This window comes from Malania oleifera, chromosome 10 (assembly GCF_029873635.1).
Source record: "Malania oleifera isolate guangnan ecotype guangnan chromosome 10, ASM2987363v1, whole genome shotgun sequence".
Lineage (NCBI taxonomy): Eukaryota > Viridiplantae > Streptophyta > Magnoliopsida > Santalales > Ximeniaceae > Malania > Malania oleifera.
The window spans coordinates 43,110,395-43,182,483 of NC_080426.1; the positions used below are offsets into that span (position 1 = coordinate 43,110,395).

The 72,089-nt window shown below is 37.1% G+C and overlaps 2 protein-coding genes across 2 annotated transcripts; both read left to right on the forward strand.

The window, feature by feature from the left end:
• Positions 1-894: 894 nt before the first annotated feature.
• On the forward strand, positions 895-39,761 carry LOC131166648 (uncharacterized). The gene is made up of 8 exons (XM_058125227.1): positions 895-1,202; positions 1,315-1,507; positions 4,335-4,399; positions 4,548-4,758; positions 5,554-5,896; positions 12,461-12,489; positions 33,370-33,542; positions 39,665-39,761. Exons 1-8 carry the CDS (start codon positions 895-897, stop codon positions 39,759-39,761), a joined length of 1,419 nt encoding a protein of 472 aa, XP_057981210.1.
• A 19,301-nt stretch (positions 39,762-59,062) lies between these two features.
• Positions 59,063-63,043, forward strand: LOC131166649 (uncharacterized). Its single transcript, XM_058125228.1, has 6 exons — positions 59,063-59,239; positions 59,360-59,925; positions 60,583-60,775; positions 61,913-61,977; positions 62,130-62,340; positions 62,681-63,043. The coding sequence occupies exons 1-6, from the start codon at positions 59,063-59,065 to the stop codon at positions 63,041-63,043; spliced, it is 1,575 nt and encodes a 524-aa protein (XP_057981211.1).
• The last annotated feature ends 9,046 nt before the right edge of the window (positions 63,044-72,089 follow it).

Genomic DNA, 72,089 nt, shown 5'->3' on the forward strand with positions numbered 1-72,089 from the left:
AAGTTAAGTAAATATTAAAATAAAAATGTTATTCTCACATATATTTAAACATAAAAACATTTATGGACATGTATTCAAGATAAGAGATATAGTTAACACATAAATATAGTTTGAAAAAAAAAAAAAACTAAAGTTATATAGATAACAAATATTTTTACAAGTTTCTTACCTTGGAATAATACCAGCGAAACTTACAAGATTTTGCCATACCATTAGCGACTTGATCGTACTGATAACGTGTTGTAAATGAAAAAAAGAGATAATTATAGAAAAATTAAAGTAAAAATATTTGGAACTATAAAAATTCAGTAGTCTAGTTTTTCAGAAACTAAATGTTACAAATCATTTTTTTTTTTCTTCCTCAATTTTGGTTATAAAACATGTCCTTGTAGGTAAAGATTATATCGACATCCAAAGGTCAATTCCATAACGAACCATTTTGCGGGGATAGCAAAAGTTATAACCTATTCTCAATATCTATAATATACACATTAAACAATGATTATTCATATCCTCAATTTTCGCTCATATATTTATGTTATTATTTAAAAGCCGAGAAGCATGGAGAGTGCACATGTTCGTATTTATTTTGAGTAAAAAATGAAATAACGAGTGAAATATCTTTTGCAGTCAATAGTTTCAGGCGATTCCTCCCAAAGATCACGGCCCACTTCCTCACGTGATCCAGGAAGCCTCCAATATCCACTCCAATGCCCCAACTCAAACCTCCCGCTGGCCTGCCCGAGAAACTACCCGACCCGACACGATCCTGCCAATCCTGGCCGTCCATCATCATCATCATCATCATCATCATCATTATCATCGTGCCCGGAGTACTTCAGGTGGATTCACGAAGATCTGCGGCCCTGGAAGGAGACGGGGATAACGAGGGAGATGGTGGAGCGGGCCCGGAAGACGGCCCACTTCCGGGTAGTGATCGTGAGCGGGAACGTGTACGTGGAGAAGTATAGGCCGGCAATTCAGTCGAGGGACGTGTTCACGCTGTGGGGGATTTTGCAGCTTATTAGGTTGTACCCTGGGAGACTGCCCGACCTGGACATCATGTTTGACTGCGATGATGTGCCCGTCGTTAGATCAAGGGACTTTGTGGGGCCCACTGCGAACCCACCACCGTTGTTTCGCTACTGTGCGGACGAGTGGAGTTTGGATATCGTGTTTCCGGATTGGTCCTTTTGGGGCTGGTAATTCATACATGCATGCATGCATTATATATATATTATTTAAAAAATCTTTCTTTGAATAACTGAATGTTTTGAGTTCGCAAATTACTTATGTGTCTTTTGGTTATGATAGGGCAGAGACCAATATAAGGCCATGGAGCAGTACCTGGAAGGGCATAAAAGAAGGGAACAAGAAGAGGAGATGGGAGGAGAGGGTGCCCTACGCTTACTGGAGGGGGAACCCCCATGTAGCTGCAACCAGGAGGGACCTCCTCAGGTGCAATGTTTCTGAAAAAGCTGATTGGAGCACTCATCTTTATATTCAGGTTAGAAGCTAGTTAATGAAGACTGATCCAGGTGATCGATCTTGGAGCTTTTTTCATTTTAGCTAGCGAAGGTCTTAGTCATTAAACTTAATTAGGTAGACTCGGCGCTCTTTTGAATTCAGTCGATGTCTTAATCATCAAGAGATGGCCTTAGAACTCTCTTCAATTTAGTTAAGGTCTTACTCATTATAACAGAGGAGGTATGTCTAGGAGCTTTTTTCATTTTAGGCGAGGTGCATGCTCCTCAGTCCCACAGATTGAGGCGGTATGTCTTGGACCTCTCTTCACTTAGCCAAGATGCTCATCTTGGACTTCACCTCATTTATTCAGGTGCTTGCGCTGGAACTTTCCTTCTTTTGCCAAGGTCTTGGTTGCTAAGACCTAGGTGGCCTTGGAACTATTAAAGCAGTCCCAATTAGTCTCATATGGTCTTAGCTAATCTTCATGTCCTATAAAACTAGCAAAAATTTATCGTGGCTGGGCTATCTGATCTATTATAATCCTCTTCACCTTGTAGTTTGCGATTCAAGAATATTACCAAGGCTTATCCTCCATGAAGGCTATGGATTCCTCCTTTTGGCGATTTCTTTTGTGGTCCCTCTTGTGGTCTAGGAAGGTCCACCTAAAACACTTGCCAAGGGTAATCTTGTAAGCTTATACATTATCTCCTTTACTGGCTGGGCCCCTTAAAATCACAATGATTTCTCTCATACTATTTACTCCACATGCTCATTGCCAAAGTTTTGTTCTTACCTCCAAGATCTCTTCTCTCTTTCTTTATGAATTTGGAGAGATGATCTTGTCGAATTAGGGTCTTCGTCTAACTTTTTAGGCAGACAAATATTAGGACCGAAGGAGTCTATGGGTGGGCTTGATACATATGAGTGAACACCAATTTGACTCAAAAGCTTAAGTTGGTGTTCACTCATGTGTATCAAGCCCACCCATGGGCTCCTCCGGTCCTAACAACAAACTCTTCTGTGTCGTGACTATTGTCCTCGTGGTATTCATAATAATTGAAGTATTGCAATTATGTGTGGGGTATCTCATCGATCTCGGACATGTGATGTAGTTCTTCTATTTTATATATGCTTTTAAAACATCATAAGGTACAATGTTGAAACTTAGGTGGATGTTCCATTTCTTTACTTTTACTAGGACACTTTGGGATGTCTCTCCTCTTTTCCGCACTCCATGTAACTTTAGCACGATCTTTTCTCTTTAATTTAGTCATGCTTTTTTGAGTAATCATCATTTCATCCAAATTAATATATTTTTTGGGCACTTGTCATCAACTATCTACATTCGTTGGTGATCTCTTCTCGAGTGAAATTAGGAATAATATAGGACACAATTCGATGGTTAGAGTAGCTATAACTACTCCATGTTTAGGTTGTTTACCTTGAAGGTAGCATTATATATGAATTTGCATATGAAATTTTTGAGAGATTTCCCCTTAAACTAGGTCTATTAGAAGAGTAGATGTTTTTGCCATTTTTTGGCTATTGATGAAGTATTTTGTGAACTGCTGCGTCATCTCCTTGAAGATGCTTATGTTTTGCACATTTAGCCCTTGGTACCATGATTTTACCAGCCTTGTAAGTTAGCCATGAAAACCTTGTACATTATATTTTCTAAGGCTGTTTAATGCTACATCATCCTAAAGGTGTCTAGGTGGTCTATATGATCCATGGTAGCATCATAATTTTCAAGTCTTGGCATTTTAAGAAAAAAATTGGTGGGAAGGGTTCCTCCACCATGCCCATGAAAATGGTGGCTCTAGGGTGTATAGGGACCCTTCCCCTGTCAAAGTTTGATCTTGCACCTCCTTCATCTTGCTTTAAATGATCATCAATTTTTCGGAACTTCTACTTAGAGGTAATTAGGTGAGTTGCATTGGTATGGTGCGAATGAGATCTTCTTTAGCTTTGACCCTTTTTCCTCCCTCATTGGAACTTGAGGTGTTGTAGGATTTTGATCTTGCTCTATAGGAGCATTTGTTCCCTATTACATGATTTTCTAAAGCATTGCCTCAATTCACCCTTGGAAGGCTATGAATTGTTCAGTAAGAACCACCTCCATGCAATAGGGTTCGTTAATTTGTGGTAGCAAACCCACTAATAGAGAAAATTTAGCTACCTAACTCCATTTGACTGTAGTGGGTTTCTACAATTAATTGTCATTGTTGCTAATGATATCGAGATAATATTCCTCTTTCCATCTTGGTGTGCCAATCTATTGCTATCAAAATCCATTGGATCAAGTGACAAATTGTCTGCAAAAGAGAAAACAAGCTTGGGAGGAGCCATGGTGGCATTTGGGGTCTCCCAATGCTTATTAGGAGAGAAAATTAACAAAAGTTGGCAACAAAATTAGAAGTTGTGTCGCTTACTCACTTTACTTTCCCCCTTATATAGGCCTTGTTCCCCTGATTTAATGCCCCTCTTTGAGTTGGGGGTTATATATCTCTCCATATCTCCCTTAGGGTTGCACATGCCCCCTGTATTTATGGCGCAACCTATGGATTTCCTTACTAAAGAGACCCCTTGGTAAGTGAGAAACATTTTGTACATAAAGTAAATCAAAAGAAAAATAAAAAATCCAAGAATTTACATAGTATGTAGTGTTTATGTCTACAAAGTTTTAGCCAAATTCTCTATTTTATTGTCCCTAATAAAAATTTTGAATTCAAGCTTGGCTTCTCCACACAAATCCCCTTGCTTACGCACTTCAAATAAACTATATATAGTTATGAATATGAGTCATAAGCGACCATATCACATATTCATATTATTGAAAAGACTCTTTAATATCTTTGTGTATACAGAATTGGGATCAAGAGTCTAGACAAGGGTTCAAGCAATCAAACTTGGAAGATCAATGCACCCATAGGTATATATTAATTTTAACTTCCTACTCTCACATCTATTGCTCTCTTCTATTGTTTTCCTTCATTTTTTGAGGTACATTTTGTATTAAAAACTCAATATTGACAAGTATGGCTAATTATACATATATAATGGGATGGGATGGAATGAAGGTATAAGATATATATAGAAGGATGGGCTTGGTCGGTAAGTGAGAAGTACATAATGGCATGCGATTCCATGACGTTGCTCATTCGACCTCGTTATTACGATTTCTTCATGAGAGGAATGCTTCCCCTCCACCATTATTGGCCCATCCAGAATACTCATAAGTGCACTTCTCTTAAGTTTGCTGTCCACTGGGGTAATTCTCACACCCAAAAGGTCTATCTCTCTCTCTCTCTCTCTCTCTCTCTCTCTCTCTCTCTCTCTCTCTCTCTCTAACATAGAACTGCTTAAAATATTATTCAAATTTGATTGAGGCACAAATATTTCACTCTTTTTAAATAGATACAAACCCTTTTGAGTTAAGAATTAGTTCATAGATTTATGATTCAAATTTAGTTGAGACACGATACATTGTGGTTTTTTTTTCATACGAGATCTAAACCTTTTTTTGTGTTTAGGATTAGCCCACAAATTGATGCAAAAGAACATATCATAACTTGTACCTCCTAGTTCAATTAAATAGTTTGACTCACAGCAATTCTACACAAATGAAGAGTTTAGAATTCCACCCAATTAAAAAAAAAAATTTCTTTTTAAAAGTATATAGTTAAACTTTTGAGGGCTTAGATTATGCAAAGATTTTTTGGGTTGGAGTGACAATGATGTGAAGTATTAGTGTCAAAAGATCTACCATGGGTGAATACTCTCTTCAATACATAACTTAATGGCCTTGCTAATGAAGATCTTCAAGTTTCATATTTAGGCTATTTCAAATCCTTGATTTAAAATTCGTACATGTTTGAAAATATTACAATTAAAATTCAAGAAGTAAAATGTAATTTAGTGAAATTTTTTTAAGAGATTTATGGCAGACTTTACCCATTTGTAAAAAATTCTATCTATGCCACTACTCAATATTAACAATTTTAAACATTTAGTAGAGGCATTCTATATGCTAACATGAAAGAAAAATAAAAGCAAATGAAATGTTTTTTTTTAAATTAAATGCAGGCACAGGCCATAGGCAAGGCAGGCAGCAGCTTCATTGAAGAAGATCTAAAGATGGATTACGTCTACGATTACATGTTTCATCTGTTAAACGAATACACAAAACTCTTGAAATTCAAACCGGCAGTGCCTCCGGGAGCCGTGGAGTTCTGCTCGGAAACAATGGCATGCACTGCCAATGGAACCTGGAAAAGCTTCATGCTAGAGTCCATGGTGATGGCTCCTAGCCACACAGCCCCATGCACCATGCATCCCCCCTACCATCCTTCTGCCCTCCAAGATTTTCTCGAGAAAAAGGCTAATTCAACTAGGCAAGTGGAAATGTGGGAAAATGAGTATTGGGAGAATCTAAATAAGGACCATAATTAATCTTGTGCATTGATTCTTTTCGTAATCATTTGGGATGTTTGGGTAGAGGTGAAATGTTGAACACTTTTAGCTGAAAGGAATGTCATGTGCCAATTGAAGCCCTAGAACAATGAAGAGCTTTATGCTTAATTAATAATTATCATTAGTATTTAGGGCATGATTGGTGTAACGCCCCAAAATCTCACTTAACATAATAACAATAATACATTTATTCACATATAATAACACAATATCTCTGATACCACAATTGTGACAACCTGAACCCAAAAGGGGGTTCTGGGTACGTTCTTTCCATTACATTATTTAAATGCATACAGCAGAAGTAAAAAAGACCATCCATTCTATACGTACCAGAGTACTACCTCACAACCATTACATCTACCATACCCAAAATTCATATTACAACCCAGAAAGCCTAAAACATATAATATAAACAAACCAGTGTCCCACCCACACTCACCCTCAGCGAGATCGTCTAAGTCCTGCTCTGGAGTCATTATAAAAAAAAAATGATTTTTAGTGACGAAAGTATTAGTGACAGATTCAATTTCATCACTAAAAGTGGGTATTAGTGACAGTTTTTAACCCGTCACTAATAATTTCATCACTAAAAATTAATTTTCCCGCTCAAACTAATGCGAGAAACCATTTTTCGCCAAAAATTATCACGGAAAAATATTAGCGATGATTCATGAGGTATTAGTGACGATTTGAATCTGTCACTAAAAGTCACTTATTAGTGACGATTAAGTAACCGCACTACTAGTTTTTTATTAATGACGGTTTGTAAAATTCGTCACTAATAATAGGGTATTAGTGACGGTTTAGGGATTCGTCACCATTAAAAAAATTTTAGTTAACAATATTAGTGACGATTTATAAAATTCGTCACTAATAATGAGGTATTAGTGACGGTTTAGGGATTTGTCATTATTAGTGTTTTTCTTTAAAAAATATAAAAAAATTTAGTTAAGAATATTATGACGGTTTGGAAAATTCATCACTAATAATGGGGCATTAGGGACGATTTAGGGATTCGTCACTAATAGTGTTTTTATTTAAAATATATAAAAAATTTTAATTAACAATATTATTGACGGTTTGGAAAATTTGTCACTAATAATGGGATATTAGTGACGGTTTAGGGATTCGTCACTATTAGTGTTTTTATTTTAAAATATAAAAAATTTAGTTAACAATATTATTGATCGTTTGGAAAATTCGTCACTAATAATGAGATATTAGTGACTGTTTAGGGATTCGTCACTACTAGTGTTTCTATTTTAAAAATATAAAAAAAATTTCGTTAACAATATTATTGACGGTTTGGAAAATTCATCACTAATAATGGGGTATTAGTGACGGTTTAGGGATTCGTGATGGGTGGAGAGGAACGCTCAGTCACTGGTTGTGACTGAAACTCAGTGAGGATAAATTGCACACAAATATATTTCAATCTGAAACAATAATACAGAGGAAACAACTCTCACAATACTCACTGGTTTTTCTCTCTCAACACACCGCATTTTCACAACACATACACACACCTATTTATAGTAAATCATACAACAATATAATCATCAATGGTGGGAGTTAGACTTTAACGGAGGACGGCTAGTAGGTGGAGTAGGTTGCCTACCAATCTCCAATGTCAACAGTGGTGGGCTGTCGGCCATCTCCAGATTCAGTCAAGGTTACTATTTTCAACATCCCCCCTTAAACTTGACTCTCCTAACTTTGTCATTCTGAGCATTGTCTTCAATCTTGAAAAAATATCATGCCTGAGTGGTTTTGTGAAAATGTCAGCAATCTGATCATACGTTCTGCAAGATATCCATTCCACTTCTTTATTCTTGACATGCTCCTTGATAAAATGATACCGAGTATCAATATGTTTGCTTCTTTCATGGTAAATTGAATTTTTCGCAAGTACAATCGCTGATCTGTTGTCGATGTAGACTTCTGTGGAGTTATCTTGAAAAAATCCAAGATACTTTAGTACATTTCTAATCCATATACCATGACAAACAGCTGAGCTGGCAGCAACATACTCAGCTTCACATGATAACAATGTTACGATGGGTTGCTTCTTCGAAGACCATGTAAACGCTGTATCTCCCATGAAAAATGTGAATCCCGTCGTGCCTTTTCTTTCATCAAGATCTCTTCCCCAATCGCTATCTGAATAGCCGATAAGTTTGCAATCACCTCTTGATGAATAGAACATACCATCGGTGATGGTACCCTTGACATATCGGAGTATCCTTTTTGCTGCATTCAGGTGGGACTGGTCAAGAGTCTCCATGTACCTGCTGACAAGTCCAACTCCATAAAGTATATTTGGTCTAGTGCACGTCAAATACCTCAAGCTTCAAACCAGACTCTTAATATATGTGGGGTCAACATCTCCTTGCTCATTCTTTCTCAACTCCAATCCCGTTTCAACTAGAGTTGTCACTGGGTTGTACTTGTCCATCCCAAACTTCTTCAATACTTCTTTTGCATAGTGGCTCTGGGAGATGAAAATTCCTTTCTCGCTTTGCATGACTTCTATGCCAAGGAAGTGAGCCATCTGGCCAATATCCGTCATTTCGAATTCTTTGACCATACTCCTCTTGAAAGCGGCAAACATCTTTGGATTGTTGTCGGTGAAGATAAGATCATCAACATACAGGCATGCTATCAGCATGCTTCCATCTGTCTCCATATTTATGTATAGCGCATGCTCATAGGGACACTTCTCAAATCCATTCTTCTGGAAGTAGTCATCAATCCTCATGTTCCACGCACGAGGTGTCTGCTTCAAGCCATATAGTGCTTTCTTCAACTTGTACACTCTATCTTCTTTGCCCTTCTTTACATATCCAGGTGGTTGATCGATATAAATCTCTTCTTTTAGAAAACTGTTCAGAAATGCTGATTTCACATCTAGCTGGTAAATCTTCCATCCATTTTGTGCTAAAAGTGAAATTAGTAATCTGATGGTTTCAAGTCTGGCAACCGGGGCAAAGATTTCTCCATAATCAATCCCTTCTTTTTGCTTGTAGCCTTTGGCGACAAGTCTTGCTTTGTATCTCTGAACTTCGCCTTGAGCATTCTTTTTTCCTTGTACACCCATTTCACACCAATGGTTTTATGGCCCTTCGGGAGATTTTTCAACTCCCAAGTTTTGTTCTTCTTGATGGATTGAATCTCCTCATCCATCGCTTTTCTCCATTTGTCTTCTTCGTTAGCTTCCTCAAAGCTAACCGGGTCGCTGGTTAATAACATACTCTTCAATTGGTTCTGTAGTTTCATACAGGTCGGCTAGATTTCGAGCTCCTCTAGGTCTCATGTTTGAGATTTCACGCTCTATTGGTGATGGAGCTTCATTCCTTTGTGGTGAACCATGTGGAGGTGTCTGCAGCTCAGGAATTTGTGGCTCGATAGCCACTTCTCTTGGTTGTGTAGGTTTTTCTCCTTCAAGTGTCAATTTCGCATCTCTGGAACATTCAGCCTAGTCCTATTTCCAGGATTCATTTTCTTCAAAGATGACATCCCGGTTGTGAAAGACTTTCTTGTTGATGGGATTGTAGAGTCGATATCCCATGGTGCTATCGCCGTATCCTACAAGGATACACTTTTCTCCTTTATCATCCAATTTTGTCCTTCTTGCTTCTGGGATCTTGGCATAGGCTATGGAGCCAAACACCCTAAGATGACTCACACTGGGTTTGTGAGTACTCCAGGCTTCATATGGTGTCTTTGTGTCAAGGCTCTTCATAGGACACCGATTGAGCAAATAGACTGCACATAACACTGCTTCTGCCTAAAAACTCTTAGGCACATTCTTATCCTTTAACATGCTTCTAGCCATGTTAAGGATTGTGCAATTCTTCCTTTCAGCTACACCATTCAACTAGGGAGTGTATGATGGTGTGAATTGTTTCTGAATCCCTTGTTGTCTAAGGAATTCCAGGAAAGCTTCATCTTTGTACTCTCCTCCTTGATCTGACCGGAGTGACTTGATGCGGAAGTCACTCTGTTTCTCCACAAGAGTTTTGAACTCTTTGAACTTGTCGAACACCTCTGACTTCCTTTTTAGGAAGTAGACCTAGGTCTTCCTACTGTAGTCGTCAATGAAGGTGAGGAAGTATCGATTCTGTCCATTCGAAAATGGTCTCAATGGACCATACACATCTGTGTGTATTAGCTGGAGCGGCATGGTTGATCTCCAGTCGGCTTGCTTTCCAAAGCTATTTCTATGTTGCTTGCTCAAAATATAGCTTTCACATATCACATTTAGATAATGAATATTGGGTAAGCCCTTCACCATCTTCTTACTTCCTAATTGTTTCAAACTTTCAAAGTTTAGATGCCCATACCTTAGATGTCATAGCCAGTCTTTGTCTTTGATGATAGCGCTCAAATACCTTGGCGTATCATGTTGGATGGCGAGCAGAAACATTCGATTCTTTGCCATTTGAACTCAAGTAACAAGCTTTCCTTGAGCATCTATTATCACCATCTGCTTATCACTAAGGCTAATTTGGTAGCCTCTCTCCACGAGCTGTCTGAGACTAAGTATATTAGTCTTCATGGCTGGCACATAGTAGACGTTGGAGATGTAAGCATGATCTCCAGACTTTTGTTTGATCAAAACATCTCCTCTCCCTCAGACTGGGATTTTAGAATTATCGCTGAAAGAGATCTCCCCCTGAACTTTCTCATCAAGTTCAAAAAATAAGTTCTTTCTTCTAGTCATATGGTTGCTGGCTCCAGAATCAAGGTACCCAACACTTTGGTCCTGGGGAGTTGAATTGTGTGCCATCAGCATCAATGACTCTCCCTCTGCATATTCAGTTTCAGCAATGTTAACCTTCTCACTAACCTTTTCTTGTCGCCCCCAACATTCATTGCTATAGTGTCCATACTTATGATAGTTGTAGCATTGAATGTTTCTTTTGTCTACATTCGAGCGGTTATTGTATCCTCCTCTTCTTCCTTGTCCTCTGCCTCGTGGGACATAGCTTTGTTGATTTCGTCCTCCTCTAGTGGGACCTCTTCCACCTCTGCTACCTCCTCTGGAGTCAAAGTTTCTAGAATTTCTTCCACGAGATCCTCGGCCTCGTCCTCTTCCTTGCTGTGACGTCCCCCCTTTGTCGTATCTTTCTGCAGTGAGGGACAACTTCATTTGGAGGGCTTGCTCCAGTGCTTTATCATCACTCCTTCTGTTGACTTTCTGCTCATGAGCTTGGAGTGAGCCCACAAGTTCTTCTACGGACATTGTTTCCAAGTCTTTTGTTTCTTCTAGGGTCACAGCTATATAATCATATTTTGGATCTAAAGATCGCAAAATTTTCTCACAAATTCTCTCATCATTGAGAATCTCTCCATTTCTTCTCAATTGATTTGATACTACTATTACTCGTGTATAGTAGTTAGCAATGGATTCAGTAGACTTCATTTTTAGAGATTCGAACTCACCTCACAATGTCTGAAGACGAATCTTTTTCACTTTATCTGCACCTTTGTGTGTTCGATGGAGAGAGTCCCAGACTTCTTTGGATGTCTTCGCGGAGGCGATGATTTCGAATGTGGCCTCATCAAGGCCTTGGTAGATTATGGATTTCACCTTACAATCTTTCTTTCTATCGGCTTGCAAGGTCGTTCTTTGAGCATCCGACATATCTGCTTCGGCTTCTTTTGATGGGCTTTCCTGTACCCATCTTCAACGATGTCTATGACATCTTGAGCACCTAGAAGGGCTCTCATTTGAATCGACCAGTTGTCATAATTCTCCCGGGTCAATTTTGGAATGACTGATTGGGTAGTATCGTTAGCCATCGAATTTAATATATAAAAATAGAGAAATGGGGACTGATTTTGGAAAATATGATGCCACCAATGTATTCAGAAGATCGAACAACCTTAGGAACCAGTTTTGTGTTGCAAAGAACCGGTCCAAAAATCACTGAACTGGTTATAGGAAATTCTGGTGAATTTTTAAACTAACCGGTTTAACTTAACGGTCGTTTAATGGCGTTAATGTTCCCGTTACGCCACGTGGCGTTCTCTGCGCGTGCCGCGTGTCCGCTGCTGGGAGGTGGGTCAGATGCGGGTCAAGTCTCGGGTACGGATCCAGCTTGCGGGTCGCGGATCCGGGTCTCCAATTGGGCGAAGAAGACGTGTGCGGGCGCGTGTCGCCGTCTGCCGGAGTCTTCGTCGGCGCGTAAGGCGTGTGGGAAGGACGCTATCTTCGTGGGAGGCGCGTGGGAGTGCGTGCGGAGCCTATCGGTGTCCATTTGAAACCTGGTTTTCATCGTTAGAATTGACTCGAGTCGAATTTCAAAATAGTATGCTCAATTTGGAATTTTGAGCAAATTCAAAACTGGGAGAAAAACGGATTTTTTCTTTGTTTGCCTCGGTTTGGCGGATTTCAGCGTTCTTGGACGCTCTGATACCACTGATGGGTGGAGAGGAACGCTCAGTCACTGGTTGTGACTGAAACTCAGTAAGGATAAATTGCACACAAATATATTTCAATCTGAAACAATAATACAGAGGAAACAACTCTTACAACACTCACTGGTTTTTATCTCTCAACACACTGCATTTTCACAACACATACACACACCTATTTATAGTAAATCATACAACAATATAATCAACAATGGTGGGAGTTAAACTTCAACGGAGGTGGGCTGGTAGGTGGAGTAGGTTGCCTGTCAATCCCCAATGTCAACAGTGGTGGGCTGCCGACCATCTCCAGATTCAGTCAAGGTTACTATTTTCAACAATTCGTTACTATTAGTATTTTTATTTAAAAAATATATAAAAAAATTTAATTATCAATATTAGTAACGATTTGAAAAATTTATCACTAATAATAGGGTATTAGTGACGGTTTAGGGATTTGTCACTATTAGTTTTTTTATTTAAAAAATATAAAAATAATATAGTTAACAATATTAGTGATGGTTTGAAAATTCGTCACTAATAATGGGGTATTAGTGACGGTTTAGGGATTCGTCACTATTAGTATTTTTATTTAAAAAGTATAAAATAAAAATTTAGTTAACAATATTATTGACAGTTCGGAAAATTCGTCACTAATAATGGGGTATTAGTGACGGTTTAGGAATTTGTCACTACTAGTGTTTTTATTTAAAAAATATAAAAAAAAATTTAGTTTACAATATTAGTGATGGTTTAAAAAATTCGTCACTAATAATAGGATATTAGTGACGGTTTAAGGATTCATCACTATTAGTGTTTTTATTTAAAAAATATAAAAATAATATAGTTAACAATATTTGAAAAGTAAGGTGTAGTCCCAAGAGGGGGGGGGGGTGAATTGGGTTTTTAAAAATTTTATTTTCCTTTTTAGTACTTCTATATTTTAACAATAAGCACACCTCAAAACACAATCACAAGATTAATTCAAATCAATCATAACCAAAACAAAATAACCAATCACTCGATTCTTGTAACAATAGCCCTGTATCAATATGTAAAACTTGCTGAATATGTATAAGTCCTGTGTCAAAATTCACAAACACACTTCTTCCCAATGTTTAACTTTTAAATAAACTTTCAATTAATAAGTTAAGGATGATCAACCAATGTAATCCCTTTTGGTTTCCGCAATCAATGCCGATCAAACAAAAACAAATTATCTTCTGGTCTATTTAACAACCAAACACTTAGAATTCAGAGTTTTATAAAGCATCCACGCAATTTTATAAACTTTGCTGAAAAATAAAGAGTAGGGAAGAAATAGAGAGGAACACAAGGTTTTACAAGGTTCGACTTCAACACAACCTACGTCCTCGCCCTTGGCAAACCTCTAAAGGATTCACTATCATAGTTCCTTTACCGTATGGAATAACATCGATTACAACACTCCTTTGTTAAGGCTAGAGTCCGCCTTCCCCCCCCCCCCCCTAAACAATGTATCCTCATTTGGTCACTCCTTAATGAGGCTAGACAACAATCCAAACAATCCTTGGAATCGTCAATCTACAAGATACAAATAAAATATTTGTGTACAAAGAATTGCTCCTCAAAGAGCTAATTAGTATAGTTCAAAACTATATACTTCAATAAAATTCACAATACGAAATTCAGATTGAAGCTCTAGAAATTTTTCATTGCATGATTCTTTCTATGGATGAAAGAATTGATAGTTAAAGCACAATATCAGTGAAAAAATCAGCAAGACTTTAGTAGACTTCGTGCAAGATGTAAGCAATAGGGAGCTTTTAGAATTTCAGAATGCTTGAGAGAAATTTGATTGCTGAATTGAATTCTTGTTTTTCAAATTAATGTAACTTGAGGGTATTTATACATTTAGAAAAGTATCTAGCTTGTTCCCCAAGTTTACTTGGAGTAGGGTCCAAGTTTTAAATTAGTTTGAGCCTCAAGTAATTAAAAATTCAAAATTATGTCTGTTGAGTATTTTGAAATTTGCCACGTGACAGACTACTGTGAGAACCCTGGCATTCGGCTGTCAGTGTTTTCATGTAAAAAATGTATAAGTAGTAAGGTGGCAGTCGCCTGTCACCAAACAGTCAGGCGTCTGGCACTGAACAACTTGATTTTCTTAAAACATTCAGAAGAGTGACCGACAACTGGCAAAACACACACAGTCGTATCATTTACCTTGACAGTCGTCTGTCAAGCACTAGACAGTCGTCTGTCAAGCTACTGTCTTCTTATTAAAGATCTTTTAACATGGTAGTTGACTACCCATGTGCAGTCAGTCACCTGGCAAACACTTATTTCTCATTTCAAGACATTTTTTATTTCTCCCCTCTTTGTTTATTTAGACTTGGAATCTCAATTTGTTTTTCATTAAAAAATCAGTTCCAAGAATTAAAACTATGGTCTCTAAGTCTTGTTTGCCTAATAAGCTTCAAAATGAAAAATCATACTTGAATCATATTTGAAGTGCTTACAAAGCTTGTCCTAAAGACTCATTTAATTCTTCTTTATTTTGAGTTCTCTTTATTGTTGAGCTTCAGTGATCCTGAATTTGATGTGAGCTTTCAATTCTTTATCTCTCTTGATCTTTCATCACTAAACAAAGCATGTTATGTTCTACTTGTTTGTTAGCATCAAAACAGGATGTTAAGCACTGTAAAACCAACAATCTCCCCCTTTTTGATGATGGCAAATAAGAAGTAAAAAATTTAAGCGAGCCTTAAAAGACTCTCCGTTTCAATAAGTATCATCTTAATAATATTCAAAAGATCAATATTAATTTCAAAAAACTCTTTTACAATCATGCTCATCACTTCATTAAGTTTATCAATCAATATTAAATACTTCTCTTCCTTTTGATAACATATATATATATATATATATATATATATATATATATATATATTATGTTCATGCTTAATTTTTGCAATACCATGCTCAATTTTTGCTTAATACTTCTCCCCCTTTTGACATCAATCAAAAATAAAAAAAATGATTAAGTTCAATTATCATCTTATTTTGAGCATATCATCAAACATACATATCAAACAAATGTACACACTCAATTTATTTATTTTTCAATATAGCTTGTGTAGTGTATTTTAATAGTCATGTATATGAGTTGTAACATCTTTACTAATAGCTCTTTCCTTTTGACAATATTCAAGATACCAATTGTTGATTTTATGATACCAATTTAAAATTGAATTCATGATATCAATTCATTAATAGGGAAACGATCATAATATAAGCAATAAGTCATAACACTCCCCTTGAATTCAATACATTCAGTTTTGTTACCAATTAGCTTTTATCATCCGATGTTTCAAAACAATTATTCACATCATGTATCAAATATCAATATCACGCCAATATCATCAATGTCACACAATGCTCATAGATATAATCATGCTTGTCATGCTCGAAAACCAATTGAACTTTTAGATTGTGATACCAAGTGAGCTTTTAAATTTTGATATCAATTAAAATGTTCATGGATATAAAAGTACTTTATAAATACCAAAGTCATTATCACATCATGCATAACTCATGGATACCAATATAACTATTATATCTTTCATAGCTCATAGATATCAAAATAAAGAGCAGTAAGTTTATCCATGTGATTCATCAATAACATGCATGGTCAAGAATTAATCTCATATCAAAATTCATACTTATGCTCAATAATCTCATGCTCAAATTTTCAACATAGTGAGCCATAAATTATCAATATGAGTCAAGTCATACACATGTAACATATAACATATCATATAGGCATGTAAGCACGTAGCATATAGGCTTTCATTCTCAAATATCTTTTTCTTAATCAAGGTACTTATGTAATAAGCTCAGATTTTCTTTTGATTTTAAAACTTTCTTATTTAAGCTTGTATGACTCATCCTTTGATTTTGGCAAACAATGTTATTTGTGTTTTACGTGTTTCAATAAACACTTTGAGATTTTCAAACTTTTTATCTAGGTACCAATACCTTTTTGGTTCCGGTAGGTTTTACAAAGGATGAGATGACCTGCTTAATTTTCACATATATTTTTTTTTTCAAAATATAAGAGAAATCCGTATCACAAATCTCAGCAGATCATAATCTACCTGGACCCGTGGGTACCAAGTATACATTAGAAACAAAATGGAAGCCTAAACAGCAGGAAACATACAATCATATACATCTCATTATACCATATATCACAATACCAGAGTTACTACAATTACTGTAAATATATGTACACAACACTTAACCCAAAAAGATGTCTTAGGGCCATTTCCATAAAAAACATCCGACCCTATCAAATACTTACCCTTCTAGAAGGGCAGACCTACCGTACTAGATTAGCGGGGCTTTACCCGCTCTCCTAGCAGGGACTCTTGAAATATTTATAAAATTCGGGGTGAGACACCTCTCAGTAAGGGAAATAAACTAATACTAGTGTGTGGCAACATGAGTATTTCGTGTTATACATATATCGTATAGAAACATATTTAACAACTGTTATGTCATATTTGGAAAAACATATATATATATATATATATATATATGTATCATCATAACATGGAAGAACATACTGCATTTTCATAATCATATTTCATCTCATAAAATATAATACGAAAACATTCCTGGTAGGTTAGATGGTTGTTGTCATGTATTACCCCCACATGACTAGGTTGTGTAGCCCAAAGGCGGGACCTGACAACGGCTGACCACTACCAAGTCAAAAGTACAGTCTGTAAGTCTGATAGGTCTGCTAGACCTAGTCCGTACACCAGGGGCGCTCACACACTTCTTAAAAACCACATCAACCATCCAATCTCACACCATTCTGTACAGCGGCGTTAACACAAATATCACGATTCTGAAGACCATGGACACATATCAATGGTATCGTGCAAGTGTTAGCCTACACCAAGCCAATCAGGTTCTGATATCATATAACATATACTAAAACTATGATACATGGATATCTCATATCATTAATTATCAGATTAATCATATCATTTTGCATATATACATATATCATGAAAAATCATCGACCCGTACGCCTGTATTACTCATTTTATCATAGCTCAGCCCATACGCCGAAAAATCATATCATAGCACAGCCCATATGCTGGCAAATCACATCCATAACTCGGCCCGTACATTGATAAATCATATACATAACTCAGCCCGTACGCTGACAAATCATATCCATAGCACGGCCCGTACGTTGGAAAAATATATCCATAGCTCAGCCCGTACGCTGACAAATTATACACATAGCATGACCCCGTATGTCGACAAAACATATAAAAATCTCAGCCCGTACGCCGGTTTTTCTATTATAAAAATCCGTATAATAATCACATTTCCAAAAAACAGTATTTCTTAACCATTTCTACTCATGCCACACTAAACAAGTTTTTCATATATTCAACATACCATCATTTTCAACAGTATTTTTCCCAAATATAAATCATATATATGAACATATTTACTTTCCCAAAATTAAATGCTATATATATATATATATATATATATATATATATTTGTATATACATTTCTAAAAAAAAACTAGCTTAGTTTATCCCCTTACCTGATTCTTGAAAAGCCCATAAGAAAATCTGTCCCACACCCACAGGGCTCCTCATTCAACACCCTAAAAATGGAATTTCCTAGAACTAAAGTTGAGTATTTCCAAGCGTATAGCATTTTCTACAACTGCCAAAAATCCAAATATTGAGTAGAAAACCTTACCCTGAATTTGGGATGGTTTCCAACTCAGCCCCACTGACGATCCGCTCCGGTAGACTTGCAGAGAACTTTTTCAGGAGCGTCGTGGTGGCTTTAGATCGTTGAACCGGTAGAAATCCGGCCCGAAATCGAAGAAAGAAGGAGGAGCAACCGAGGGGTAAGAGAGAGGGAAGCTCTGCGCAAAACATTTTGGCCAAAAATGAACTTTAGGCCTATTTAAACTGTGGCCTTCATCGACGAGCCATGTCACCTCGTCAACAAGGTCAATATAAAATTTGTCGATGAACTCTCCCCTTCATCAACGAAATTCAGAAACCCCAAAGTCATCCCCTTGGTATTTCCTCATCGACAATCCACGTCACCTCGTCGACGAGTCCTGTAGAAAGTTCGTTAATGAACTCCAACCCTTGTCGACGAGCTCCTGTTATACCCTCATCGACGAGGAGCTAGAAAATTTCCTCGAGATTTATCCTTTCCAAAATGTAATGTTGTCGACGAAGTCGACTGCCTCCTTTTGTTTCCGGTTTCCATTTTCCTTTCTTTTATTTTTTAAATACCATTATTCTTTGGGTCGTTACATTCTCCCCTCCTTATAAAATTTCGTCCTCGAAATTTACTATTCACATAACTTGTCATCCTTTAACAAGAAAAGGGTCTACTTATTTTATTACTTACCCTCACTTATGGCGGAGGAATACCGTTGTTACATTCCAAGTCCTGGGAGATTACATATATAAAAGAAAAATTCTCCCAAAACTAGAATGCTATACTAATTAAACCATTACATGTACCTGCAAAAGAAATACAACCTAACTGCTTACATTTTATCCAATCAAACTTCTTAGAATAAATGCGGATACCTCTGCCTCATCTGCTCCTCGGATTCACAAGAAGCATCTTCAATTGCATGATTCCTCCACAAAACTTTTACCTGAGGAATCTCCTTGTTATGTAGCTTATGTACCTTCCTATACAGAATCTGTATTGGTACCTCCTCATACACCAGTGAATCATTAAACTCTAATTCATCATAACAGATGATATGAGAAGGATCTAGGACGTTTTTCCTTAACATAGCAATATGGAATACATCGTGGATCCTGCACAACACAGGTGGTAAAGCTAGCCTGTAGGCTACCGGTCCCACTTTATCTAGAATTTCAAATGGACCGATAAACTTAGGACTAAGTTTACCCTTCTTCCCAAATCACATAACCCCTTTCATCAGAGCTATCTTCAAAAACACATGATTACCTACATCAAATTCTAGATTCCTGCGGCGATTATTAGCATAACTTTTCTGCCAGCTCTGAGCTAAACTAATCCTGTCCCTGATAAGCCGAACCTTATCACACGCTTGCTGCACAAGCTCCATCCCCTAGTGTTTCCTGCAGACTCTTCCAAAAACGTGACATAAAACGCGAGTCTCTATCTGACACAATCGATACTGGCACCCTATGAGAATGAACTATCTTCTAAATGTAGATCTCTGCTAAATGGTTAAGGGAGCAACTGATCTTGATAGGTATAAAGTGGGCGGTCTCAGTCAAACGGTCAACAATCACCCAAATGGCATTCTGTCCATGTAACGTCGTCGGCAGTCCTAACACGAAGTCCATAGATATATGATCCCACTTCCACTTTAGGATAAATAACAGCTGCAACTGCCCTATTGGCCTCTGGTGCTCAGCCTTTACCTGTTAGCACGTCAAACACTGAGCCACATACTTGGCGATCTCTCTCTTCATACCACTCCACTAGTACAACTCTCGCAGATCTTTGTACATCTTCGTACTACCGAGATGAACTGTATACAAAGATTTGTGATCCTCCTCTAAGATAGTCTTTCTAATTTCTGTATTGGCAGGAACACATAATCTGGAACGGAACCGCAAAGCTCTGTCATCTGCAATATTGAATTCCTCCCTCTGACCATTCTGCACTCTATCCATCAACTCTGCTAATTTTAGGTCTTCCTTTTGAGTGGCTTTAATTCTTTCTTGCAAAGTAGGCTGTACTACTAAACTAGAAATACACACCAAAGGATCACCCTCTACCAACTCTATACCGAGTTTCTCCAGATCCATCATGATCGGATGCTGGATATCCATAGCCGCCAACACTGGTTCCCTGGATTTCTTACTCAATGCATCAACTATCACGTTTGCTTTCCCTAGGTGATAACTGATGGTACAATCAAAATCTTTAATTAATTCCAACCACTTTGTCTGCCTCATATTCAGTTCCTTCTGCGTGAAGAAATACTTTAAGCTCTTGTGCTTGGAGAAAATCTCACACTGCTCACCGTACAGGTAATGCCTCCAAATTTTCAATGCGTGTACCACTGCAGCCAATTCAAGATCATATGTAGGGTAGTTCTTTTCATATTCCTTCAACTACCTGGACGCATACGCCACTACCCTACCATGCTGCATCAATACACAGCCAAGTCCCTTCAAGGACGCATCATTGTAAATGACATACCCCTCACCCCTTGATAAGATAACCAATACTGGTGCTGTGACTAATCTTTACTTTAGTTCTTGAAAATTCTGCTTATAGTTGTCGTCCCACTCAAATATGACATTCTTCCTCGTCAGTGGTGTCAAAGGTCCTGACAAAGCTGAGAATCCCTCAATGAAACAGCAGTAATAGCCAGTTAGCCCCAAGAAACTCCTGATCTCCTGGACATTTCTCGGTCTAGCCCAATTTACTACCACCTCAATCTTGCTAGGATCCACAAAAATATCGTCTCCAGATACAACATGCCCGAAGAACACGACCTTCTCAATCCAGAATTCACATTTACTAAACTTGGCATACAACTTATTTTCCCAAAGTGTTTGAAAAACCTACCTCAAGTGCGTCTCATGCTCCTTATAGCTCCTCGAATAAACCAGTACATCATCAATAAAAACAACAACAAACTGGTCTAGGCATTAGTGGAAGACTCTATTCTTCAAGTCCATAAATACCGCAAGAGCATTCGTCAAACCAAACGGCATAATAAGAAACATTACCCGTACCTGGTCCCAAAGGCCGTCTTCGAGACGTCTTTTGGTTTCACTTTTACCTAATGGTAGCCGGATCTGAGGTCAATTTTCGAATACACCCGTGTACCCTGGAGCTGGTCAAACAAATCGTCGATACGAGATAGAGGATACTTGTTCTTGATTGTCACTTTATTAATCTCCCTATAGTCTATACACATCCTCATAGTCCCATCTTTCTTCTTCACAAATAAAAACTAGAGCTCCCCATGGAGATACACTGGGTCGTATGAAGCCATTATCAAGTAGATCTTGCAATTGATTCTTCAATTCTGCCAATTCTTCTGGTGCCATCTGATAAGGTACTTTATAAATCGACGCTATACCGGAAGGTAGATCAATAGGGAAATCTACCTCACGATAGGGTGGCAAGCCTGGTAACTCGTCTGGGAAACATCTGTAAACTCCTTTACTACAAACGTGCTAATAAGTTTCAATTCATTCTCTGACATCTCCTTCACAACAGCCACAAACCCCTGACAACCACTCAGCAGTAGTCTTCTGGCCTGAATAGTTGAAACTAGCTGAGGCGGGGATTGCACTCGCAACCCTACAAACTTGAATTCTGCTTCCCCCGGAGATCTGAATATTACTTCTCGTGCTCGACAATTTGTGTTGGCAAAATTAGCTGCTAGCCAATCCATGCCAAATATAACATCAAACCCGTGCATATCTAGCACTATCAAATCAGCAGACAAAGTCTTTCTTGAATATCAACTGGACAACCTCGGAGCACCTTACTACACCTCACTGCTAACCCAGTCGGTGTAGATACTAGCAATTCAACATCTAATGGTTGTGTTTCAACCCCACATAATTTAACACCCCGAAGAAACGAACAAGTGTGTAGCTCCTGAATCAAACAATGCAATAACTTTAAAAGAAAGCATAATAACCATACCTGTCACCATGTCACCGGCCATCTCAGCCTCACCCGACGTCAAAGTAAACACCCTAGCTGGAGCCATATTTCTCTGCTGGCCCCCACATGGCGCCTGGTAACCTCCCCGGTATGGTCTGGGAGCTGGAACTACATCTGGTGGGGTAGGTCAGTCTCGCACCATATGCCTCGATCTACCGTAGTGATAGCACACCACACCACTAGCTCGACACTCTCCCTAGTGCCTCCTACCATAGGTCTGACAGACTGAAGGACCCTACCCTGTCTGCACCTCACTTCCTCCCGTCTCCTACCTCCGCCCTCTGCCATTGTTTCCTTTCCTCCACTGACCCGGCCTATGACCCTACAGGTAGCCCGTAGATGCAGATTTCTTCCTCTGTCCTTACTCCTCTGCATCGAGACGCTTACCAATCTCTGCCAAAGTTGCCTTGTCGACCAACTTAGCAAAGTCTTGGATCCACAGTACCACCATCTGCTTGAATATACTCCACCTCAAGCCTCTCTTAAACTACCTTACCTTCTTTACTTCTTCAGGAACAATATATGGGGCGAAATGAGAGAGCTCAATGAAACGTGATGCATACTGTTGGACGGATAGCTGTCCCTGCTTCAGACTCAGGAACTCTTCTACCTTAGCCTCCCTGACAGTAGCTGGAAAATATCTATCAAAAAATAATTCTTTAAACCGGTCCCATGTCATAGCTATCGGAGTCACCCTCTGCTGCTTCAGCAGTCTCACCGCAGTCCACCACCTTTCAGCCTCTCCTGTCAATCTATAGGTGGCAAAGAGGACCCTCTGTTCCTCAGTACACTGCAGTACAACAAAGATTTTCTTGGTCTCCATCATCCAGTTCTCAACGGCTGCAGGATCAACTCCACCTGAGAACGCCGGAGGATTCATTTTCGTAAATTTCTCTATGGTCTACCCATGTCCTGCAGATGGACCACCCTGCTCCCTCGAGCTCCTAGCGATCTTAGCCATAACCTGCCGAGCCACGCTATGTAATACCGCGTCAAAGTTGGTCCCAACTGCATCTGATGGTCCTGCTCCATCACTGCCACTCGCATGGGCATTACTTCCTCTTGGATCCATCCTGGAAACAACAAACACAACTTAGAAATTCTATCCTCATAATTTACCCACCTATCCTCACCATTTATCTCAACATTTCTAACTTATTTCTAATCCCCAGTCCTACATTCTAGGAACACAACCCGATAATAGCTTACTGTGGTTTTCCTGAAATCGTCACCTGAGGAAAAACACAGAAACTACCACGGAAGTTTTGCCTCTAGACTGTAGAACAACCTTAAATCATTTCCTAAACTCTAGTATTGTTTCCTCTGCATTCTAAAGTCTATAGAACCTAGCAACCTAGGCACTGATACTACACTGTGACGACCTGCTTAATTTCCAAATATTTTTTTTTCAAAATATAAGAAAAATCAATATCACAAATCTCAGCAGATCATAATCTACCTAGACCTATGGGCACCAGGGATACATCAGAAACAAAATGGAAGCCTAAGCAGCAGAAAACATACAATCATATACATCTCATTATACCATACATCACAATACTAGAGTTACTATAATCACTGTAAATATATGTACACAACACTCAACCAAAAAAGATGTCTTAGGGTTATTTTCACAAAATACATCTGACCCTATCAAATACTTACCCTTCTAGAAGGGCAGATCTACCGTACTAGATCAGCAGGGCTTTACCCGCTCTTCTATCAGGGGCTCCTAAAATATTTACAAAATTCGGGGTGAGACATCTCTCAGTAAGGGAAATACACTAATACTAGTGTGTGGCAATATGAGTATTCCGTGTTATACATATATCGTATAGAAACATATTTAACAAATGTTATGTCATATTTGGAAAAACATATATATATATATATATATATATCATCATAACATGGTAAAACATACTGCATTTTCATAATCATATTTCATCTTATAAAATATAATACGAAAACATTCCTGGTAGGTTAGCAGGCTGTTGTCATGTATTACCCTCACATAACTGGGTTGTGTGGCCCGAAGGCGGGACCTGACAATGGTTGGCCGACCACTGCCAAGTCAAAAGTACAGTTTGTAAGTTTGATGGGTCTGCCAAACTTGATCCGTACACTAGGGGCATTCACATACTTCTTAAAAACCACATCGACCATCCAATCTTACACCACTCCGTACAGCGGCGTTAACACAAATATCACGATCATGAAGACCATGGACACATAACAACGGTACCGTGCAAGTGCTAGCCTAGACCAAGCCAACCAGGTTCTGATATCATATAACATATATTGAAACTGTGATACATAGATATCTTATATCATTAATTATCAGATCAATCATATCATTTTGCATATATACGTATATCATGAAAAATCATCGGTCCGTACGCCGGTATTACACATTTTATCATAGCTCGGCTCATACATCGGAAAATCATATCATAGCACAACCCATACGGTGGCAAATCACATCCATAGCTCGGCCCGTATGCCGGCAAATCATATACATAGGTCAGCCCGTACGTTGGCAAATCACATCCATAGCACGACCCGTACGTCGGCAAAATATATCCATAGCTCAGCTCGTACGTTGGCAAATCATACACATAGCACGGTCCGTATGCTGAAAAAATATATAAAAATCTCAGCCCGTATGCCAGTTTTTCCATTATAAAAATCCGTATCATAATTACATTTCCAAAAAACAGTATTTCATAACTATTTCTACTCATGCCACACTAAACAAGTTTTTCATATATTCAACATACCATCATTTTCAACAGTATTTTCCCAAATATAAATCATATATATATATGAACATATTTACTTTCCTGAAATCAAATGCTATATATACATACATTTTTTAAAAAAAATTAGCTTAGTTTATCCCCTTACCTGATTCCTGAAAAGCCCCTAAGAAAATCTGTCCCGCACCCACAACGGTCCCCGTTCAACACCTTGAAAATGGAATTTTCCAGAACTAAAGTTCAGTATTTTTAAGCGTATAACACTTTCTACAACTGCAAAAAATCCAAATATTGAGTAGAAAACCTTACCCTGGATTTGGGATAGTTTCCAACTCAGCCCCACCGACGATCCACTCCGACAAACTTGTAGAGAACTTTTCCAAGAGCGTCATGGTGACTTCAGATCATCGAACTGATGGAAATTTGGCCCCAAATAGAAGAGAGAAGGAGGAGGAATCGTGGGGTAAGAGAGAAGGAAGCTCTGCGCAAAAAATTTCGGCCAAAAATGAACTTAAGGCCTATTTAAACTGTGGCCTTCGTCGACGAGGTCAATAGAAAATTCGTCGATGAACTCTCCCCTTTATCGACGAAATTCAGAAACCCCAAAGTCATCCCCCCGGTATTTCCTCGTCGACGAGCCACGTCACCTCATCGACGAGTCCTGTAGAAAGTTCGCCGATGAACTCCAACCCTCATCGACAAGCTCCTGTTATACCCTCGTCGACGAGTCCCCTGTATTCGTCGACGAGGAGCTGAAAGATTCCTCAGGATTTATCCTTTCCAAAATGCAATGTTGTCGAATGCCTCCTTCTGTTTTCGGTTTCCATTTCCCATTTTTTTTTATTTAAATACCATTATTCTTCGGGTCGTTACAAATAATGTTTTTTTTACTCTCTATACTTGTTTAGTCTTCACACCCTTTCTTTTAAATGAACATTCAAACTTTATATGCCTTTTTTTCTTACATTGATAGCATATGATGTTAGTGTAGGCATTTGACGTTGTGCTAGCATAATCTTTGGATGTTTTTGAAAAATAACCCATGTAAATATTCTTTTTCTTTTTATTTTCAACCCTATTAAATCCAATACCCTCTTTGTTAAATGTCATCCTTTTTGAGCCTATCATTTTGCCAAAGTTTGCTTTTCCATTTGTAAAGTTATAAATGATCTTTTCTTTATCTTCAATTTGATTTTTGAGATCATTTATCTCTATCTCTTTCTTGTCGTCAACCTTCATTAGTGATTTCTCTATTTCTTGAGATAATTTTCTTATTTTATCCTTTAATTCAGAAATATATATATATATATATATTTCTCATATACCGTAGAGGATAGGGATCAAAGGTCTTCTATCAGTTTTTTCATTCTTGCTTTCTAAATCATTGATTTTCAAGTCCTTTTCTTTTTTAGCAATTTTTTTATATTCTAACTCCTTTGTCATAACTTCATTCTTACTTTCTATTTTCTTGATTCTTGAATCCTTTTCCTTTTCAGCAGTTCTAAGAGATTCTAACTCTTTTATTGTACCTTCATTCTTGTTTTTCAATGATGTGTTTTGTTTAGTTACTTTAATTAGCATCTTTTGAACTTTGAATAAATCATTTTTTAATTCATCATAAGATGACATACACTCATCATTGGATTCATCACTACAATAATTATTTAAAGATTTAGATGAGGAGCTTTCTTCATTGTCCCAAGCCATAAAGCATGTATAGGCAACCTCTAGGTCACTTGATTCATTTTCCGATCTACTTGTACTCATGTTGTCCCAAGTAGTGGCCTTCATAACTTTTTTGTTTTTCTTCTTGGACTCTTTCTTTAGTAATGGACATTCCAGTTTTATATGTCCAACTTTGTTACAATTATAGCATGTGGGAGTTTTATTCTTTGATTTCTTGGTGCTAATATCTTATTCTTCTGATTCATAGTCTTGGTTTTTTCTTTTAAATTTGTTTTTCCTTCTAGGATTTTTGCAAGTTTCTTAGATATGAAGGCTAGTTCATCTTCATCCATTTCTTCTTCACTACTAGAGTTTTCTTTTGAGGTTTTAAAGGTTAATGATTCTTGGGCTTTGGCTTTTTCACTCTTTTCATTCATTGCCATTTCGTATGTGAGGAGAGAACCTATAAGTTCATCTAAGGAAGTGTTTTTCAAATTTGTACCTTCTGTTATGACAGTAGCTTTTGGTTCCCATTTAGGTGGCAGCCCTTTAAGAATTTTCCTTATCATCTCATAAGTAGTGTAGGTTTTTTCTAGTGCATTTAGAGAATTTATTATGTGAGTTAGCCTAATGAACATATTAGTTATGCATTCATTCGGGTTCATCCTAAAAGTTTCATATTCACTTGTAAGCATATGAATCCTATTATCCCTAACATCTATAGTGCTTTCATAAGTAACTTTTAGCTTCTCCCATATTTCCTTAACTGATTTGCAAGTCATTACTCTTTTAAATTCATTGGCATCTAAAGCACAATATAAGACATTCATAGCACTAGAGTTAACTTGCAACATCTTATGATCTAAGTCTGTCATATCATTTTTCTTCTTGGAAACTTGTTTTCCATCGACTAGTTTAAAGGGAATTAGGTCTCCATTCGTGAAAACCTCCTAAGCTTTCCAATTCATAGTTTAAAGATATATTCTCATATGTTGTTTCGAAAAAGTATAGTTCAAACCACAAAAAATGGGTGGCCGGGTTGAAGATTGTCCCTCTCCAAAGGGAGCTACGCCTAAGTGAGACATTTCGATGTTTTTTTAGCTACTAATTAAGATTTGCTAAAACCCCTCTCTCATACCAATTGAAAAACAAGGTGTAGTTCCAAGAGGGGGGGTGAATTGGGTTTTTTAAAATTTTATTTTCCTTTTTAATACTTCTTTGTTTTAGCAATAAGCACACCTCAAAACACAATCACGAGATTAATTCAAATCAACCACAACCAAAACAAAATAACCAACCACGTTATTCTTGTAACAATAGCCCTGTATCAACATGTAAAGCTTGCTGAATATGCATAAGCCATGTCAAAATTCAAAAACACACTTCTTCCCAATGTTCAGCTTTCAAATAAACTTTCAGTTTAATAAGTTAAGGATGATCAACTAACGTAGTCCCTTTCGGTTTCCACAATCAATGCTGATCAAACCAAAACAAGTTATTTTTCGATCTATTTAACAACCAAACACTTAGAATTCAGAGTTTTATAAAGCATCCACGCAATTTTATAAACTTTGCTGACAAATAAAGAGTAGGGAAGAAATAGAGAGGAACACAAGGTTTTAAGAGGTTTGGCTTCAACACAGCCTACGTCCTCGCCCTTGGCAAACCACCAAAGGATTCACTATTGTAGTTCCTTTACCAGGTGGAACAAAATCGATTACAGCACTCCTTTGTTAAGGCTAGAGCCCGCCTTCTCCAAACGATGTACCCTCATTCGGTCACTCCTTAATTTGGCTAGAGCTCGCCTCTCTAAGCAATATGCCCTTACTTAGCCAATGATCCAAACAATCATTGGAATCGTCAATCTACAAGATACAAATCAAATATTTCTGTATAAAGAATTGCTCCTCAAAGAGCTGATTAGTACAATTTAAAACTATATAGTTCAATAAAATTCACAATACGAAATTCAGATTGAATCTCTAGAAATTTTTCACCATATGATTCTTTCTATTGATGAAAGAATTGATAGTTGAAGCACAATATCAGTGTAAAAATCAGAAAGACTTCAGTAGACTTCGTGCAAGATGTAAGCAATAGAGAGCTTTTAGAATTTCAGAATGCTTGAGAGAAATTTGATTGCTGAATTGAATTCTTGGTTTTCAAATTAATGTAACTTGAGGGTATTTATAGATTTAGAAAAGTATCTAGCTTGTTCCCCAAGTTCACTTGGAGTAAGGTCCAAGTTTTAAATTAGTTTGAGCCTCAAGTAATTAAAAATTCAAAATTATGTCCGTTGAGTATTTTGAAATTTTCCGCATGACAGATGACTGTGAGAACCCTGGCAGTCAGCTATTATTGTTTTTCATGTTAAAAATGTATAACCATTAAGGTGGCAGTCGCCTGTTAGCAAACAGTCATGCGCCTAGCACTAAACAACCTGATTTTCTTAAAACATTTAGAAGAGTGTTAGACGACTGGCAAAACACACACAGTCGTATCATTTTACCTTGACAGTCGTCTGTCAAGCACTAGACAGTCGTCTGTCAAGCTACTATCTTCTTATTAAAGATCTTTTAACATGGTAGTTGACTGCCCATGTGTAGTCAGTCACCCGGCAAACACTTACTTCTCATTTCAAGACATTTTTGATTTCTCTCTACTTTGTTTATTTAGACTTGAAATCTCAATTTGTTTTTCATTAAAAAATTTGTTCCAAGACTTAAAACTAAGGTCTTTAAGTCTTGTTTGCCTAATAAGCTTCAAAATGAAGAATCATACTTGAATCATATTTTAAGTACTTATAAAGCTTGTCCTAAAGACTCATTTGATTCTTCTTTGCTTTGAGTTCTCTTTATTGCTGAACTTCAATGATCCTGAATTTGATGTGAGCTTTCATCACTAATTCATATATTGAGCTCCATTGATATTTGAGTTTTCCATGTTGATCACTTGAGCTTTTCATGTTGATCACTTGAACTTTTATTCTTGAAGCTTTTTCTTTAATATCAATGCTCTCATAATCTTCAAGTTTTAATCCATGCCTTAAGCTTGATATAAGCATCATTCTTTGAAACATAAGCTTTCATGAATTTTTTAACCTTGCATTCATCATTGAGTCCTAAAAAGATATCACTAAACGAAACATGTTAAGTTCTACTTGTTTGTTAGCATTAAAACAGGATGTTAGGCCTTATAAAGCCAACAATATTAGTGACGGTTTGGAAAATTTGCCACTAATTATAGGGTATTAGTGACAATTTAGGAATTTGTCACTATTAGTGTTTTTTTTTTAAAAAAAAAATATCAAAAAAAAATTTAGTTAACAATATTAGTGACGGTTTGGAAAATTCGTCAGTAATAATGGGGTATTAGTGACAGTTTAGGGATTTGTTATTATTAGTGTTTTTATTTAAAAAATAAAAAAAAATTTAGTTAACAATATTAGTGACGGTTGTTGCGACGTCCCGGACCTTGCTAAAGAAAACCACTCTCTGGAAAAATGAGTGAGGCTGCGAACTACGAAGAATGGTCGTGTGATTTTGAAAATGTGATTTCCGTGGAAAACAATGTGTGATGGAGTCACTACTAACCTTTTGAAGTACGGTTAGAACACATGATTGCTATCCCGTTAGGGGTAGAATTGGTTTGCATCACCAGAGTCGGGCTCAGGAGTACGGTTACCCGAGGGGAAGGTATTAGCACCCCCTACACGCCCGTTCTTACGAATGGTACCAGATCAATAAAAAATTATCCCAAAATAAATCTATTAAGCTTGTCAAAATTACTCCTTTTCAAAAATCAAAAGAATGAAAATACTATATAGGTATTCCCTCAGAACCAGGGCAATCCAATACTCCGAAGAGTCCATGCCCTTGGTTGCAATCATCGGGAAGGTAAATCAAGAAAATAAGGTACAAAATACGCTCCCGGGGGTTTTGAAATCCATAGGTTTTTCCAAGTAGGAAAATACTATTCCGGGAGGTTTTTGAAGTTTGTTCGAGATGAAAATGATTTTCTGGGCTTAAAAATGTTGTTGTGATTTTTCTAAGCGTGAAAACATTTTTGTGATTCTTTGTGATTTTTCAATATTTTTCCTGCATTTTAAAATAACATAAATAAAAAACCATGGAAATCAAAGTATGAAAATATTTTTTGGGATTATTCTGAGAATTTTGTGATTTTTGTGAATTTTTTGAATATCTAAATAATATTATACAAGTGAAATGGAGAAAACCGGCGTGAACTGATTCGGGAGAGGAGCCTGTTGAGCATTGACCGATCCGGGGGAAAACCAGTTTAAGGTCTTGGTCGGGACCATGAGTCAACACGCGTTGCCTTACGCATGGGCTGTGTGTGTTGAGACGCATGTATGATTGCATGAATGATGCATGATGCATGTGTGAGCATGAATGGATGACCATGTGTATGCATTGATGAGCATGTGCATTGATGAGAATCAATAAGCACCATAGAAGGATCCATTATATGTTTCAGTTGGGCCTATCATCAGAGCGAGATCCAAGAAGATCAAAGAAATACTTCACGGGTTGATTCAAGATATTTGGGCTTATTCAAAAATGGGGCACTCCAAGCATGGCCCAAAGAAAGATGAAGACCTACTAAACTTAATTCAAGTTTGTGATGGAGCTAATCCTGCTTAATGGCTTTAATCTCCTTATTAATAATTGTGTGCTAATTCAAATATGAGATTTGACATAATGGTGTATTGCAAGGCAACTTAGCTTGCATAGGTTTTTAGTAAGTTGTGAGAGTTATTAATGTGTCTAGTAAGTTGGTATATTTAATGTCCTTGTCTCCCATGTTTATATGGGAATTGCTACGTATTTAATGTTCTTGTCTCCCATGTTTGTGTGGGAATTGTTAAGTGTTTAATGTCCTTGTCTCCCATACTAGCTATATATATCTCACCATTGTAAGATTGAAGAGAGGGGAATAAAAATGTGAGGCTTTGAGGCTTTGTTTTTTCTTGGTTCTTTTGAAGAACTTTCGAACTTATTGGGATTTCCCGTGGCATTCACCAACGACTTATCAAATGGCTTTCCACCACCGTTTGTGGCGTCTTCCTTATACCAAGGTTCGTGTTTTCGCACTAAACAACGGGTCGAGGTCTACCATTCATATCTATTCAAAAATTTGAATTTTAGCTTTCTTGGGCAAGCATTCCAATATTGGTTGTTGGGTCTCAACACGTGTCGATTGAGATTCGCATCATGCATGAATGTGCGTGCATGCATGAATGAGCACGTGCATGAATGCGTGTGTGTGCATATGCATGAATGCATGGATGTGTGAACGTGCATGTATGTGCGTGCATGCATGAATGAGCATGTGCATGAATGTGTGTGCATGCATGATTGGGTATGTGCATGAATGTGTGCATGCATGGATGTGCACGTGTATGAATGTATGTGCATGAAGGCGTGTGCATGTATGAATGAGCACGTGCACGAATGTGTGTGCATGCATGATGTGCATATGTATGAATGTGTACATGCGTGAATGATGTGCACGTGTATGAATGAGTACGTGCAAGAATGAGCATGTGCACGTGCCTACATGCATGAATGAACAATGACACCGACGCATGAATATGCACATACATGTATGAATGAGTACACGCATGAGTGTGTGTGTGTGTGTGAAGTGGCACGCACGTATATGCATGTATGTAGATGTGGGTGTATGTGTATGCGAGTGTGTGGAGGTGTGTGTGCGTGCATGTGAGTATGTGAGTGTGTAACTAAATGAGTGTGTGGAGGTGTGCGTGCGTGCATGTATGCATGTGAGTGTGTAACTAAGTAAGTGTGTGGAGGTGTGCAAGCGATGTCAAACCCAAATCCCACAACTCGATATCTCTCTCCGCCATTTCATCAAATAGCTTGCACGCATCAAACAAATTCCCGCATTATTAGTGCATATGAAACATATTCCCAAAAACATCAACAAAAGCATGGTAAACTATACTATTCATCCCCCAAACCAATCAAGAGCCAACACATTAAAAACCCGATGCAACAATTCTAATAAACCCGAACAAGCACAAATACTCAAAATACCAGACACTGGGAAAATCATGACTAAACGAGTTTGGTTTGGGCATTTTATCAAGCAGGTTGCATGCATTGGAAAAATTCCCAAGTCTTGAGTACATACACAACAGGAACAAACTGAAGGAGGCCCTACAACCTTCGCCAAATCTGGAAATGCATAACAATTGACAGAGATCTGACCATGCCAGCATCCCGGAAGCCTCAGCGGCGAAGGATCACATCAATTAGTCCGTATGATACCTTTAACTCGAATCAACACCAACAATGCATATATTTCCATGAAAAACAACAAGCAAACAAAGTGAAGAACAGACAAGAAATCAGAACTCACTCGGAGATATTGATGCTCAATCAGAACGAGAGACAGGAAGATGAATAGCGAGGACACGAGTGTCAAAGCCCTGGTAACGGGGCAGAAACTGCAAGTTTGGACGACAACCTGCGCTCGGTTTTGGCTTTGTTAATCGAAGAATGGATCATATTGTCAGGGCCGAAGGCCAGCCGAATCATTTCACTCTCATCATGGTTGTTACAGTGAAACAACCCCAGACCGAGCCCAGAAGACCAGATCCGTGAAATGTGGACAGCAGTTTTGGGTGGATTCTCACGAAGAACGGAAGATTAGAGAAAGGCCGAGAGCAGAGCGAGGGCAGGGGAGTCAGAGAGTCCTACAAGCAAGGAGCATTGCAAATGGCGCAGAAGGGGGCATGCGTGCACGCTGCAGCGACTTTAAAAATCGACACCCATAAAGTGTGGGCAAGTCTCAGAAACAAACAGAAAACCACACATCATCTACAAGTGTTAAAGACGACGGCAATGGTGACTGTGACCACGATGGTGGCGATGACAATGAGGTGCAGTGCTCGTTCTCCTCGAAGTGGACGACGGTAATGGCGTGGAGCGTGGGAGCTGCCGGGAATGGTGATGATGGTGAGGAGAGGTAGAGAGGCACTGTGCAACGACCAAAAAAAAAAAAAAATTAATTAAAAAAATTATTTTTTAATTCATTAATTAATTATTATTAAGAAAATTAATTAAATTAGGAAATTTGAGGATTTTGGGTGTATATATATATATATATATATATATAATAAAGTTTAAAGTAAATGATAAAGGAAAGAAAAAAAAAAGGAATCTTAGAAGGCAAAAGAAGGTAAGAAAAAAAAAAAAGGTTCACAACGGAGGAACAGAAGGGAAAAAGAAAGGAAAAAAAAAAAAAAAACTCTCTCAGCTCACGCTCGCCACTCCTCCTCTCTCTATGATTTCGCGGCGAATTATCGCCCAATTGAAAATTCGAAAATACCACTAGATTTCATTCTCCGCCACCGACATATCTACCGAAGTGAATTTGTCGTATGAACAACGTAGACATATCTTCTGGAGTAAGATAAATTCTCATTCTTACCTCAATTTTTTTAAAATTTTAAGTCAAATGGGCGATCAGACACCACCATGAGAATCTAAGAATGATTTTCTACAAGTTTAGCGAAACAGATTTCTCGTGGGGTCGTTATGGAAATAGCCCTAAAACTAGAATAAATGAATTATTTAAAAATTAATTGTTATTTAATTAATGTAAATTAGGAAAGGTAAAAATAATATTTTATTGGGGTTGATTTGATTGAATCAGGGTTCGGGTGAGCGCCATAGGTATAGTTTTGGGAACCCTGCAGGCGTGGTTCAGGAAATCAGGTAAGGGGAAATAAAATTATATCAGTATTTTATTAAAGTGAACTAGTTATTTACGAGTGCATGAAATTTATTATTTATTTATATGATTTTAGAACCGTCTGAGTACTAGAAAATGATGATATTGTTTAAGGTTTATATTTGTGATAATTGCATATGATATTAAATTCATGTGACATGGGAGTAATTTTTCCTACTAAATTGAATATGAATTACTGTGGTATTTGAGTTTGCATGTGGGGGTGTTTGAAATGATTATGACATGATTAATGAATTGTTATGTTTAACTCTTGTGTGGAAATGTATTGATCTGTTGGGATATTGTGTGGGAAATGAATTGATCTGTTGGATTCCTATATGGAAATGTATTGATGCGTCTGTGTGAATTAATTGGTGTGGTTATTCATATGCATCTCAATATAACGTTGATATGAGGAGTTTGTTATATTGCCTAGATATAAATCATGATATAACGTTGGTAGGTCGAGGAGCTCATCATATTGTCATTTATATAGGGTAGGACATTGGTAGGTCGAGGAGCTTGTTCTACTGATGTACGACGGGTAGGTCATAGGGATTGGATACTCGTGAATAGTGGTGCCTGTGCTGGCCACGTGTCGTAGACGCTGGAGTGGTGCCTGTGTGGGCCACGTTATATCCTGTGTGGATAATGACGCCTATGTGGGCCATGTTATGCATCCTGTGTGGATGATGGCGCCTGTATGGGCCATGTTATGCATCCTATGTGGATGGTGGCACCTGTGTGGGCCATGTTATGTACCTTGTGTGGGTAGTAGTGCCCGTGTGGGCCACGTTATATCCTGTGTGGATGGTGACGCCTATGTGGGTCATGTTATGTACCCTGTGTGGGTAGTGGTGCTTGTATGGGCTACGTTATATCTTGTGTCGATAATGGTGCCAGTGTGGGTAGTGGTGCCTGTGCGGGCTACGTTATATCCTGTGTCGACAATGGTGCATGTGTGGGTCATGTTATGTATCCTGTGTGGATGATAGCGCCTGTGTGGGCCATGTTATGTACCTTGTGTGGGTAGTGGTTCCTGTGTGAGCCATGTGTAAATAAGAAGTACGTAGGTGCCTATGTGGGCCACGTACTGACATGTACGTAGTTGCTCTGTGTGAGTCACAAACTGAGGACATTGGAAGATAAAGTATGAGATGCATGATTCCTGTATGGATATGTTGTGCACATGTGAATTTAATTATAACATAAAAATAATGGTATAACATATTGTGAATGCATGTGTGTGCATGCGGCGAGCTAAACATACCACCGAGGGCTTGCTGAGAAAGGCGAGTGCTATCGTAGGTAGTTTCTTGGTATCAGTGCAATGTGATGCTACTTGTATGGGCAGGTAGACATCTCGATCCTCGGAAACCTTTGCCTTTAAAATAATAAAGATTTGTATACTGGCAGTGAGGTAATACTTCACCTTGGGGCTTACTAAATAAAGTGAGTGCTCTAGTAGGTAGTTTTTGGTACCAGAGCAGAAGGATACTACTTGTATGGGCGGATAATCTTCCCTATCCTTGGGAACTTTCGTTTGCATAAAAATTATGTACTTGTACATATTGGATGTGTGTATGATATTAGATGTCGGGGATGTTATTAATGGTACATTTTCTCGGTTGTTATTGATATTATATGAGAAGCAGTTTAATTTGATATATAAATTTTAAAACTCATTTGTCACACACTGTTATAATTTATTCGATACTTACTGAGAAGTGTCTCACTCTAGTGGATTAACAATTTTTCAGGTTCTTCTGGAGATCAAGTTTAAGGGCCTAGGCTGAGATTGTATTTGGTAGTTTCTTTTTGGGGTATTGTGAGATACTGGTATATATACAGATATATTTGTACTGGGTTATGTTTTAAATACTAATTGTAGATACAAATATCTAGATGTGTAGTGTTTGTTTTGGGTTATTATATAGAACTATGGTATTTATTTGAGGTTATTTATTTATGTTCTGTTGTGTACATGTTAATTATGGTATTAGTTATAGGTGATTGGAACACGTGGCACCTGAGTCCCACTTGGCGGTTTCGGGGCGTCACATTGTAGTATCAGAGCATTAGGTTATAGATTCTATAGACTTTAAGATTGATTAATACCAGAGTATAGGTACGAATAAGAATAAGGATAAGAATGGGTAGATTATGATGTTGATAAGAGATTTTGAGTTTTGTTTCGTAGCTTAGACGCAGAAATCCCTTGATGGACTTCTGTGAGTTTCTGAATCCAGTCAATTTCAGAAAACCACGGTAAATCTATTGATGGTAATGTTTCTGAGCAGAGAGACTGGAACTCAGAATTAGAACTTGAGGGTTAAGTTGATTTGGAGATAAGTTGGTTGTTTGATGTTTTAATTGAAGATTTAAATGTTAAATTAATTCATTGTTCTATAATTGATTAGCGAATTTCGAGGACGAAATTCTTTTAAGGAGGGGAGAATGTAACGACCCAAAAAAAAAAATTAATGAACAAAATTAATTAAAAAAATTATTGTTTAATTAATTATTATTAGGAAAATTAATTAAATTAGGAAATTTGAGGATTTTTGGTATATATATATATGTATACTTAATTACATATAATGATAAATTATATATATAGATATATATATGTATATATGTATATAAAAGTATATATAAAGTTATTATATAATAAAGTTTAAAGTAAATGATAAAGGAAATAAAAAAAAAAAAAAAAAAAGGAACCTTAGTGCCTAAGCTTCCTGGGAGAAGGCAAAAGAAGGTAAGAAAAAAAAAAAGGTTCACAACGGAGGAATAGAAGGGAAAAAGAAAGGGAAAAACAAAAAGAAAAAAAACTTTCTTAGCTCACGATCTCCACTCCTCCTCTTTCAACGATTTTGCGGCGGATTCTCGCCCAATTGAAAATCCGAAAATACTACTAGACTCCATTCTCCACCATCGACATATCTACTGAAATGGATTTGTCGTAAGAGCAATGTGGACATATCTCCTGGGGTAAGGCAAATTCTCATTCTTACCTCAATTTTTCTTAAATTTTAAGTCAAATGGGCAATCAGACACCACCATGAGAATTTATGGATGATTCTCTACAAGTCTAGCGGAGTAGATTTCTCGTGAGGTCATTGTGGAAATAGCCTCAAAACTAGGATAAATGAGTTATTTAAAAATTATTTGTTATTTAATTAATGTAAATTAGGAAAGGTAAAAATAATATTTTATTGGGGTTGATTTGATTGAATCAGAGTTCGGGTGAGCGTTGCGGGTATAATTTTGAAAACCCTGCAGGCATGTTCAGGAAATCAGGTAAGGGCGAATAAAATTATATCAGTATTTTATTAAGGTGAACCAGTTATTTATGAGCGTATGAAATTTATTATTTATTTATATGATTTTTAGAATCGTCTAAGTACTAGAAAATGATGATATTGTTTAAGGTTTATATTTGTGATAATTGCATATAATATTAAATTCGTGTGACATGAGAGTAATTTTTCCTAATAAATTGAATATGAATTACTGTAGTATTTGGGTTTGCATATGGGGGTGTTTGGAATGATTATGACATGATTAATGAATTGTTATGTTTGACTCTTGTGTGGAAATGTATTGATTTGTTGGGATACTGTGTGGGAAATGAATTGATCTGTTGGATTCCTATGTGGAAATGTATCAATGTGTCTATGTGAATTAATTGGTGTGGTTATTCGTATGCATCTCAATATAACGTTGACATGAGGAAGTTGTTATATTGCCTATATATAAATCATAATATGATGTTGGTAGGTCGAGGAGCTCGTCATATTGTCATTTATATGGGGTAGGACATTGGTAGGTCAAGGAGCTTGTTCTACTGATGTACGAAGGGTAGGTCATGGGGATTGGATACTGGTGAATAGTGGTTCCTGTGTGGGCCACGTGTCGTGAAAGCTAGAGTGGTGCCCGTGAAGGCCACGTTATATCCTGTGTGGGCTATGTTATGCATCCTGTGTGGATGATGATGCCTGTGTGGGCCATGTTATGCATCTTGTGTGGATGGTGGCACATGTGTGGGCCATGTTATGTACCCTGTGTGGGTAGTGTTGTTTGTGTGGGCCATGTTATGTACCTTGTGTGGGTAGTGGTGCCTGTGTGGGCTACGTTATATCCTATGTCAATAATGGTGCCTATGTGGGCCATGTTATGTATCCTGTGTGGATGGTAGCATCTGTGTAGGCCATGTTATGTACCCTGTGTGGGTAGTGGTGACTGTGTGGGCCACGTGTAGAAAAAAAGTACGTAGGTGCTTGTGTGGGCCATGTAATGACATGTACGTAGTTGCTCTATGTGGGTCACGAACTGAGGTCATTGGAAGATGAAGTATAAGATGCATGATTTCTGTGTGGATGTGTTTTGCACATGTGAATTTAATTATAGCATAAAAATAATTGTATAGCATATTGTGAATGCATGTGTGTGCATGCGGCGAGGTAAACATACTACTGGGGTCTTGATGAGAAAGGAGAGTGCTCTGCTAGGTAGTTTCTTGGTATCAGTGCAAAGGGATGCTACTTGTATAGGCGAGTAGACATCTCGATCCTCGGAAACCTTTGCCTTTAAAATAATAAAGATGTGTATACTGGCGGCGAGGTAATACTTCACCTGGGGGCTTACTGAGTAAGGTGAGTGCTCTGGTAGGTAGTTTTTAGTACCAAAGCAGAGGGAAGCTACTTGTATGGGGGGGTAATCTTCTCTATCCTTGGGGACTTTCGCCTGCATAAAAATTATGTACTTGTACATATTGGATGTGTGTATGATATTAGATGTCGGGGATGTTATTAATGGTACATTTCTTAGTTGTTATTGATATTATATGAGAAACAGTTTAATTTGATATATAAATTTTAAAACTCATTTGTCACACACTGTTATAATTTATTCGATACTTACTGAGAAGTGTCTCACTCTAGTGGATTAACAATTTTTCAGGTTCTTCTGATGATCGGGATTGAAGGCCTAGGCTGGGATTGTATTTGGAAGTTTTTTTTGGGGGTATTGTGAGATACTGGTATATATACAGATATATTTGTATTGGGTTATGTTTTAAATACTGATTGTAGATACAAATATCTGGATGTGTAGTGTTTGTTTTGGGTTGTTTTGTAGAACTCTGGTATTTATTTGAGACTATTTATTTATGTTCCGTTGCATGCATGTTAATTATGGTATCAGATACAGGTGATTGGAACACATGACACCTGAGTCCCTCTTGGCGGGTTCGGGGCGTCACACAGTGCGGTCAGATTTGTTCGTTGCTGTGAGGGTGGTCGGTTGCTGGCACAGTGGTGTTTGCTGGTGGTCGTGGTGTGCTTCGATAGTGGTGCCGGAGGTATGGGAGGCAAGGTCGAGGGTGGTCGGAGAGTGGTGAGCGGTGCGGTGGTGTCGGAGCTGCTACTGGGTTTGCATGAGGAGTAGGGGTTGGCCGTGATGACGACTGCTGGTATGGCGAGTAGCTGTGTGGGTGAGAGCCGCCGGAGATGGATGGTGACCGGATCTACGTGTGGTTTGGTGGTGGTGGCAGGGGGATAGAGATGAAAGGGGGAGCGAGAGATATCAGAGAGAGGTTAATGGAGAGGAAGAGAAGAGATGATGATGGGGAATGAGAGCGAAAAGAAGATCGCCCCTACTCCCCAACCCCTGTGAACAGTGCGAGTAAGGCACTTATAGGGAGTCTGCAGAACGTTTTGGTGTGCAAAAAGCAGGCAGGATGCAGGAAATATCTTTAACCAAAAAAATGTTCTCTCCTCAACAGATTAGAATTCCCCCCTGTGCGTGGTGCATGATTCGGTTAATCCTGTGGATGCTTTTTCACTTTTTATTGTTGAATTTCTTATATATATATATATATATATATATATATATTTTTTTTTTTTTTTGTTGGCCACTTTTACCATTCCAAAAATGAGAAATTCAATTTAATAACACTTGACTTTCAGAAATTGGGAGGACTCGGGCTCGACGTAATTAAAATACCGGGAGTCACTTGAAATTTAGCAAGACTCAATCAAAATACCGAGGCTCGATTAAAATTCACCGTGGTTCAATTAAAATGCCGAGGCTCGATTGAAACTCACCAAGGTTCAATTAAAATGCCGAGGCTCGATTGAAACTCACCAAGGTTCAATTAAAATGTCGAGGCTCAACTGAAACTCACCGGGGCTCAATTAAAATTTTTTGGGACTTCAAAATTCACTGAGACTCAATTTAGAATATCGAGACTCAAAACGGATCCTCTTGATCTCAGGATTCGAGTCAATTTTTGATTACGCCGAGTTTTCTCAAAAATGGTTTGGTTAAAATTAGGGTGTCGACAATGGTTTAAAAAATTTGTCACTAATAATGAGGTATTAGTGATGGTTTAGAGATTCGTCACTATTAGTGTTTTTTATAATTTTTTAAAAAAAGATTCTTATTAAAAATTTGGAAAATCAATAGTTTTGTTAAATGTGTAGAGTATTTTTAAAATTTTTTTTATTTATAGATTTCAATGTAATTACTAAAATTTTTTATTTATAGTTTTGTTAAATGTATAGTCACTTCATCAACTGTAAGAGTCTCCTTACCTAGCAGTAATATGGTTTTCAAAGTATCAAGTGAATTAGGAAGCGAATATAATAGAATCAGTGTTTTATCTTCCTCCTCAATTTTTACCTTAATACTCAGCAACTGCGTAATTATCTTATTGAAATAATTGAGGGGGTCTCTGACTTCTGTGCCCTTAGTCATCCTCAACTGATACAAATATTTCTTCAAATGCAGTCTATTAACTAAGGACTTGGATATAAAAATATTCTCCAATTTTTTCCAAAGCTCAGCTGATGATGTTTCATTCAACACACAATATTTAATCTTTAGAGCTAAACTTAAGCAAATGGTACTTACCGCTTTCATTTCTAGCTCCTCCCACTGATCATCTGACATGGTCTCTAGCTTCTTGTCTTTCTCATACAGTGCTTTAATCAGTTCCTGCTGGACCAACACATCCTTCACAATGCTCTGCCACAAATTGAAATTATTTTTTCCATTAAAGGGCTCCACCTCAAACTTGACCGTCGAAATACTCGCCATTAAAATTTTTTTTTTCTTTCTCCTCTGACGTTAGCATTGTTAGGATGACGTCAACGTGAAGTCAGTGCTCCATGGGGACGATCCATGCCTCGACCTGACCCGTTCCGCTGAACCCAAATCACTGATCCACTGCACGTGCAATCCGCATGTGTTCTAGCCGACCCAGATGCTGACCCGAGCCTTGATCCGGTGGGTTCCGCTTGGATCTGACCCACAACCTAGCCCCTTGATCCGCGTGTCAACTCGTTGCGTTCCGTACTCAATCCAATTTTGAATCTAGGTCTGTCACCCAATTCTGGCACTGTTCATCATGTTCTTCATCCGCAATTTTTTTTCTTCTTTTGAATTTTTTTTCACATCTTCAATTGAAAAAATGATCCTCCATCAATTGAAAAAATTATGGAATAATTTTCCAGCACCTGATCTAAATACGCATACCTCAATCCGATCTGAAGAAACCGCTCTGATCTTGAGCACTCCCGCGAAAAAACTACAAATACAAAAAATTTCTTTCAATCTGATTTGATCTATCAGATCTGCACCCAATCAAAACCATGCTCAGATACCACTTGTTGATGTTTAGCGATTTTAATATTTTGATCAACAAAATAAATAACACAAAGAACAGTCATAGAAAAAATGTAGACGAGAGATTTTACATGGTTCGACAAGATTGCCTACGTCCACCGAGTGTGTACCTGGAGAAAAATCCACTATGAAATGATGGCAGTAAAATATCTGATTAGACTCTCCCCAATCTCAAATCCCATGTACATCCCTTCACCTTAAACTAGTGAAGAAAAAAATCTTCCTTGAGAGAAAGCCCCCTCTAGCTCTCCTTAGACAAAATGACAAGCAATACTCTCTTTTTCCCATGACTTACAAATATATATATGACACCACACAACAATTGGATTTAAAGACTATCCAACGGCTATAATAAAAGGCACAATAAATAAATAACATATTTTTTAACACTTTCCAAATGAAGGAGTATATATAGACCTACTCAAAATTGTAACCGTTAAGGGACATAGGTGTAACGTGTAACAACCCGGAGTTTTGTGCAGGATTTCGTCGATGAAAACAGGGGAATTGTCGACGAGTGCATAAGGAAATTCGTCGACCAATACAGGGTTTCGTCGACGAGAAAATACCGAGAGAGGTTCTGGGGCAGCCTGAATTTCATTGACGAATACTGGGATTTGTCGACGAAGTGACGTGTCTTGTCGACAAAGGCCGCAATATAAATAGTGAAAAACTCGGATTTTTAATCATTTCAGTGCTCCTCTCTCTCTCTCTCTCTCTCTCTCTCTCTCTCTCTCTCTCTATGACCCTCTCTCACTTCTCTCTTCGTTTCCAGGCCTATTCCTCGCCGGATCGAAGATTTGAGGCTACCACAACGCTCTTGGTGAAGTTCTTTACAAGTCTGCCGAAGCTGATCGTTGGAAAAGTTGGGTTGGATTTCGTCTCAATCTTAGGGTAAGGCATTTTATTCAGTATTTGCCTTCCCCTCAGTTATGAGAAATGTTGTAGGTAAGAAAATACTGATGTTCTGTTCTGGGGGATTGTGTTTCAGGATGTTGAACTAGGAACCTTGTGGGTATAGAGCCAGAATTTTATAGGAGCTTTTCAAAGTTAAGGTAAGGGAAATATGCTATGCTAAAAGTTTTCATAATGCTATTAGAGATTTCATAGACACATATTTATTCTAGTTTATTATACAGTATTTACAAAATATGAATTTAAATGCTTGTGTGGCTTGAGTAGATTTTCATGTGATGAAGAAATTTATACAGTTTTTATAATGTATCATACTATACTGAGTACACAGATATGGACAATATTTACAGTTTATATAGTTTTTCCCAGTATATGGAGTTATACAGAATATACAGATATAGATGTATATTCACAGAGATTATACAGAGAAATTTACATGCATATACAACCTTTATATAAATAGTTTCATGAGACAGATATATATATATATATATATATATATACACACACACACACACATACATGTATATAGTTTTATTCAAATCAGTATATATATCATAGTTTTGTACAAAACAGTATATACAAAGTTATAGTATGTCATGTTTCTTATTACCATAACATACAGAGTATATAGATAGAGTATATAGATAGATATATAGAGGTAGCATCAAGATGCTACAGATACAGTATACAGAGATTACAGTAATTACAGTACAGAAAGATAGCGTTATGGTAATTTTGGAAACATGAAGAAAACAGTAAAAGAGTATATATATAGTATCAGATCCCTGTGGAAAGATCACTGACAAATACAGTACAGATATAGATTATAGAGCATGGTACCGTTGCTATATACAGATAGAGTGTAACCACACACCTCAAATAGTGTGTGGGTACCATCAGCCGTGCTTAGAAAGGTTGCACCTCCCCAGTTCACTGGGTGGAGGGGGCTAGTTTGACGAGGTAGTAGCCAATCCCGAGCTTATGAGAGGATGCAGTTTGGCCGGACTGAGGTAGTGTAGAGTATATTGACTTATCTGGAGGGCCGACCAGATGAAGTCCCACCTACGGGCCGCACAACCCTGTCATGAGGGGTCAAATCATGACATACAGAGTCCTAGGGATAAAGCACTGTTATGTATACTTATACAGTTTTATAGTATTTTAAATTGTGAAAGAAAGATATGTTCTACAAATTATTTATTGCATTATAGTTTAGTTACTACTTAAAAGTACTCTTAACTTATTTGTCACACACTAGTAATAGCATATTTCCACTTACTAAGCGTCGACTCACCCATTACTTTAACATTTTTCAAGTAAGCCAGTTAGGTGAGCAGATCAGGCTTGCGGATAGAGAGTGTTCTGATTACCCTGGTTATAGGGTGAGTTTTTGACAGAGTTGTGTATATTTTGGGTAGATGATGTTGGAAGAGTATTTTTGTATGGCTATAGTCTGTATATGCTAGATTCTAGTATTGTATAGTATATATGTGAATGGTTATATGATATGTGTTCCCGCTGCTTAGGTATGGATATGGATACATACATACATATATATATATATATATATATATATATATATATATAGAATGGTAAGAATTTTGAGGATGTTACATTTTGGTATCAGAGCCTAGGTTGCTAGGTTTTGTAGACTCTAGAGTGCAGCTAAAAACAATACCAGAATATAGGAAAAAGATTTGAGGTTTTGTTTTGTACTCTAGATACAGGATTTCATGATTATTTCTGTGTTTTTCCTAGGGTGATGATTTCAGGAAAAATGTAGTAAACTGTCGACGAGTCATGTGTTTGGGTTGCAGGAGTGGATTTTGGGGGCTAGAATCAAGAGGGATAGTTAATAGAGGATTTAGAGTTTTAGTTGAATAAGTTGGATCTGTAGAAGAATAGAATTTTGAAACAGTGTTCTATGTGTTTGTAGGATGAATTTACGAGGCAATAGCGCTCATGCCAGTGGGGATAATGGAGCAGGTCCTTCTGGCGTAGGAGGTGGAGATTCAGATGCTGTTCTTCGTAGTGTAGCTCAGCAAGTCATGGTTTAGATAGTGCGGAGTTCTAGAGAGCAGGGAAGTCCATTCTCAGCTCAAGGATGTAGCATAGAAAAATTTATAAAGATGAATCCGCCAGCTTTTTCTGGAGCGACTGATCCTGCAGTTGTGGAAAAATGGGTGCAGGAGGTAGAGAAGATTATGACAATACTCCATTGCACCGATGAGCAGAGAGTTTTATATGCTACATATAGGCTGGCGGGGGAGGCCGAGAGATGGTCGGCAGCCACCAGGTTATTAGAGGAACAGAGAGCTATACCAGTGCAGATGACCTAGGCCCGATTCATGGACATTTTCTTTGATAGATATTATCCTACTTTAGTTAAAGATGCTCGAGTACAGGAGTTTTTGAGTCTATACCAGGGGTCGTTGACTGTCCCACAGTATACGTTGAGATTTATTGAGCTCTCTCGTTTTTGCCCATATGTTGTCCCCGATGAAGCAAAGAAGGCTAGAATGTTTGAGAGAAACTTAAGGCGTGATATTTACCCGCAGGTGGTAGTACTGAGAATTTAAGATTTTACAGAATTGGTTGATAGGGCCACTATAGCGGAGGAGAGTCTATCTAGAGAAACGGAGACACAGAGTCAGAAGAAGAGGACTGCGCCCTCGAGTTTTCAGGCGGGTCCCAGCCGAGGCCCTTGGAGAGGGGGTAGACCTGACGGGGGTTAGAGATAGATGGTAGAGCAGGGTGGATTTCGGGGTAATCAGCCTCCTGCCATTTGTAGCAGATGTGGACGAAGACACCTAGGTGAATGTCGATTTGGGGAAAATGTTTGCTACCACTGCAAGAGACCCGATCATGTGGCTCAATCATGTCAGATGGCGTTGAATTATGCATAGGCTCCCAGACCATTTTGAGGTGGATATCAGACTCCCCGTGGTGGTCAATAGAGGAACACTATGCCAGCGAGGGTTTATGCGTTGACACCAGGAGACGCTGAGACGGCTGGGGACATGGTCACAGGTACTCTTATTGCTTTACCATATAGAATGATTATTTTTTTTGATACAGGTGCTACCCACTCTTTTATATCAGCGAGATATATGAAAATAGCTGGAATAAAGACACAACCATTAGATATAGAATTGTTTGTGGGTACGCCGATGTGATCTGTGATTAGATGCAGGAGGGTACTTCAGAATTTTCCAGTAAGCATTCAGGAGAGAGTGCTTTTAGCCAATCTTGTGGTCCTGGATATGCAGGGATTTAATGTGATACTGGGTATGGATTGGTTAGCCATTTATCACGCTAGTATAGATTGCCATAAGAAAGAAGTAATTTTCAGACCCCCGGGTGAGCCAGAATTTAGATTTATGGGTTCACGTGTGCGTGCCTTGCCACAGCTAGTGTTGGCTATTTAGGTGAGGAGACTGTTACAGGAGGGTTGCGAGGGGTATGTTGCATACATAAAAGAACTGCCCAAAGAAGAATTGAGACAAGCTGACATACTGGTAGTGAGGGAATTCCAGATGTATTCCATAAGAATTGCCTGGTTTGCCACCGAATCATGAGGTTGAGTTTACGATAGATTTATTGCCGGGATCTGCACCAGTATCTAAAGCACCGTATCGTATGGCTCTAGTCGAGTTGAAAGAATTGAAAGTTACAGGAATTGCTGGATAAAGGTTTCATCAGGGCCCAGTGTGTTGCCTTGGGGTGCGCCAGTTCTGTTCGTGAAAAAGAAAGATGGAACCATGAGATTATGCATTGATTATAGGGAGATAAACAAACTAACAGTTAAGAATAAATATTCTTTCACTAGGATCGATGATTTATTTGATCAGCTCCAGGGGACCTAAGTTCACTCTAAGATTGATCTGCGATTAGGTTACCACCAGGTGAAAGTTAAAGCAGAGGACATTTCGAAGACCACATTTCGTACCAGGTAAGGGCATTACGAGTTTTTAGTGATGCCATTTGGGTTGACTAATGCACCATCGGTTTTCATGGATTTGATGAATTGGGTGTTCCACCAGTATTTGGACCAGTTTGTGGTTGTGTTTATTGATGATATACTTGTCTACTCGAGGAGTGGTGAGGAGCACGAGCATCATTTAAGGCTGGTACTGCAGGTATTAAGGGAAAGGAAATTATATGCAAAATTCAAGAAATTTGAGTTTTGGTTAAGGCAGGTTACTTTCTTGGCCATGTGTTCTCAGAAGTAGGAGTATCAGTTGATCTGAGTAAAATAGAGGCAGTGGTGAATTGGGAGAGGCCGGGAAATGTTCAAGAAGTCAGGAGTTTTCTGGGTTTAGTCGGTTATTATCGGCGTTTTGTGGATGAGTTCTCCAGGCTATCAGGTCCATTAACACGACTTACGAGAAAAAATATAAAATTTGAATGGACTGATGACTATGAGCAGAGTTTTCAAGAGTTAAAGCAACGGTTAGTTTCAGCTCCAGTACTAGCTATTTGTAACACCCCAACCCCGAGGGGTCTGGGATATTAACTTTTTACTATTGATTTACAGCAGAAGCAAATAAACTCAATTTTTATTAAACCAAAGCGCTATTTATCCATATTACAATCATTTATTTCAAAGAAGAAAAATTACACAAGCATAAATATCTGACATCATACTAATATTTCTAAACAAATCTTTATTTTTCTATCCCCACCCGCATGCTTGCTAAGCCTGATTTCCAACATGCTCTTCATAGTTATCTAAAATAAAAATATGATTGGAGTGAGACGACGCTCAGTAAGTAAATAAGATTATTATTAGTGTGTGGCCAAAAATGAGTTTTTTAAAAAAATTTCGTAAAACAATATTTAATATTATAACTTCAAAACTGTCTCTAAAATAAATATAAATTTAAAAATTTCTGCATAAAACTTTTACCATCAACTATAACGGTAAAATTTTTTTAATCATATACTATAACTGTTAAATTAAATTTTTAACTTTAAAACTGTATAAATATTTAATAATAAATATACATATACTTTTCCTTATACGTTTTCTTTAGATCGTCATTTAAGCACTAGAATGATCCTTTTCATGTAAACTTACACTTTTCCTTCAAATCATCAATAACTTTGTACACGTAATTAACTATGTATAAACATATATTATAAAAATCACCATTAGGCCTGTTTGCCGTAAGTCATGTTTACCCCCATGACTGGGTTGTGCAGTCCGAAGACTGGACTTAGCTGACTGGCCGATCAAACTAAATCAACGTACGTAAACTTTAAGTGAGATTTTCCTTATTAAGTCCTGGTCCGAAACCAGGTGTGTACTCAGGAGAAATCTACTAACATAAATAACCACTCTATAAACAGTGTGGGTGCACTCTGATTTGTATAAACTTTAAGCTGCGATACCGAGCATCTGTAACTTTGAACTTTCGTTGCCATAAGGGGTTTTAAAATCATCTTATTATAATTTATGCAATTTAAAATAATATCGTGAAAATCTCATCTTTACTCATATTTACATAAAAAACGTAACGTAGAAATAAACTCATGCCACACAAATTTTTGTGTTAAAAATATATATAATTTTATTTTTGAATAGAAAGAATGCTGAAAATTTACCAAAGGGGATTAGAACATTTCTTAACCCAAAAATAGATGCAAGTATATTAAAGATAGAACTGGTATAATCAAATACGCGTAAAAATACACTCATGGAAATTTTGTGGAACTAATTAACATAATTGAAATTTACTTATAAAATAAACTCGGGTATGAATTTTAAATAAAAAAAACTAACATAATCAAAATTTACTTACCTTTTTTCTTACGAACACTGTAACTATCTCTAAGAAATGAGATCGGAAAGAGTGGGTGATTGAGAACTTACTCAAAAATTCTCTCTCTACCACAATTTCTTTCACTCACTAATCCTTCTCTTCCTTAGAAAATTGTTGTAAAAAATGAAAGTTGAGAGCTCCCTATTTATAGGAAAATTTTGGGGGAGAAATGGAATTTGTAAAAGTATGGGGAGAGGGGTGATATTATATTTTTTTTTTAAAATTAAAGAGTGGGCAAGGGATGAGCAAGGTATGGGTTGAGTATGGGATGGGAATGGAGGCCATATGGGAGTGCTTGCCACCATTCCCATTAAATAAATTTTAATTAATTACTTACCTAATTAATTAATCAATTAGTTAATTAATTATTTTATTATTTTTCTTAATCATTATTATTATTATTATTATCATTGTTATTACTTTTAAACTATTTTTAGTATTTATTTATTTTATTTTTTTGAACAAAAATTAAATTTGAATTTTGAAAACTCATGTGGGCTCCACATGGTCTTGTGGGCCCCACACAATTTCGAGACCCAAATGAATTATACGTAACTCGAATAACTCTCATACGATTTTATGCATCCTACATAACTTTGAGACTCGTGTAAACCTCCATACGGCTTCGGGACTCATGTGGACCCCACACAGTCTTGTGGGCCCGCATAGGATACCTATATTATTATTATTTTATCATATATTTTTATAAATTATATCAATCAAAACATTATTTTATTTTCTTATTTACGTATATAAACAGTGTCTTGTGGCTCAGGACTCATGTGGACCCCACATAGTCTTGTGGGCCCCACATATGATACCTATATTATTATCATCTTATTATGTATTTCTACAAATTATGTCTGTCAAAATACTTTATGTATATATACTTATTTACGTGTACAAATAGTGTCTATCCTGTTTATCCTATGAAATTCCATTTTGACTAGGCCGACCTCCAGGGAGCGACTGAGCCGCAATGGTCTCTGAGCACTCACTAAGATAAGGTCTTTCTTAAGCATCAAACATGGAATCAAGGATCCTACAGAAAAACACTTCTATATTAATATTAACTTAATGACCATTTTTATTATTTTATTATTATTGTGCTTTAATCATATATATATATATATATATATATATATATATTTTTTTTTGGGTCATCACACTATTCCTTCAGGGGAGGATGGGTTCTTAATTTACAGTGATTTGAGGGGTCTCGAATGCGTGTTGATGCAGCACAGCAGGGTTATCGCATATGCGTCTAGGCAGCTTAAAGAATATAAAAAGAATTATCCTGTCTATGATTTAGAGTTTGATGCAGTAGTGTATGCTCTCAAGATCTAGAGGCATTATTTATACGGTGGAAAGTGTGAGATTTTCACGAATCATAAGAGTTTGAAATATTTCTTTACCCAGAAAGAGTTGAATATGAGGCAAAGAAGGTGGCTAGAGCTTATTAAAAACTATGATTACATGATTAGTTACCAACCAGGAAAAGCGAATGTAGTGGCAGATGCTCTGAGCAAGAAATCAGGGGGATCCGTACTGGCAGCTATGGAGATTCAGTACTCGATTCTGGTGGATTTGGAGAGGCTCAGCATAGAATTGGTGGAGGAGAGTCCTCAGGTAGTTATTGCCAGTCTAGTGGTTCAGCCTATGCTTTACGAGAGGATTAAAGCAGCTCAGGATGATGATGCAGAGTTGGCAGCGGTGATGGCTAGAGTATGTGAAGGTCATGGTAAGGAGTTCAGCATATCAGATGATGGAGCTCTACGATTCCGTACTAGGCTATGTGTTCTTGCAGATACTAAGATCAGGAGGACTATATTGGAGGAGGCTCACAAATCCTTATACACGATTTATCCCGGCAGTACTAAAATGTACAGGGACCTGCAAGAGTATTTCTGGTGGAGTGGAATGAGGAGGGAGATAGATGAGTTTGTGCAGCAATGCTTGACATGTCAATAGGTTAAAGTTGAGCACCAGAGACCGGCAGGAAAGTTGCAGCCACTGTTCATTCCAGAATGGAATGGGACTACGTTTCGATGGACTTCGTTACAGGGTTACCACCAATACGACACGGATTGAATGCGATTTGGGTGGTTATAGATCGTCTGACGAAGACCGCTGATTTCATCCCTATTAAAATCGGCTATTCCATGGACAGAATGGTGGAGATATATGTTCAGGAGATAGTTCGTGTTCATGGAGTACTAGTATCCATAATCTCGGACCGAGATTCTCGGTTTACTTCACGATTCTGGAAAAGTTTTTAGGAGGTTATGGGTACGCAGCTAGCTTTTAGCACTGCTTTTTATCCCCAGAAAGATGGTCAGACTAAAAGGATGATTCAGACATTAGAAGATATGCTTCATGCTTGTGTACTTGATTTTGGAGGCAGTTGGATTCGGTTCATGCCGATAGTTGAATTTTATTATAATAATAGCTATCGGGCTAGTATCGGCATGGCTCCATACGAGGCATCATATGGCAGGAGATGTCATTCTCCTCTATTCTAGGATGAAGTAGGTGAAAGGCGAGTTTTGGATCTAGAGATAATACAACAAGCGTCCGACAAAGTCCGATTAATTAAGGAAAGAATCAGTACAGCACAGAGTTGGCAGAAAAGCTATGCAGACACTCGCCGCTGGGAGTTAGAATTTGATGTGGGAGATCGAGTATTTTTGAAGATAGCTCCTCTGAAAGGAGTTATGAGGTTCGGAAAAAAGGGCAAGTTGAGCCCTAGGTATATTGGCCCTTTTGAGATACTTGAGAGAATAGGGTCAGTTGCCTACAAGTTAGCCTTGCCGCCAGCTTTGGTTCATATTCATGACGTGTTTCATGTTGCCATGTTAAGGAAATATGTTCTAGACCCATCCCATATCATTAGCTATGCAGAGATAGAGCTTAAGGATTCATTGGCATATGAAGAAGTACTAGTACAGATTTTGGATAGGAAGGTTCAGACTTTACGTACTAAAGAAATACAGTTAGTTAAAGTTTTGTGGAGGAATCACATTATAAAGGAAGCTTTTTGGGAGCTTGAGGAACAGATTAGATAGAGATACCCACAATTGTTCCAAGCGGTATAGAGGTACTCAGGTAAAGTATAATAGTTAGATAGGTTTCTTTTGCAGGTACATGAATTGATTTTAGTTAGTAGATGGTTTTTAGTTTTATATATGTAATCTCCTAGGACATAAATGTAACCACGGTATTCTTCCACCACAAGTGAGGGCAGGTAATAAAATAAGTAGACCTTTTTCCTTTACGGAATGATGGAGTGTATAGACGGAGATACAAATAGTAAATTTTGAGGAGGAAATTTTATAGGGAGGGGAGAATGTAATAACCCGAAATTTTGTGCAGGATTTCATTGATGAAAACAGGGGAATCGTCGAGGAGTGCATAAGGAAATTCGTTGACGAATACTAGGTTTCGTCGACGAGAAAATACCAAGAGAGGTTCTGGGGCATCCTGAATTTCATCGACAAATACAGGGATTCGTCGACGAGTTTATTGAAGGATTCGTCGACGAAGTGACGTGCCTTGTCAACGAAGGCTGTAGTAAAAATAGTGAAAAACTCAGATTTTTACTCATTTCAGCGCTCCTCTCTCTCTCTACGACCTCTCTCACTTCTTTCTTCGTTTCGAGGCCTATTCCTTGCCTGATCGAAGATCTGAGGCTACCACGATGCTCCTGGCGAAGTTCTTTGCAAATCTATCGAAGCTGATCGTTGGAAAAGTTGGGTTGAATTTCGTCCCAATCTTAGGGTAAGATATTTTAGTATTTGCCTTTCCCTCAGTTATAAGAAATGTTGTAGGTAAGAAAATACTGATATTTTGTTCTGGGGAATTGTGTTTTTAGGATGTTAAGCTAGGAACTCTGCGGGTATAGAGCCAGAATTTTATAGGGGTTTTTCAAAGTTAAGGTAAGGGAAATATGCTATGCTAGAAGTTTTTATAATGCTATTAGAGATTTTATAGACACATATTTATTCCAGTTTATTATACAGTATTTACAGAATATGAATTTAAATGTTTGTGTGGCCTGAGTAGATTTTCATGTGATGAATAAATTTATACAGTTTTTATAATGTATCATACTATACTGAGTACACTGATATGGACAGTATGTACAATTTATATAGTTTTTCCCAGTATATGAAGTTATACAGAATATACAGATATAAATATATATTCATAGAGATTATACAGAGAAATTTACATGCATATACAACCTTTATATGAATAGTTTCATGAGACAGACATATATATACACGTATACATGTATATAGTTTTATTCAGATCAGTATATATATCATAGCTTTATACAAAACAGTATATACAGAGTTATAGTATGCCATGTTTCCTATTACCATAACATACAAAGTATACAGATAGAGTATATAGACAGAGTATATATATAGACAAATATACAAAGGTAACATCACGATGCTACAGATACAGTATACAGAGATTACAGTAATTACAGTACAGAAAGATAGCGTTATGGTAATTTTGGAAACATGAAGAAAACATTAAAAGAGTATATATGTATGTATATATATAGTATCAGATCCCTATGGAAAGATTACAGACAAATACAATACAAATATAGATTACAGAGCATGGTACCGTTGCTATATATAGATAGAGTGCAACCACATATCTCAGATAGTGTGTGGGTACCGTGAGCCGTGCTCAAAGAGGTTGCATCTCCCCAGTTCACTGGGTGGAGGGGGCTAATTTGACGAGGTAGTAGCCAGTCCCGAGCTTAGGAGAGGATGCAGTTTGGACGGGCTGAGGTAGTGTAGAGTATATTGACTTATCTGGAGGACCGACCAGATGAAGTCCCGCCTATGGGCCGCACAACCCTGTCATGAGGGGTCAAATTATGACGTACATAGTCCCAGGGATAAAGCACAGTCATGTATACGTATACAGTTTTACAGTATATGATGAGTATAGTATGATATTATCAGTATGAAAAGTAGAAAATACAGACGATACAGTATATTTTAAATTGTGAAAGAAAGATATGTTCTACAAATTATTTATTGCATTACAATTTAGTTACTACTTAAAATTACTCTTAACTTAGTTGCCACACACTAGTAATAGCATATTTCCACTTACTGAGCGTCGACTCACCCGTTACTTTAACATTTTTCAGGTGAGCCAGTTAGGCGAGCAGATCAGGCTCGCGGATAGAGAGTATTCTGATTACCCTGGTTATAGGGTGAGTTTTTGACAGAGTTGTGTATATTTTGAGTAGATGATGTTGGAGGAGTATTTTTGTATGGCTATAGTCTGTATATACTAGATTCTGGTATTGTATAGTATATATGTGAATGGTTATATGATATGTGTTCCCGCTGCTTAGGTATGGATATGAATACACAGATATATATAAATGGTAAGAATTTTGAGGATGTTACATAACGACCTGAAGAATAATGATATTTAAATAATAAAAAAAGGAAAATGGAAATAAGAAGAGATGGAGGCAGTCGACTTCGTTGATGACGTTGCATTTTGGATGGAATAATCCCAAGAAATTTTTGAGGCCTTGTCGACGAACACAAGGGTTTTTTCGACGAGGGTTCTTCAAGATCTCGTCGATGAAGTTACGTTTTGTCGACGAGAAGATAATGAGAGTGGATTTTTGGAAGTCTAAAATTTATCGATGAGGGTTTAGGTTCGTCGACAAACTTTCTGAAGGACTCGTCGACGAGGTGGCGTTGCTCATTGACGAATCTCCTAGTATAAATAGCCTAAAACTTTGTCTAAACGCACAAAACTTAGAAATTCTCACACTCTCTCTCTCCTCTATGCCCCTTATACTTTCTCTCTATGATCTTAGGCCGGATTCTCGTTGGTTCCACGATTTGAAGCCACCACGACACTCTTGGGGAAGTTCTCTCCAAGTTTACCAGGGCGGATTGTTGGTGGGGCTGAGTTGGAAACCATCCCAAATCCAAGGTAAGGCTTTCTACCCAGTACTTGGTTTCTTGACAATTGTAGAAAGCGTAGTATGCGTAGAAATACTGAACTTTAGATTTGGGAAATGTCATTTTCAGGGTGTTGAGCGGGGAACTCTGCGGGTGCAGGAGTATTTCTCGTAGGGGCTTCTTAAAACTCAGGTGAGGGGATAAACTAAGCTAATATTTTATGAAAAGTATGTATAATATTATAGCATTCGATTTCAGGGGAATAAATATATTTATATATGATTTATATTTGGGAAAATACTGTTCAAAATGATGGTATGTTAAATATACGAAAAACCTGTTTAGTGTGGCATGAGTAGAAATTGTTATGAAATACTATTTTCTGGGAATGTGTTAATGATACGGATTTTTATAATGGAAAACTGACGTATGGGCTAAGATTTTGATATATTTTTAGGTGTACGGGCCGAGCTATGTGTGTGATTTGCCAGCGTACGGGCTGAGTTATGGATATATTTTGCCGGTGTATGGGCCATGCTATGTTTATGATTTGCTAATGTACGGGCCAAGCTATGGATGTTATTTGCCAGCGTACGGGCTGAGCTATGGATATGATTTGCCGGCGTATGGGTTGAGGTATGTTAAAATGTGAAATACCGGCATACGGGCCGATGATTTTCATGATATACATATATATGCAAAATGATATGATTGATTTGATAATTAATGATATGAAATATCCATGTATCATAGTTTCAGTATATGTTATATGATATCAAAACCTAGTTAGCTTGGTCTAGGCTAGCACTTGCACGGAACTGCTGCTATGTGTCCATGGTCATTATGATCCCAATATCTGTGTTAACACAGCTGTACGGAGTGTTGTGAGATTGGATGGTCGATGTGATTTTAAGAAGTGTGTGAGCGCCCCTGGTGTATGGACCAGGTCTGGTAGACCTATCAGACTTACAGACTATACTATTGACTTGACAGTGGTTGACCAACCATTGTCAGGTCCCGCCTTTTGGCCACACAACTCAGTCATGTGGGGGTAATACATGACAATAGCCAGCTAACCTTCCAGGGATGTTTGTTTTGTATTATTATTTATATGAGATGAATTATGTTATGAAAACCATTATGTTCTGCCATGTTTTGATTATACTTGTTTTCCCAGAAATATACATACAGTTTTACTAGTTATGTTCATGATTATGTATATGTATCACATAAATGCTCATGTTGTCATACATTAGTGTTAGTTTATTTACCTTACTGAGAGATGTCTCACCCTGAATTTCATAAACATTTCAGGAGCCCCTGAAAGGAGAGTGAGTAAAGCACCACTGATCTAGTACTATTGATCTGCCCTTCTAGAAGGGTAAGTGTTTTGATAGGGTTGGATGTATTTTGTGGGATGGCCCTAAGATATCTTTTGGGTTGTGTACTATGTGTATATAAATACAGTGGTTGTAGTAACTCTAGTATTGTGTTGTATGGTATAATGAGATGTATATGATTGTATGTTTCCTGCTGCTTAGGCTTCCGTTATATGTTTTGATGTATCCCTGGTATCCACGGGTCTAGGTGGATTATGATCTGATGAGTTATGTGATTTTGGTTTTTATTTAAAAAGAAATGTGAAAATTTAGCAGGTCGTTACAATAAGAGTCCTTTTAGAAAATATTAATGAAGGTTAGATAAAATTAACCTTGTTTTACTGCAATTAAAAATGTTAAACCTGAGAGTTTTTAGTTGACTATATTTTAAATTCGATCGACCCAATTGCCAAGTTTGGTCGACCGTGAAGATTTTGAACTGAAGGTTTGGTCGAGTGACTCAGGGCGATTTTCGAACCCTTTGAGGTTGTGTCGACTATATCTAAAATTTGGTCTACTATTCTTATGGTTCAGTCGACTCAATTACAAATAAATTGAAAGTTTGGTCGACTAAGTTGTTGGGGGTCAGACATGTGTGAGTTCGGTTGATTGTGGAAGATACGCTCAAAAAGAATACAGCCGACCGAGTGAAGTAAAAATAGTGAAGTAAAAAATGTTGACTTCGACCCAGTTCAGTCGACTGAGACATTTTACACTGCCAAGGTTTGGTCGATTGAATTTGTCCACAACCCAAATTTGGCCCAAATAAAGACTCAAGTTAAATTCCAATTAATGTGAGTTATTAACCTAATTGCTTTGAGGGATTCTTATAGTCATTCTATGGTCTTTTTGAACTTATGAAATCTATCATGCATGTCATGCAATTATATTATAGACCAACTTAGAAACGAAAAGCAATACAATGAAAATCTTCTTCTTCTTTCTTTTACTCTTCAGATTTCCATGAATTATGACAGGAGTATGTGCTCTTTAAGGTTTTTCTGGCAACCACTTCACTTTCATGTTTGTGTTCTGAATGATTAACCTGTTCAAGTACTTAGGTAGACACATTAGTAACATGCGATTTGTCATTATCAAAACTAACGATCGAACTCCAAAAGTCAATAAGGCATTACTATATAATAATACTTCATGAAGATTTGAAGCATAATTTAAGGCTAAAAAATATTTTTCCTAAATTATTCTAAATTCATATACCCCTTGTGTTGTTTGTTCTTTTGACTAAGTAGGATTATTTTAGTGTTGTCTTTTGACTTGATCCATTTGTATACTTTAATGATTTCAAATTTATAATTTCATTTAGGACCTTGTGCACATATGACCTAGGATAATATACCTTTCCCTCAAAACATAAAATAGGCAAACCACATAAATTCTTTGGTTTGTCATAAGTTTCATTTTAAATAAATGCTAGAAAAGAAAATTTTAATGAGTTTACCATTAGTCGTAGCAAAAGAAAACATTAATTTATGACTTTAATTAGATGCTATTTAGGAAAAATTTTAACTTTAATCATCTTGTGGGTTAGGCTGAATGCCTCCTTTATTTCATTCTATTCTTACCATCCAGAACGGTGTTCCTAGTCTTAGAAACACTCCAATGCAAAGTTTGACTAATTTTCATTATATTTTCTTAAAGATAGTGAGGGCTTTTAAGAATTATCTTTTTGGCTTGTCAAAAAAGTATTCAAACACATCATTAGATTTTATATGATTTGGAAAAATTTGACCTGAACCGATAATTATTGATTGAGAATAATTTAAAATCCAAAATGTGTTTGGTTGTATAACATGTGAGTTCAGGGCTGGCTCTTCACAATATGGGGCTCTAGGTGAATGATTTAATTATGAGTCCTTAATATTTTTTCTTTTAATTATAATTTTTATTTAAAATTAATTTTTCTAACTTTTTGAAATGCAAAATCACTAATTAAAGTTTTATATTCAAGATTTATTGAGACTTAAAAAAGAAAAAAATTAAATTACATTTACTTATTTTTCAAAATATAATTTCATTTACTTTTAAAATAATGGGAAAGTCAATGTATGGGAAGAGATGACATCATAAATAATGTTAACATTAAGAAAAAAAAATTGGGGGCCCCAACTTTTGAGATAGTGGGAAAATCAATGTATGGAAGAGATGACAGCATAAATAATGTTAATATTAAAAGAAAAATTTGGGGGTTTCAAAAGTTTTGGGATCCTAGGCAAACTGCTCAATGACCTTATGGTTAGGCCGGCACTGCATGTTACCTGTTTAGGTAGCATAACTTAATTATTTCTCCATCCATTCATCCAAAATGACTCTTTTATTTTTATTTTTTTTCCTTTCCTCCATTTGCTTTACTTTGTTTCATTTGTTTGTTTCTTATTATTTTAACAAATCGAACTTGAATTCCTGCCAAGATGTATTTTTTGGTTACAATTTTTTAGATTAAAAAGTAAAGGTATTTAGTGAATTGCCAAACGAAAATATGTTCTTAAATAAGAGGTTGATTTTTAATTCTTAAATAGGAAGGATGGTCTTGTATACTGTAGTTAATTATCATACCTCATATATAAAGGAGTGCATTATATATTTTTTGAATATTTACCTAAAATTGCATTGTAGAAATCCTATATATATATATATTGCCAAATTTTAAAATTTTGAAATATTTTCTTAATTTCCATTTCATAGCATTTATATGGAAAATGAAAAAAAACTCTTATTTAGTAACCCTAATTTTTATTTTGGTTGCTTTTAATATGAACCCATACATATAAATGTTATACAACACCCCTTTCACATTTTCCTGAGGTGTTTCCTTGTAATGATTGATTAATATACAATTATTCCCGTTTTCAACTTTGACAATGCATCTTAATTAAAACCTTTCATTCATATAATATGAGAAGATTACTATATGTACTTGGCTATAACATTTTTGTCACAAGGATCTGCCAAATGATAAAAAAATGAGAGAAAATGTTCATGCAATTCCTACTTCTTGGTTACTTCCGGCTTCAATGTCTCGTCTTCAATATTTTGCAGGAACCAACAACTCTTTGTTAAGTAGAGGACGTCTAAAAATTAATCCTCTCTACATCGTCCTCACTTTCATCGTTTTCATTTGCCTCCGGTGGATGACTTTTGTAAGCTTCTCTCATCCTCTTTAACATGTTTCGTTTACCTTATTATTAGTCGTGCCAATTCTTAATGTAAAAGAAATGGAAATACTAAAATATTTCTTTTCTGGTTGATGTGTTGAGCAGTTCGTGATCAAAGGTGATTCAATTCACGAAGTGATTCCAGCAAACAGAATTCCCAGGAAGTCTCAAGAGAAAATCAACCAAAAGTATCCACTGGTCAGGTGCCCCGCCGGAAACTCCACCCAGACATGCCCGGCAAAAAATTCTCCGGCGAGATTCGAGACCCAGCAGGAGGCGTCGGGCCGGGTGTGCCCGGAATACTTTCGGTGGATCCACGAAGACCTCCGGCCGTGGAGGAGGACAGGAATAACCAGGGAAATGATGGAGCGCGCCATATACGAATCGAACTTCAGGCTGGTGATATTGGACGGGAAAGTGTACGTGGAGAAGTACAAGGACGCATACCAGACGAGGGACGTGTTCACCATATGGGGGATTTTGCAGCTGCTGAGATTTTACCCCGGCAAGTTGCCGGACTTGGACTTGGTGTTTCACTGCGGCGACCTGCCGTTGATCCAAAAGAGCGACTACGATGGACCAGAAGCCCTAACGCCGCCGCCCATCTTTGACTACTGCAGCGATGATTCCAGCGTCGGCATTGTTTTTCCTGATTGGTCCTTTTGGGGTTGGTAATGTCTTCTTCTCACCTCGTCATTTTTTTGTTTTTTTTTTTTTTAAATGTGATCATTTCTTTTCTTCGTATTTAAAATTTTTAAAAAACATTTTTTTTTTGTTGGATTTTTTTGATAAAAAGCATGAATCTTGTTTTAGGGTTTAAAAAATTGTACAAGTCTTTAGAAAATTGATTTTTGAGATACCAATATTTCTTTTTTGGATTTGATGATAAATTAATAAAGTGGGGACGAGTATTTCAAAAGAATTTTAAGTCTTACCAATACTACTCTCTCGATAGTTGAGTATGGAACCATCTCAGCCCTATATGTGTTCGGGATGCTTTTTGGAGACTAGTTCTAAACAATCTATTATTTTATATGTTAAACATCAAATCTCTAAGACATTTGTATTATTTTACCAAATTGGCTTGTTGGAAAAATAATCTAGGTCACACATGGCCAAGGGTGTGAGAATGCTTTCGGGGGTGTGAGACCCAACCTAGCCTTGTGCATGTGAACCGGGATGCATCTACAAGACTAGTTTCGAAAAGATTTTGTGTCAGAAATTAAATATTGAAGGATATTTGTGACATTTTAACCAATGTCTTCCTTTTTATTATTGTTTGCTTTGAGCAAAAATTAGTGTTGATTATATACGTGTATATTTTGTAGGCCAGAGATCCAAATAAAGTCATGGGTGCCATTGAAGAAAGAGCTAGAAGAAGGAAATAAGAAATCAAAGTGGATGGAGAGGGAGCCATATGCTTACTGGAAAGGCAACCTTTTGTCAGGTTATGGTAGACTCAACCTTTCCTTTTGCAATGTCACTGAGGATTACGACTGGAATGCTAGAATCTATCACCTGGTATGCTCCTAATTACTATTTAATTTCTTGCTAAAAGCTTACCACCACCACCACCCCTATACCTGAGAAAATCTTGCAAGGATAGGTTTCTCCACGTGAGATTTGAAACTCACCAATACATCATATCATGTGTATCGATATAAAAAATGTGACTCTTGCAACTTTATTTAGTAGCTTTGAACATCACTATAACATCTTGTAATTTGAAGGTTTAAAATCGCAAGCATAAAAATAATTCCTTCTAAATATTTCTTTCAACTCCACTACATATATATTTTGGTATTTTGGAGACCTATTGGGCTAGGCTTGACAAGTGAGCTATCAAGCCTCTCATTTCATACATAACCCTTCTTATCCTCTCTCAAGTTTAAAATTTTAAACCTTTAATGTTGAAGTTTTACATGTCATTGACAGAATGAAGCATTAAGTACTAAATGTTGAATATGATTCTTAATTTGTGAACCAGAAGATAATTAGAATTGTTATGAATAGAACATTTAATTGTGCTAGTCGTTTGGTAATCAACTACTAAATATGAATGCAAGATAGGATTTGGGAGATGAGGAAGTGTTTCATAGACTATTATAGAATTCACATTCTTTTAGGGGCAAGAGTGTTCAATAGGGGGCTATTGAATAGACCTCTTATTGAATCATAAATGGAAATATTTTTGATTCAGATAAAGGAAATTAAGCACCAATATTAAGAAGTTTACCAAATAATAAGGTCAACTCATCAAATTTCAGGCTAGTAAGAGCCTAAGTTCTGTTAGTAGGTAGTTAAAAGAAAACAGACAAGGTCTTAATCTCTAGCCATTAGGATGTCCAATCCATAAGTGAATGTAAGACCTAATTATTTAAATTAGTTGGGTCAAGTCAATTATCAACCTCCTAGTGCTAACAAGCAACATAAGAGACAAAACTTTGAATCTGATTCAATTGCATACTTTGGGAAAGAAAATTGGATTCTATGATTTCTAATTCTTAGAAGAATAGGCTTGTATAGTTTTGAACTTCGGCAGATAATTCCTCATTACTCCTAGTTAGTTGCTTATGAGTTTAGAACATCTTCTGTTTTGGGGGTGGGGGGTGGAGGGAAGTTCTTGAAACTGAACATTGCTACATATTTCATTTGTAGGATTGGCAGGCTGCATATTATAGTGGATACAAAGACACGGATTTAGCAAGCCAATGCACACATAGGTGGGCATTATATTAAAATCATAACTAAATTAATTTTCACATCCCAATTCCTTCTTCATCTCCTTCCCTTTATAGCTTCATGTCTTCTCATTCCTTTTTTTTTTTTTTTACCCTACTTCTATTTTTGGGATATGCTCTATTAATTCATACAGGTACAAGATTTATGTGGAAGGAGTTACATGGTCGGTCAGTGAAAAATATATTTTAGCATGCGATTCCGTCACCCTATTAGTGACACCCAAATACTATGATTTCTTCACAAGAAGTTTAGTACCATTGATTCACTATTGGCCTATCAACATTAGAGATGAGTGCAGATCTATTCAATTTGCTGTTGATTGGGGCAACCGCAATCCACGAAAGGTTTTCCTACTATCCACCTTAATTCATGCATCCATATTTTAAACAATCTCAGAGATGATTTGTTTGTGAAAATTAGAAATTAGAAATAGAAATAGAAATTAGAAGTTAGAAATAGAAATAGAAAATTAGAAATTAGAAATAGAAATTAGAAATTAGAAATAGAAAAATTGCAACTAACAAACCCTCAATACTATATATAGGTACCCACCTAGGTATACATAAATACATACATACATACATACATACATATATACACACACATATATGCGCGCGCGTGAGCACACGTACCCATGATTGAATATTTGCGCACCAATTTCATATTGTATGATGACTAATGTAGGCACGAAAGATAGGAAGGGCTGGGAGCAAATTTATTTCAGAGAAGCTAGAGATGAACAATGTGTATGACTACATGTTTCATCTATTAAATGAGTACTCAAAGTTGTTGAGATACAAACCAGTTGTACCTCTAGGAGCTGTGGAATTGTGCACAGAAACAATGGCTTGTACAGGGACAAAAGATGCAGAGAAGATGTACAAAAGGGAATCCATGGTAAAGGCTCCTGCAGATACAGGGCCATGTGAGATGTTGCCTCCCTATGATCCTCCTGCTCTTCAAGCTTTCCTTGACAAAAAAGAAAAATTATTGAAGCAAGTGCAGAGATGGAAAGAGAGTGGAAATATTGCAAGGAAGACTTCATGAAAAGAACAAAGGTATCAAGGGAAACAACCAATTTTTTCTTAAGTTTGTGTTTGAATTTTTTATTATCTTTAAATGTTCAAAAGCATGTATTTATGATTACATTAATATAAGTTAATTTAATGTTTGGTACAATCAAACGGAATTGATTAGATGTAAAGTGGAAAGAAATTACGTAATGAGAAATGAGGAGTTTGATTCTATTTCACCAATTCCTATACACCAAATATTAAATAAGTTATCTTTATTATTTTAGTCCATTTGGGTGTGGATTATGTTAGACCTTCGATTATCTTGATGTTGCAAAGATATGTGGTGTTATCAACTCATGTGCGGCTAAGGTAGTAGAACTAGATGATCCGTAATGAGTTATCTTGACATTCAATGAATTGACGATCTATGTTGCTAAGGAGGGAGCATATAAAAGTTGAGTTGCTTACTTGACATAGTCTAAGATGGACATGGTTGGGGTCATGGTCGTTGACAAGGTTGCTGCAGTGGTTAGAGATTGATATGGTCCGATGATTAACTCGGCTTCATGTCATGAACCTCATTAGCATATTATGTTAGCTTGTGCATGGGATAAGTCATGGTTAAGGGAAACCATGCATGACATAAGGTGTGGACCTACAAGCTTTGTGCATTAATGTCAATGAAAGAGAGTGTGGGTAGGGTAGTTGCTTTACACTTTGTCTTGAAGGGGTTGTCATGCATGCTTGTCTAAAGTATTAACTCATGGATTGACATATAAATATCTTTCTAAATACATAATTATAGACATAGTCTTTACATATTATGTAACTCGATTTCACGTTACATAGCTTCTTCCATTTTCTTGATGAAAAATAATAACCAACCATGATATACAAAACATTCCTCAAGACTAGATAGTATCAAGTCATATTATATGTAGAAGTAATCATGCATTGCACATGAATTGTTTTTTTTTTTTTTTTTGCTTCATGCAGGCTTATTTTATCCATGTCACTTCATTTCAATAAGTCAATTTACCCCCCAACATCCAAAAGTCCTCAACTTTATGTTTGGAAAGACCTTGGATTTGAATTTGTATTGAATTTAGATAAAATGTAATATAAAATTATATTAAAATTTATCCAAATTCATGCAAGTCTAAATCTAAAATCTGAAATCCATACTTAGAAATATAATGTAAAAGACAATGAAAGTCCCATCCCACTGCCCGATCAAAAACTTGATACAAACCAGCCTGAGAAATTATCTATTGACATTGAGCAATCATCCAACGGGGTGTGCTCAAAATTTTTCTGGTGAATCCATGAGGATCTTGGGCCATGAAATCAAATTATAGGTTTGTGGCACAAATGACTTGGGTATGTTAATTAGTATTTTTAGTTTAACATAACAATGAAAACATCAAATCATTCGTAGATAAAGGCAGTGGCGAAACCAAGAACTTCTCTCGACGGGGTCAATAATTTGTGGCGTAAAAGATTACAATAATTAATGTTAGACTTTAAAATAACTTGCTATCTCACATTATTAGAACATTAACTTTATTTTTTAAACACAATATCCTCAAGTAACAAACCTATGTAAATACCAAATATTCTACAAGAAAACCACAAGTGCCCAATGTTCATGATATGTAAATCATTGATAATATGAGATTAATGAGAAAACAATAAAGAAAGAGAAGAATGAACATTCATAAGGTTAAATGTGAGAATAGTTATTCCTTATCCATTTCTTACTATGAAGTCATAAAATTTTTCGTATTGTCATTTATTTTACTGTAACAACACATTTTTGGGATAAATTTTAATTTTATTTTATTATAACTACTCTATTCATATGAAGATGCATTTCGAGAACCAAAGGTAATCTTAGAAATTGGCTTTTACAACTACCGAGCAAAGAATAAGACTTAATCCTCAATCATTCTTCTCCTTTCTAGGTTACCTCCCTCCTCGTTAGACAAGCACGATGCAAAATCGATCAATTTAAATTTTAAAAGAGAAGAACTCCTTAACCTCAAATTTCAATGCCAGAATTATTGTAGCCTAAAAAAAGCTACTTTTGTATTTTTTGAATTTGTTCTTCAAGTTTTCAAAAATTTATAAAATTTTACACACATGTATGTCCACTATAATAATAATAATAATAATAATACTAATATGCATTATTATATTTGAATTGTTAATGTGTCTATAAAAATATACTCTACTTGTTTAACATTTTTGTGTCGTATCAAACTAATCAAATGGATTGAGAATTGCAATTGCAATTTAGTTTGTTGTATATCACTTGATGGGAAGTTGTACATCCCCTTATATATACTCTTCGATTTTGAAAAATTCATAATTTTCTTTATGATTTTAAATATTATTGTTGTTCTCCCTCCACTGAATTTCTGAAGTTTTCGAAAAGTCATTTTGGTCCCAAAAGCAAGTCTTATGTTGTTGGGCGTTGGTAAAAACATGCATGTACAGTTTGGTTTTGGATTGTAAATTTTGGGAAGGTAGTGACTTGGTAAAGTAACGAGTTTAAGATAAGGAAAATGCTTAATAAAATGGGCCTACGATGACACGGGTTGTATTGCATAGCACGATTATTAAGATAATGGTTACTTGGATTGGCAAAGTAGTGGCTCCGCCCATGGATAAAGGCAATAGAGAATAAGATAAAATATTTGTGACACAATGATTTGGGTATGTCAGTTCTAACAATTTTAAGAAAATAGTGTGAAGTGTGTAAGGATATTAAGTAGAGAATAGTATAGATTAAAAAATGTTTCAAGGTACGTTATAATGTCGTCTTCCTTAAAATATTATTTGTCCCCACTAGATCGGTGTGTATTGAGTCAGCAAATACGTTTTTAGGATACAATTAAGCGCATAATATAATCAGATGTTAGTTTGCATTATACACAAACGAAAACTGATCACAAATACTTTTAAAATAATTTGAACAAAATTTTCCGGAATTCTATTTCTGCAGAAAATAGAATCTAGATTTGAGAAATATATAATTTGTGGAAGCTTTATGCAAGGAAGAGAAGGAGAAAATGATGAATTTTCTATATATTTCGTGGAGTTACTTCTGTCTTTAAATTGACAAAATTATGCCTTTTTGGAAAAGTTGCATCTGTTCAAATCGCGAAGCAGATTCGACCTGGTCGCATCAGGCATTGACCTAGTCATGCCCTGGTCGAGACTTAGAAAAATTAATGTTTAGTCGATGGTACCGTAGACCAAGTCGCACCTAGTCGCGCTACTTGATCTTAAAAAATATAAGATTAATTTTCAAGCCATTTGACCAGGATCAACAATCATGATCTCCCCGAGTGTTGGTGTCCTTCCTCTGCAAGGCCCCCCTATTTATAGGATCAGGGTCCTCAACCATTTTAGTTAATAAACTCGTCTTCCATTCCAACCCTTTCCTTATATAAATTTCCCATGCCATGCCCCCCTTCCTATAGCAATAAAACCCTCTCCTTGTGTGATTTGGCCGATTTGTTAGGACCCTGTGAGCAATCAGAAAGATACGATACTAGAATTTTAACGTGGTTTGGTCAAGATCGACCTATGTCCACGGGGCACACCACAAATTTACTATTCACCGGAAAAATACAACTCTCTCACTCTCTTCCTCCTCTCTTGTACATCTCTCAACTCCACAGCTTCTCTATTTTTAGGGCTTTGGAATCAATTACAAATTTAATACAATAAATTATAAATGGAGGTTTCATCCATCAAGATAAATGGTGATAAATGCAAACCTCGTTTCCAACTCTTCACGCGTCTCCAGCTTCTGGCTCTAGCTATATCTTATGTCTCCAACTACAACAATCTCCCACTTAGAGACGGAGATGCCTCCTCAACCAGTATCATGAATAAATGATGTGCTCAAAATATGTCTTCAGGCACGAAGACCAATTGAAGTTGAACACAACTTCAGCTTCTCTGTTGTTACCACCTTAGTTAACATATCTACTGGATTTATGCTACATTGGATTTTTTCAAGTATCAACATGCTGTCCTCTATCAGAGATCTGAAGAAGTGGTAACGTAATCCAATATGCTTATTTCTGGAATGAAATACGGAATTCTTTGCCAGATGTATCACACTCTAACTGTCACTGTACAAGACATTCCTCTCTTGCTTTAATCGAATCTCCGTTAACAAATCCTAAAGCCAAATCATCTCTTTACTGGCTTCTATCACTGCTACATATTCAACTTCTGTAGTGGATAGAACAACAATCTTCTGTATTTGTGACATTCAACTAACAGTTGTTGTGCCAACAGTGAATATGTACCCGGTGGTGCTTCTGCGATGATCAATTTCACCTGTAAAATCAGCATATACAAATCCTCGGATTTTCAGATTGCTTTTGCTGAAACATAGGCACTTATCAATAGTGCCAAGTAAATATCTCAAAATCCATTCCCAGTGTGTGTTCCCTAGATTTGACATATACCTACTGACAGCTCCCACTACTTGGCCAATATCTGGTCTGGTACCAACCATAGCATACATTAGACTTCCAACAGCTGAGGCGTATGGTACCTTAGCCGCAGAGTCTTTCTCTTCATCTATCTAGGGAGACTGCTATTTTGAGAGACGATAATGACCTGCCAATGGTGTATTTATAGCCTTGGCACTGCTCATGTTGAAATTCTGTAAAACACGGCTGATGTACTCTGACTGAGATACCTGTAACGTGTCTTGTTGCTTATCTCTTGAGATCCGCATCCCAAGAATCTGCTTTGTAGGACCCAAGTCTTTCATATCAAATTCCTCTGATAATTGTTGATTCAATTTTCTGATCTCTTCTATATATGATCCTGCGACTAGTATATCATCAACATATAACAGTAGAATAATATAGCTAGCACGATACCTTTTGAAGTAGTAGCAGTGGTTGGCATTGCACTTCTAGAAATTGTTCCTCTACATACAACTGTTGAATTTCTTGAACCACTATCTAGGAGCTTGTTTGAAACCATACAAACTCTTCTTCAATTTGCATACAAGATTCTCTTTACCTTTTACTGAGAAACCTTCTGGCTGTTGCATATAAATTTCCTCATCAAGATCACCGTGAAGAAATGCCATCTTCTGGTCCAACTGCTCAAAATGTAAACCCTCTGAGGCAACAATACTTAGAACAGATCTGATGGTTGTCAGTTTGACAACTGGTGCAAAGATGTCAGTATAGTCAATTCCTTCCATCTGTTCGAAGCCTTTAACTACCAACCGAGCCTTGTACCTCCTGGAGCCGTCATGCTTCTCTTTGATTCTATACACCCACTTGTTGTGAAGAGCCTTCTTACCATTGGGCAACTTAGCTAGTTCCTATGTTTTTTTGGAGTTGAGAGACTTCATCTTGTCTTTCATTGCAAGCTCCCACTTGCTCGCATCTCCTGCCTGACATGCTTCAACATAGCATTCAGGTTCTCCTCCATCTGTAAGAAGTAAATGGTTCACATAGCTCATGTTTGGTACGTGCTGCTGAGAAGATCTCCTAAGCTCTGGTGCTGAAGTAGGAGGTGGTGGTGCAACAATCTGCTCCACATGTTCCTCTACCTGAGGAATCTCCATATTCTATTGAGGATTCTCAGTGTTCTGCTGACATGTCCTTACACCTTCTAGAACATCATCCACATCTACAAAGGTTGTTTCAGACTCTTTAGATTCTATTGTGTGTCTATCTTTGTATCTTTGCTTCTGATCACCTTTTTGCTTTCATCATCCCAAATGCGATATCTATATTCATCTCCACCATAATCGATGAAAGTGCATTTCTGGGATTTCGGATCTAGCTTATTCCTGACATGATCATTGATATGTAAATATACAACACAATTAAAAACTTTCAAATGTGAAAGTCCTACCTCTTTGTTACTCCAAACTTCTTCTGGTAGACTATAGTCTAATGGTACTGATGGACTTCTATTAATCAAATAAGCTGCAGTTTTGACTGCTTCTGCCCTAAACATCTTTGGTAAGCTTGATTGCATACGCATGCTTTTAGATTTTTCTATCAACGTTCTGTTCATCTGCTTAGCTATGCCGTTGTGTTGAGGCGTACCTAGCACAGTTCTTTCCACTTTGATACCATGCTCATAGAAGAATTTCTTGAATTCGGTGTTAACATACTCACCACAGTTATTTGTTCTCAGTTTTTTGATTTTCAAACCAGTTTCATTTTTTACCATCGCTTTCCAAATTTTAAAAGCATCAAAACCATCAGATTTATACTTTAGGAAGTAAACCTATACCTTCAGTGAATGATCATCAATAAACATAACGAAGTAATGCTTTCCACCTGTAGACGAAACGGTTGTTGGTCCCCATACATCTGAATGGATTAGCTCAAGTCTCTCCTTCTTCGAGGTACTGATGTTTGTCTGGAAACTGGCCCTCTTTTGTTTCCCAAATATGCAATCCTTACATATGTCAATCTTCACCAACTGTAAATCACTCAACTTACCCTTTGAGTGCATTACCCTGAGTCCCTTCTCACTCAGGTATTTGAGTCGTTGATGCCATAAGTTGCTATCATCATATCCTGTAGCAACTGTAATAGACATGCATGCATCAGGAGTTACATAAAGAGTACCACTTTTCTTACCTCGAGCAATTGTTAATGCACCCTTCGAAATCTTCCATTCATCACCAATGAAGGTTGTATTATATCCTTTATCTACGAATTGACCAACTGAGATCAAATTCTTCCTCAGATCTGGAATATACCTAAAATCTCTCAGTTTCCATTCTATCCCATTCATTTTGATCTTCACTATCCCCTTACCGGCAATGTCACTAGGTTGATCATTGCCCGGATATACTTTACCGAAATTACCTGATGTATACTCATCTAGGCAATCTCTGCTGCAAGTGGCATGGAATGAAGCTCCAGAGTTTAACACCTAAGACTCCGTTTTGCTTTCCAAAGAGCAGATCAACAAATCATCATTTTCTAAAGCAACATTTGCTTATGTTTTTGCCCTCATCTCGTATTCTTTCTTCTGACTTCTACACTGGTTCTTGTAATGACCAGTTTTTCCACAGTTTTAGTACTCAATAACTTTTGTGCTCTGGGAACCTATGTCCTGAGAACCTCTAGGATTTCTTGATTTAGATCGCCTGGGCTTAGATTTTTCGCTGATCATCCATTTCCTTTGCCTCGACTTTCCATGTTCAAGGCTGAACTCGAAATGGAGCCATCGTTCGACCGCATTCTGATTTCCTCCGTCAAAATCATGCTGACGACCTCATCGTACAAGCTTTGATTTTCTTGCGGAGCTACTGATGGCAGTAACAACACCATTCCAACTTTTGGGCAACTGACTGAGAATCAGTAGGGCACGAATCTCATTATCAAACGTTATCTCGATTGAGGCGAGTTTGAAATGACCTGCTAATAAAATAAAATTCTTTTCCCCTATTTTAATATCCAACAATAACCTAAACAATGGAAGGCCAATCATATAAAATAAGTCCACATATAATATAATACCAAAGTGTCAAATCATTCTATGATATACAAACATCACTGTTTCTCTCGAAACTACCATTTCTAATACCAAGGGTTTACAAAACATGTCACCTAAAAAGTAATACTCACTTTCAAAAAGGGCAGTACAACAACCCCTCTACCTGCGAGCCTGCTCCACTCGCCGAGCTAGTTCACCTAAAAAACAATTCAACACTGGGATGAGCCAACGTTCAGTAAGACGAAACATGCTATTACTAGTGTGTGGTCATTAAGCTATAGTCAGTAAAAATAATCTAATTTAGGAATAATATGAATAATTGAATCTGAAAATGCTGATATTACATAACGTATAATAAAACCATTAACTATATTATTTAACATGCCAATCTGTATGAAACTACTTTTCATATTAATACTACTATTTCTGAAAAATCTAGTTATACTTATAATATCTGAGAAAATTTCCCTGGATGCTGTATGTCATGATTTAACCCCTCATAACAGGGTTGTGTGGCCCGAAGGCGGGACGTATCCTGGCTGGCCAACCAGTGTAAGTCAACTGAACTCCGACAGTCTGATTAGCCCCCTCAATCCATATCTGATGGAGAGCCTGTCCCAACGTGGGCACGGTCGACCTCATACCACTTGCTATCTGAGTAAAGTGGTTGTACTCTGAACTGAATATCTGTAGCTACGGTACCATGTTCTACTGTCTGATCCATCAGGGTCTGATGCTATATAGGTAATTGATATCTGTAATATACTCTTTTTACTGTGGTTTCTAAAACAACCATAACCCCATAGAATTTATCTGAAATTCTAAATAAACTGACTGAAAATCTGATTTCTGTATAACTGAACTGCTGTCTGAATATCTGTATATTGGGGCGTTATGGTACTAATAAACATGTTATTCTAGAAAAACTGAAAATGCATATTTCTGAGTATACCGTTCACTGAAAAATTTGTCATTTTATATCATGCAAATATCATGGTATTTTTTCTAATGACTATAAACATGGTATTCACAAATTCTATAATTATAGTACTGTTTCTGTTATCGACTCAAGCCACACAAATACATACTAATATTATCAAGTTCTAGAAATTGTAATATATATATATATATATATATATATATATATATATAACCTGAATAATAATTTGATAAAAATATATAATTCATGCTGAAGTCATAAAAGAGTTTCCTTTACCTGACTATTAGAAAGCCCCTATGGTCTATTGGTTTAACACCCACAGGGCTTCCTACTCAACACATGAAAACAACATTCGCCAGAACAGAATATCATTATTTCTTTTCCTACTCCATTTCCTACAACTAACAGAAGATCAAAAAATGACTAAAAGACGGTACTCTGATTTTGGGAAGAAATTCAACTCGATTCCACCGACAATCAGCTCTAGTAAACTTGGAGAGAACTTTGCCAGGAGCGTCGTGGTGGCCTCAGATAGTCGATGGAGGAGAGGCCGTAGAAAAGAGAGAGAGAGAGAGAGAGAGAGAGAGAGAGAGAGAGAGAGAGAGAGAGAGAGAGAGAAGAAGAA

Bases quoted from the DNA above. Each gene is read 5' to 3' on its own strand.
- LOC131166648 (XM_058125227.1), top strand. From the start codon at position 895: ATGGTGGAGCGGGCCCGGAAGACGGCCCACTTCCGGGTAGTGATCGTG. The intron at 1,508-4,334 runs GTTAGAAGCTAG...TTGTGTATACAG, and splicing joins GCACTCATCTTTATATTCAG to AATTGGGATCAAGAGTCTAG. The intron at 4,400-4,547 runs GTATATATTAAT...GATGGAATGAAG, and splicing joins GAAGATCAATGCACCCATAG to GTATAAGATATATATAGAAG.
- LOC131166649 (XM_058125228.1), top strand. From the start codon at position 59,063: ATGAGAGAAAATGTTCATGCAATTCCTACTTCTTGGTTACTTCCGGCT. The intron at 59,926-60,582 runs GTAATGTCTTCT...TATATTTTGTAG, and splicing joins GATTGGTCCTTTTGGGGTTG to GCCAGAGATCCAAATAAAGT. The intron at 60,776-61,912 runs GTATGCTCCTAA...TTTCATTTGTAG, and splicing joins ATGCTAGAATCTATCACCTG to GATTGGCAGGCTGCATATTA.